This window comes from Jaculus jaculus, chromosome 1 (genome assembly GCF_020740685.1).
Source record: "Jaculus jaculus isolate mJacJac1 chromosome 1, mJacJac1.mat.Y.cur, whole genome shotgun sequence".
Taxonomy (NCBI): domain Eukaryota; kingdom Metazoa; phylum Chordata; class Mammalia; order Rodentia; family Dipodidae; genus Jaculus; species Jaculus jaculus.
The window spans coordinates 175,489,418-175,561,506 of NC_059102.1; the positions used below are offsets into that span (position 1 = coordinate 175,489,418).

The 72,089-nt window shown below is 38.7% G+C and overlaps 3 protein-coding genes and 1 pseudogene across 3 annotated transcripts; 3 read left to right on the forward strand and 1 right to left on the reverse strand.

The window, feature by feature from the left end:
* The first annotated feature begins 10,640 nt into the window (after positions 1-10,640).
* Positions 10,641-11,567, forward strand: LOC101600922 (olfactory receptor 4C46-like). Its single transcript, XM_004673138.2, has one exon. The coding sequence runs from the start codon at positions 10,641-10,643 to the stop codon at positions 11,565-11,567; it is 927 nt and encodes a 308-aa protein (XP_004673195.2).
* A 22,207-nt stretch (positions 11,568-33,774) lies between these two features.
* On the reverse strand, positions 33,775-34,704 carry LOC123457624 (olfactory receptor 4C45-like). Its single transcript, XM_045141603.1, has one exon. The coding sequence runs from the start codon at positions 34,702-34,704 to the stop codon at positions 33,775-33,777; it is 930 nt and encodes a 309-aa protein (XP_044997538.1).
* Positions 34,705-35,516: 812 nt separating this feature from the next.
* On the forward strand, positions 35,517-35,814 carry LOC123460689 (annotated as a pseudogene).
* A 35,188-nt stretch (positions 35,815-71,002) lies between these two features.
* Positions 71,003-71,917, forward strand: LOC101613331 (olfactory receptor 4C46-like). The gene has a single exon (XM_012952441.2). It carries the CDS (start codon positions 71,003-71,005, stop codon positions 71,915-71,917), a length of 915 nt encoding a protein of 304 aa, XP_012807895.2.
* The last annotated feature ends 172 nt before the right edge of the window (positions 71,918-72,089 follow it).

Consider the following 72,089-nt stretch of genomic DNA (forward strand, 5'->3'; position numbering starts at 1 on the left):
GTAGGTTCACCTATATTTTCTTCTAAAACTTTTTTTTTTTCAAGATAGGATCTCACTCTTGACAAAGCTGACCTGGAATTCACTTTGTAGTCTCAGGGTAGCCTATAACTCAGCAATCATCCTACCTCTGCTTCCTAAGTGCTGGTATTAAAAGCATGTGCCACCATACCATGTTTTACTATTGTTTAATTTTTAAACTGATGTTAAATACAAAACCTTTTATAGATTTATGATTTTAATTTTCACCATTATGGCTAAGATTCATCTCAAACTAAGTTATGAAACAGGATCTCATGTGCCCCAGATTGGTCTCTAACTCACTTATGAGGGTGGGGATGACCTTGAACTGCTGATCCTTGTGCTGCATAGTGCTAGGATTACAGGCATGCACTGCCACACCGGCCATGCCATGCTAGGGATAGAATCCAGGGCTCCTTGAACACCACACAAAATTCTACCAAATAAGCCATATCATTGAATCTACAATTTTTTTTGAATAGTGTGAATAACAAGCTGGAGTTCATGTAATTCATATGAATGATGAATTACTCTAATACCTTTTGTAAAATTATTTATTTATTTATTTGAGAGCGACAGACACAGAGAGAAAGACAGATAGAGGGAGAGAGAGAGAATGGGCGCACCAGGGCTTCCAGCCTCTGCAAACGAACTCCAGACGCGTGCGCCCCCTTGTGCATCTGGCTAACGTGGGACCTGGGGAACCGAGCCTCGAACCAGGGTCCTTAGGCTTCACAGGCAAGCGCTTAACTGCTAAGCCATCTCTCCAGCCCTAATACCTTTTATTCAAAGGTGTTACCTTTCCCCATAATTGCTTTGATAATTTTTTGTAAATTCAATTAACCATAATATGCTGACCTAATTCAAATTTCTCCATTATGTTACACAGATATATGTTCCACTTGTGTCAAAACCACACTGTCTTAATTACCATATCCTTACAGTAAGTCATGAAAGCAGCTCATATAAACTTTTCAAGAAAAGGAATGTATGCATACTCTAGAATCTTTATTTCCAGGCATTTGCATTTCTATCTAGTGGGAAATATTGTTTCTCAACATAACATTTTAATATTTATATACTTAATACAGAGAATGCTACTTTTAATTTTTGTTAAGAATTCTCACATGTAAACATATGATAATTTGATAATAATCCCCTCCCATTACCTTTTATGCCCTCCCTCCACTCCCTCCATTTCACTGAACTCCCTCTTCTTCATGTCAAGTCCATTTTCTATTTTGTTGTCTTTTCCTTTCTTCCCCCCTTCCTCTGTCATCCATGTCAAAATGTTGATGGGTTCAACATTTTGGAGGTAACATCAACCAACAGTCATTATGAGATCATGAGTGTACCAGTCACTTCATGTCCATAGGACAGTGTACCAAAGTTCTCCTCACTACCCTCTATCTCATACATTCTTTTGGCCTCCTCTTCTGTGTTGTTTCCTGAACCTAGGAAGGCAATGTTTTTATATACTGATAATATATCCACCAATGTGACTACATTCTTTTCTTGATTCAGTAATAATTATTTTCTATATGTACAACCATAACTTTTGAAATAAACATGGTTGAATTTCTTCCTTCCAAACTTTGCATTTTACACTGACTAGGATCATTGCTATAATCTTGAGGAGAAGTGGAGATAGCAGACAAACAACCCTTACTATTGAGAAAGCTAAAGCTGCTTCTGTCACATGTATCCACAAGAAATGGGAGCACAGTAGTGCCCCACATTGGAATTACATCACCTTGATAGCACATGGCACTCAGATTTATTAACACCGAAAATCACATAGAGGAAAGAAACTCACCGGCTTTCTAGGGAATATAAATCCCACATCAGAATGGGTTTTTTCCAAATATGTCTCCCCAGAATGTCTAAGATCAAGCCTTTCCATCAAATGACATAATTAGTCCCTGGGAGAGAAAGCAGCAGCTACAAGACAATGCCTCTGAATCTTTAAATATCTGTGTTGTGCAAGGTAAAAACAGATTTATTGTGAATAACTCCTGATTACATTTAACTTGAGTGGAATGATTTATCTAACTTTCTTTTTGTCATACTTTCTTCCTGTTTTCCCTCCAGGAACCACTGTTTTACCTAGAATATCATTTCTCCATAATATTTCTAGTAAATCCATTACAATTAAAATTCTACATTTTTTTGTGAAATTATTCTCAGGCTTCAGGCCAGAAAGAAAGGTTTAGTCTTGTGAAGACTCTTAAAAAATGTTGATTTGATATTGCATTTCTCAATTGATCTTCTTCCAAGTGTGACAGGTGTTTTATAGTGAACACTGATTATTCAATGGTAAACCATTTTAAAGATGGCATTGTGTCTGAAGGTTCCCAAAAAGTATTAATCATCAAAGACTACTAAGGTAAGTTTTATAGCATACTGGTGTTTCTAAAATGTTACTATCATTAATGTAGCAAATTATTTTCAATGTTTTTATATATTAATAGTTTCTTTTACCTTAAATCGAACTCTGCAACATTTATATGATATATATTATTCATATACTTTGACATTTGAAAATTCTGAGACTCAGATTTTAGAAATTTTTAGGACCCAGCTACTTAAAACCAAGCACTGTGCCTTTGCCATGGGACACCTCTTTAATAATCAAGACAATCATGGGAAAATGTGTAAATACATTTTCTTTTTTTTTAATGTTTTTGTTGTTTATTTATTTGAGAGCGACAGAGAGAGAGAGTGAGAGAGAGAGAGAGAAAGAGAGAGAGAAAGAACGGGTACACCAGGGCTTCCAGCCACTACAAAGGAACTCCAGACACCTGCACCCCCTTATGCATCTGGCTAACATGGGTCCTGGGGAATTGAGCCTCGAACTGGGGTCCTTAGGCTTCACAGGCAAGAGCTTAACTGCTAAGCCATCTCCCCAGCCCAGAAAATGTGTAAATACATTTTCAATACATGAAACCTAAATATGAATATTAAGTGACATAAATCATTAAATATTTATTACACATACAAACATAAGAAAACCCTTCCTGTGGCCAACTGCTGTGAATAACAATAGTCTAGAGCTTCTTAGGGAATTATATCAGTGATGATTGTTTCATGAGCTTGTAGTGAAAATTGGTCTCTCCTCTACTGTCAATTTTGCCTATCTCTTTGGTATATACACATACTCACAAAACAATTCTATGTGTGTCCACAACACTGTGGCATGTGTTTTCATATATGTTCCATATAAAACGTCTCCTAACAACCTAGACAGTCTATCCTAATATTCTCACTGTATAGATGAGAAAATAAAGATGTAAGATGCCAGGATATTCACCCAAAATTAAAGGAATTGAATGTTGAAGAATAGGGTTCTAATGTAAGCTTTGGCTTCTGAAATCAATATGTAAATCACTGCTATAAAGTATTTCTCAATATATGAAGGACAGTCTGAGAGCCTAAATTTTGCAATAGTACTAGAGAAGAAACTGATGGACTATGAGAGAGTCAAGACAGAAAACTTTGCTTCATGGTGGAGAGACATTATATTTTTGGTATTATATGATATTGTATTTTTCTTATTATGGAGAGTGCAACTATCTCATTTGTGCATGTATTTATGCTAATAAATATTCTCCATACATATTTCCCACTGAAGTAGGAAATAATTGAAATAATCATATAATATTGATAAAATAAATAATTGAAATAATTATATAATATTGGACATATTAAAAGGACATTGCTAACTCAACATTACTTACTACCACAATATAGAGTACATAAAGAATTAAGTTTAAAAATATATGAGAATAACCTAAAGCATAGCCTTGATTTTGCTCATTTTTATTTGCTTGATCTTGAACTGAATTATTAACTTATATGTTTCTATTTTCTAATATTTGAAATAATATACTAATAATTACAAGTGACCATCTTCTAAGATTATAGTGAGAAAGAAAATGTTTAAGGACATACAAATTCAGATAATACTAAATGATCACATGTTTTACATGTATTATCATTGTTGATTTGTTTAATGATATTTCATCTAAATGACTTTTGCTTCATTTGAAAAATGCACAATCAATATTAACTGCACAGGTTTTGTAAGTATTAAATAGGAGTATGTGTGCAAAACACTTGGTACTATTGCAGAACTCTGCAAAGATCACATTGATGCCAGCATGAGTGAAAATAGAGAGTTTATTTCCTGGAGACTGAAGGTGGGCTCACTCCCCAAAGTAATTTCAGCTTTAAGGTGAGATGATACTTTCATTTTATAGTGTTCATAACTGAGGGGAGGGGGGAGTGAGCAAGCAGGCTTTATAGAAGCAGGATGGGACAGTTAGTTATGTAATCTATGCAATTAAAAATTTTTCAAAACATACAATGAATCAACATGCACATGAATCATGTAGTCTGGTCACCCTAACCATAAGTTCTATTCTACTCTATTTTAGTCAAAACTGTCCCTTCCTCTAATCATCCCCCTGGGTCCCCCTTAGACAGTCCTCTCTTTGGGATTCTTTCAGCTATTGACAGAGATAAATTCAGCTCCTCAGCACTTAACTCTTACATTGACTTAGTGCATCAGTCAGTTGTCAGCTTCTTTTCTGCTACATTTCCCTCCTCTTTTCATTCATAATTCCTTATGATCTAACATGTAACTTTCCCAACCAGGCACAGCAAACACCAATAGGACTGGTGGACATCGTGTCCATGTTTTTTCTGAAACCCCATGTTGACTTCCTCAAGCTTCTGCCATGAGTAGATTAGTCAGCTTCCGGAGCCACTAGAGCAGGGCCACAGTCTCCTTCCAGGGTCAGGCCAGGTGTCCTGTTGAGCTTGACCTGGAGGGAACCCTCTAGGTCCCTGGTGACCTGTTACCGGCTACAATCAGCCGAGAACACTGTCCTCTGGACTCTGGTGTGATGAATCTGTACTGTGTCTCTTAGCTGATGGATATGGACTCAACTTCCTAGAGATATGTAGGTCCTTTGTGTTACAGATTTTAAGGGAACACTGTCAATGGCAGAAGGATCTGGCTCATTTACATGTTTTAACAGTAAAGATACAGTAAACATTTCTATTGTAATGAGGCAGAACAAGGAGATACTAGACCAATACAAATCAATAACCATCAAGTAAACATAATCAGTGAGGACAATTTCTGGATTTCTTTTTTATTTAAAGCACCAGTGGCTAACTAATCAGGGTCAGGCAGAGGCAGAAGAAAGTATGAGTCAATGTAAGAGCTTAGTATTGTAAGCCAGCCTCAGACAGGAGGCCTATTAGTCTGAAACTTTGTTCATATTATCCTCTTGCTGGGTGGTTAAGACCATGTAGACAGTCAATAGTAACTATGCATTATATTTTTGGAGGTCAATAGTGACTCTGTGAGAGAGACTTTAGGGACCTGTGAGGAGTTCAATGACTCTCAGCATTGTGTCATCTGCTAGGATTAGTTAAGACCGTGCTGACCAAGTGTCCCTCCCTCTTTTGGAAAGCCCAAAGGACTGATGTTCCTCTGATGTGACTCTCCTGTTGCAGATACATTGACTCGGAGTCCATCTCCAGGTCTCTGTGTCCTCCCTGATCAGGTATCTTACCAGAAGCTGGAAGTTAACAAGTGTCCCATCACCTCCTGTGGCCTTCTCACCTGGGAGCAGAAACCAAAATATTGGTTATTCTTTTAATTCTGATGTTTCTAATCAACTTTAGCTTGTATAGATGATAATCACTCAGAGAGACTATACACATCTAATTTTCAAAACAGATCTACTTAAAGAAGTACAGAACATATCTGGTTAGCAAAGCAGATATGGTCAGAGAACGATACAAAAGTTTAGAATCATTCTGATTATCATTTAAGTTTTGCTGTCAGGTTATAGTGTGAGGTACATCTGGAACATAGAAAGCATACACATTTTCTCTTTTAAGTATCTGTCAGTTATAGGTACAGCCAGAACATGTTAGCAGCCTGGAAACAATATTTTACCCACAACATTAAGCCAGTTGATTTGATCTATAAATTGTATGCCAGGAAAAGACAAGACAGTATAAAACTTGTCATCTGTTTTTTGAAAACAACTTTGACTAATCTGTATACTTATGCATGTACCAATTACCCCAAAACCTGGAAGCAGAAGAGCAGAGTTTAAGAACATTTTTAGAACAAGGAAAATGTCTTAAAGATTAATATGTCTATAGTAATGAACTTAAGATATCAGGGATGACACAATTACATAAGTAAAACCTTGACTGAGACTAATTACACACAGCTTAAGAATAAAGCCAAACCTGGTCATTGTTGAGCTAAACTAGCCTGATTTTAAACACACATTAGAGACATTTTGACAGACACAAAGTAATTTTTTAAGCAAGTACCTTTAGCCATTGAAACATTTTATAGTTTAGCATAAAGCAGCACTTATTACTGGTAGAATATATGTAGCTTAGACAAATTATATTAACATTATTTGTACATGGTAGATTTCCCTATGACATGGGGGCCTTTCTCAGTTTTCTGAAGGACAAAGTCACAATGACTAAATCACCTTTTATAAGTCTTATATTGGTGATATATTACCTCAATGATAACCACTCAGCAAAACCAGCACGAACAAGACAGTATCCATCTTAAAACTACAGTGTTTTAGATATAATAACCTTATAAATTAAATACTAATGAGCCAATTTTAACCTTAAGATTTAGTTCAAAGGTTGACAAACAGAGGAACACAGCTAACTTGGTTGAGCTAGTCTTTTGAAATCATTATCATGTCCAGATTAACATAAGTGAGTTAAGTTTTAAGTTTACAAGCTGAATACCATAACATCCTGCAACCAGCCAGAGTCATCCTCTGTTAGTCTGATATAAGCCCTAGGCTAATAATAATTTTATATCTCAAGGAGTCTTTACTCTGATCAAGTACTTTGAGACTTAGTAAATCAACTTTGTCTTTAGCCTTCTGTTTAGCCTTATTTATACCTTTTTGGTTTTGTTTTGGTTTGGTTTGGTTTGGTTTTTGGTTTTTGGTTTTTCAAAGCAGGGTCTCACTCTAGCCCAGGCTGACCTGGAATTCACTATGTTGTCTATGGGTGGCCTCAAACTCATAATAATCCTCCTACCTCTGCCTCCCAAGTGCTAGGATTAAAGTCGTGCACCACCATATCTGGTTTATTAATACCTTTATCCTTTATCCACATACTTTTACCTTACAACCTATGTAACCACTATGTAACAATTGTGGTGGGTTTTTTTTGTTTGTTTGTTTGTTTGTTTTTTGTTTGTTTTCTTTTGAGGCAAGCCCAACAGACTGGTCTTTTTTATGCAAGAGAGGGAGATAAAGAGCAAGAGAGAGAGTGAATTGGTGCTCCAAAGCCTCCAGCCACTACCATCAAAGTCAAGATGCATGAGCCATTGTGTGTGCATGTGCAACATCGCGCACTTGTGTCACCTTGTGCATCTGGCTTAAGTGGAACTTGGAGCACCAATGGGTCCTTATGTATCACAACAAAGTGTCTTAACCACTAAGCAATAGCTCCAGCCCTAAAACAATATTTTTAGTCAAACATTTGAAATCCAACATGTAAAGTTTCCTCTCCAGTTTATCCTTCTTAGTCGGTTTATCTCACTATAACTACCAACAAAAACTTTTATTATAACTCATTTTTACTGTATAAACAAATGACAAGCTGATTTGATTTCCTTAAGATATAGATATATATCCCCATTTTCATCCTTTCCCTGGAGAGCCATCCAAGCCCCAGCATGTGAGAGCCAGACAATGAGTTAGCCCAGGTTTCTAGCATCTGCCTTGGACTGGCCCCAGGACTTAGCTATTTCTGACTGACCTCTTGACCCTGGAGCACATAGCAGGCAGGACAGCATAATGCTTCTTTGCAAGCGTGAAGGGACTCTCCTAACTCTTCTGGTAGGTATGTGGTTGGGTTCAGGGCTTCAGTGCCTTTCACTCACATTTGGGGATTTCACAACATTTCTTTACAGAGCCAAAAACCATGGGAAAACCAAGGCTGCCTAAAGTGAGAAGCAATTTTAGCACAAGAAGCCTCTTAGATCTGGCCCAAGCATCTCAGTCACATTTAGCTCAGAAGCTCTGCAAAACTTTTTTTTAATAAAAAAAAAATTGTATTTACTTAGAAGCATTCAGAATGTCAACAAAACAGCTGCAATTTTTTTTTTTTTTTTTTTTTTTTTTACAATTACAGGGAAAGACTTTTATCTTGGTTTTCCTCCTTCCATCATTTAACTCTTTTCTCAGTGTCAGGCCCTGGAGTGGTGGAATTTCCCAGTAGCCCAGACAGACTAAATTCCACCCCTTTCTGTGGCCCTAGATTTGGCTATTTTCTTTTTTTTTTTTTTAATTTATTTATTTATTTATTTGAGAGCGACAGACACAGAGAGAAAGACAGATAGAGGGAGAGAGAGGGAGAATGGGCGCGCCAGGGCTTCCAGCCTCTGCAAACAACTCCAGACGCGTGCGCCCCCTTGTGCATCTGGCTAACGTGGGACCTGGGGAGCCGAGCCTCGAACCGGGGTCCTTAGGCTTCACAGGCAAGCGCTTAACCGCTAAGCCATCCCTCCAGCCCGATTTGGCTATTTTCAAGTCCTTCTAGCCAGTACCTCATTACGAGAAAGTGTGTTTGGAGGCAGTTGTGGGGGATGGGGAACAGTCTCTAGCCTTGAAGCTCTGGTCTAGCTCTAGCTGAGCTGTTTTTTTGTTTGTTTGTTTGTTTGGTTGGTTGGTTGGTTGGTTGTTTTTCTTATTTCTTTTTTAATTTCAGGGAGAGTTCAGGATTTATCTCAGGGCTACAGGACAGCTCTCTGATCCTGTCATTTTACAACTTTTTAAGAACAGGAGAAACTTGCATTTTCCCTGTCCATGTTCTTAGTTACTTTCAACATTCCCTCTGGGGGCCATTCAATATTAAAAGCTGATCATACAGTCTGGGATACTGGGCTTGGTGGAAGATCTCCTCCACAATGAATTCCCCACTGTGTTGGTGTTGCAGAACAGAAATAAAGACAAAGCCTTCCTGAGTATAAACTGCTTGGGACAGAAATCACTCTGCAACCTTAGTGCTGTGAGCCACATACACACTCATACACATGCATTCACTCCAAGAGGACTTTTCATATAGACTACAGACAGCCATCTCTCCCTCACACATTAATTCATTTATTTATTCAGAAGTTATGCATTCCCATTTTAAATTCCTACTCCATTCGCAACTCCAGAGACAAAAACCAAACCTCAAAATTACTTTGAGTATATTTCCAAACCTAGAAATTGCTTTGAGGATCAAAAAACACCAGTGAAACCCTAGCATCATGTCAGATCTTCAGATGCAATCTCCTGTAGGTGATCAGTCCATGCCGGCACTTCCAAACCTCAATATTACATCAAGGACAATTTCCAAACATGAAAATCACTTCGCGTATAATTTGTGACTTCACATTGAGGATTTTCCAAACCAAACCTGACTAGTTTCGATTCCATTTTCAAATATTTCAAATTCCAATTTTCAATTTCCAGTTTTCCTAGGGAATTCTTACATGGTCAAGACATCTGGCTCAGTCTAGTCTCCTTCCATTCAGGAACTCCAGTCTTGGGGTTCACAGTCTCCTTGATGACCTGGAAAGGGGCCCTACAATCAATCATGTCATGGGCAAGTGCTTTCCAGTTCCAGGAACCTTTGGCAGGCTGGGAAGCTTGGGAGCAGCAGCCCCTCCTGACCAACAGGGGTTTGGTGAAAGATTATCTGCTTGGGCCTCCAGAAATGTTGCAGAATTTCTCTGAAAAGATCACTCCAGCACCACCAGCATGAGTGAAAGTAGAGAAGCTTATTTCCCAAGGACCAAGAGTACTTTGGGGAGCAATCCCAATTTTGGTCCCCAGGAAATAAACTCCTCTATTTTCACCCATGGTGATGTTGGAGTGATCTTCACAGAGAAGTTCTGCAACAGTACCATGCTATACACATAGATACAAATAATGTAAGATAATGTAATGTATTGCAGGTTGCTATGAAGTTATTATATTTAAAAAAACATTATGAACTTTTACCACAACCTTTGTATCCTCTATCCCCCTAATTATGCCCTCTTACTTCCTGTGAAAGCTACCCTAAATAAGACCTTAACTTGAGTTCCTGCCTCTGGCTTATATTCACTCACTGAATCTCAGAACACCTCATCCAAGACACACAAACAATTTTATTATAGTAGAGGCCAAGATTTTTCTTTCCTCATATTCACCTTCCTATTAATATTCCAAGGTTCCTCATTTCATAAGGTTGTAGATAGAATTGTTTATCTTTGTATTCATGCATTTTCATTCATTTACTTCTCTTCAAAGTCTTAGCTTTCACAACCTTAAGTTAGATCCTCAGTCATCTCAAAGGGACAGATTTATGCAGTTGTCTCTTGTCTTGTGTGGTCACAAAAGTTCCTCATATCCATACCACCAACAATGAAGCAATTAGAAGAATCAAGAACCATTTTTTTTAGATTACAAATGAAAGTTTCATAGCTCGTTAAAATACAGATATTTATAACCTGAGTGAAGAATTCCAATAAATTCATGTTTTTATTAATATTTTTAGGTAATGTAACTAACTGAATGGAAAGCAGAAACGTGACAGAGTTTATTCTCCTGGGACTCACGGAGAACCCAGAAATGCAGAAAATTGTGTTTGCTCTGTTTTTGGTCATCTACCTCACCTCTGTAGTAGGAAATGTGCTCATTGTGGTCACCATAACTTTCACAACATTATTAGGATCACCTATGTACTTTTTTCTAGCTTATCTCTCCTTTATTGATGCCTGCTATTCATCTGTCAGTACCCCTAAACTGATTACAGATTCACTCCATGAAAAGAAGATCATTCTATTCAATGATTGTATGACCCAAATCTTTGGGGAACATTTATTTGGGGGTGCTGAGATCATCCTGCTGACTGTGATGGCCTATGACCGCTATGTGGCCATCTGCAAGCCCCTGCACTACACAACCATCATGAGCCGACAATTATGTAGCCTACTAGTGGGAGTGTCATGGTTAGGAGGTTTTCTTCATGCAACAATACAGATCCTATTCATCTTCCAATTACCCTTCTGTGGCCCAAATGTCATAGATCACTTCATGTGTGACCTGAACCCTTTGCTCAACCTTGTCTGTGCTGATACCCACACTTTGGGGCTCTTTGTTGCTGCCAATAGTGGGTTCATCTGTTTGTTAAATTTCCTCCTTTTACTGGTCTCCTACGTGGCCATCCTGCGCTCCCTAAGCAACCACAGCTTGGAGGGGAGGCGCAAAGCCCTCTCCACCTGTGGCTCCCACATCACTGTGGTTGTCTTGTTCTTTGTGCCCTGCATTTTTGTGTACATGAGACCTGTAGCTATTTTACCCATGGATAAAGCAGTCGCTGTGTTCTATACTATGATAACTCCTATGTTAAACCCTTTAATCTATACCTTAAGAAATGCTCAAATGAAAAATGCCATTAGGAAACTGGGTAGTAGAAAAGTTTTTTTAAGTGATGAATAAATGTGACTGGACTCCAGAATTACTTTAGCTGAGTAAAAAGCAAGCAAAAAAAAAAATCAAAGAATACTTTATGTAATTCCAACAAGACACAATTGAATAAGGAAAAAATAACCATGGAATTGACTTACACATTCTTCACTGAGAAGAGGAGAAATGGGTACAAGACATAATTTCTAAGTAATGTCCACTCTCTGCACTTTGGAGAATTTTATAAAATTGAGATTTTTGGCTAACTTATCTTTGTATATAGATTAATAAGCTTTCAATATAATAAAAAATAAAGACCTACTAGGTTGTGCAAGCAACTGGAACTTGACTTCAATGGCTGAGGCCCTGGTTTGACAATTCTCTCTCTCTCTCATAAAAAATATTTTAAAAATGTAAAGAGGCTGGGTTACCTGCATGCACAGTGCGGACAGTTGCCAGGGTGTGGAGTGGGTAGGCCAGACCCCTGATTCCTGGCTCCTCCCAGTTCCCTGGTCGAAGTTCACTGGGCCTGAATATGTGTGGACAGGCTGTGAAGCACAGAGTGAGTAGAACAGATTCCTGTTCCCCGGCTCCTCCCAGTACCCTGGTCCAGGTAGGTCCTATTGTTCCTTGCTTGGGGAGGCCTGGTTCCTGTGTGAGCTGTGTAATCAGGCCTTTTGCTCTGGTATACTGATTGGCCACTTGGTGCCAACCTCCGTGTTCACCACAGTGAGAGGGTGCATCAGTCAAAGGACAAAAACTTGCTTCCTACTCAATAAAATAAAAAGTTTCCATAAAATGGATAGACAACAATGCAAAAAGAGCAAAGGAAAGTCAGAAAACTGAGAGATCTCCATCAAGAATGTTCTATAATAGAAACCTCCAGTGACATAGAGAAATCAACAGAAATTCATTCTGGAAATGAAAAAACAATAACTAATGAGACCCTGATAAAAAAATAAATAAATAAATTACTGAACTGGAAGAAAGCCATCAAAGAACCAACAATTGTATCAATGAAATTTAACAGAATTGTCTCTTAGTGCATTGAGCTTTTGACAGTAGGCTCAACTTGATTGAAGAATTGTTGGAATCCTTGAAAGAGATACAGGTAAACTGAAGATGACTCAAGAAATGGAAGATCTCAAAAACCAGTTGAGGGCTGGAGATATTGCATAGTGGTAAGGCACTTGCCTGCAAAGCCAAAGGATCCTGGTTTGATTCTCCAGGACCCATGTAAGCCAGATGCACAAGGGGGCGCATGCATCTGGATTTTGTTGGCAGTGGCTGGAAGCCCTGGCGAGCCCATTCTCTCTCTCTCTCTCTCTCTCTCTCTCTCTCTCTTTCTCTCTCTCTCTAATAAATTAATTATTTTTAAAAAACAGTTGATTAAGCTTAATGATAGATAATTAATTAATTTATATATCAGGCCAAGATTTTCTCCCATTCAGTGGGCAATCTATTGGCTCTGCTTATGGTGTGTTTGTCTGTGCAAAAGCTTTTTTTTTTTTTTTTAAAGTTTTTTGGAGTTAGGGTCTCACTCTGGCCCAGGATGACCTGGAATTAACTAAACTAGGTAGTCTCAGGGTGGCCTTGAACTCAAGGTGATCCTTCTACCTCTGCCTCCCAAGTGTGCTGCTGTGCCTGTCTGATGCAAAACCTTTTTATCTTCATGAGATCCAGTTGGTTGAGTGCTTGTTTAATTTCCTGGGCTACTGGGGTTTTGTTCAGAATGTCTTTTCCCAGTTCTATATCATAGAGAGTGCCTCCTATTTTTTTCCTAGTAGTTGAAGAGTTTCAAGTCTTATATTGAGGTCTTTAATCCATTTGGACTTTATTTTTGTATATGGGGAAATGAGTGGGTCTAATTTCATATTTATACATATGGCCACCCAATTTGTCCAACACCACTTGCTGAAAATGCTGTCTTTTCTCCAATCTACATTATTGGCACCTTTGTCAAAGATCAAGCAGCTGTAGTTACTTGACCTAAGGTCTGGGTCTTAAATTTTGTTCCATTGGTCTATGCTTCTGTTTTATTCCAATACCATGCTGTTTTTGTCACTATAACTTTGTAATATAGCTTTAGATCAGGTATGGCTATACTGCCAGAGGGTTATTTATTTATTTATTTTGCAGAGGATATGTTTGTATATATGAGTTTTTCTGTCACTCCATAGTAATTTTGAGATCATTTTTTCAATCTCTGTGAAGAATGATGCTGGAGTTATTATTGGTATTGCATTAAACCTGTATATTGCTTTGGGTAGAATTGCCATTTTCACAATATTAATTCTACTTATTCAGGAACATGGGAGGCCTTTCCATCTTCTCCTCAATTTATTTCTTGAGTTTTTATGTTTTCATTATAGAGGTCTTTCAAATTCTTTGTTAGTGTTATTCCAAGGTATTTAACTGTTTTGTTGCTATTGAAAAGGTGTCAGCCTCACTGATTTCTTTCTCTGTATATTTGTCCTTTGCATATAGAAATCTACTGATTTTTGTGCATTGATTTTTTTTAACCTGCTCTTTATTGAAGGATTGATTGCCTTTAAAGTTTAATATGGACACTTTTGGGTCACATGTGTATAGGATCATGTCATGTGCGAATAGGGCTCACTTGATTTTCCTTTTCCAATTTGCATCCTTTTTATTTCTTTCTCCTCTCTTGTTTCTTGGGCTAGTACTTCTAGTACTATGGGGTAGAGCAGTGGTGAGAGTGGGAGCCCTTGTCGTGTTCTCAACCTCAGTGCGATCTTCTTGAGTTTTTCCCCATTAACTATTATTTGGGCTTTAGGAGCTTTATATATAGCCTTTATTGTGTTGAGATATAAACTCTCCATGCCTATTCTTTAAAGTATTTTAATCATGAAGTGGTGTTATATTTTGCCAAAGGCTTTCTTTGCATCAATTTGGGTGATCATGTGGTTTTATGGTTAAGTTTATTTCTTTGGTGCAATTCATTGACTGATTTCTGTATGTTAAACCACCCCATATCCCTGGGATTAAGTCTACTTGACAAATAACAAGGCAAATAACACTTTGATGTGTTGTTCAATTTGATTTGTGATGATTTTGTTCAGGATCTTTTCATCTACATTCATTAGGGATATAGGTCTATAGTTTTTTTTCCTTCTTGCATCTCTGTCTGGTTTTGGTAGTAGGGTGATTCTTGCTTCATACAAAGAGTATGGAGGGGCTGGAGAGATACTTTAGCAGTTAAGGTGCTTGCCTTTGAAGCCTAACGACCCAGGTTTGGTTCTCCAGGTCCCGCATAAGCCATATGCACATTGTAGCACATGCATCTGGAGTTCATTTGTAGTGGCTAAAGGCCCTGGCTTGCCCATTCTCACTTACTCTCTCTCCATCTCTAATAAATAAATAAATGAAAATAAAATCTTTTAAAAAGTTGGAGAGGATTCCTTCATCTCCCATTATGTGAAACAGTTTGAGAAAAAAAATTGTTTGAGTTCTTCATTGAAAATTTGATAGAATTCATCTTAGAAGCCATTTGGTCCTGAACTTTTCTATGGGGGGAAATTGTTGATTCCATTTTCAATCTCCATGGGTGTGATATGTTTGTTTAGGAGATTATTCTGCTCTGAGTTTACTTTTCTTAAATTTTGTTTTGTATACTTTTATTTACTTATTTGAAAGTGATGGAGAGAGAGAGAGAAAGAGGCAAACAGGGAGAGAGAGAATGGGCATGCGAGGGCCTCTGGCCACTGCAAACGAACTCCACATGCATGCACCCCCTTGTGCATCTGGCTAACATGAGTCCTGGAGAATCGAGCCTTGAACCGGGGTCCTTAGGCTTCACAGGAAAGTGTTTAACTGCTAAGCCATCTCTCCAGCCCTGAGTTTACTTTTAGTAGGTGGTAAGTGTCTAGGAATTCATCCTTTTCTTCCAAATTATTCAATTTTGTGGGGTAGCGGTTTGGGAAGTATGCCCTGGTGACTATTCCAATTTCATTTATGTCTCTGGTGATCTCTCCCTTTTTCATTTCTTATTTTGTTAATTTGATACTTCTCTATTTTGTTTTTGCTTGATTGAATTGGCCAGGGACTTGTCAATATAGTTTACCTTTTCAAAGAACCAGCTCTTTATTGCATCAATTTTAAAATTGTTTTCTTAATTTCCAATTCCTTACTTTCTGCTCTAATCTTCATTATTTATTTCCATATGGAGCTCTTTGGGTTGGGTTCTTCTTGTTTTTCCAGTGCCTTTAGGTAGACAGTCAAGTTATTAATTTGGGATCTCTGTCTTGGTAATGAAGGCTTTTAGGGCTATGAACTTTTCCCTTAGGGGCTGCCTTCATTGTGTTTCATACTTTTGATAGGTTGTGCTTTCATTATCATTCAATTCTAGGAATTTTACAATTTATTTTTGGATTTATTTCATAACCCACTCATTGTATAATAGTGTTGTTTATTCTCCAGGAACTGGTGGAGTTCTTGATATGTCTCTTGCTGTTAATTTCTAGCATTTAAGCATGACATGATACAAGTTACTTCAATTTTCCTGACTTTGTGGAGGCATGCTTTATGGCCCAATATATGGTCAATTTTGGAGGTGGTTCCATGGGCTGTTGAGAAGAATATGTATTCTCTATAGTTGGGGTGAATAGTTCTCTAGATATCCATTAGATCTAGTTGAAATATGATGTTGTTGAGCTCTATTATTTCTGTGTTGACTTTCTGCATGGATGATCTGTCTAATGATGATAGTGGAGTACTGAAGTCTCCAACTATGATAGTATTGGTATTTATTTATGTTTTATTGTCAAGTAGATTTTGTTTTATAAACTGTAGTGCACCTGTGTTTGGCTCATATATATTTATGATTGCAATGTGCTAATGTTGGGACATTCCCTTAATGAGTAAGGAGTGGCCTTTTGTTGCTTTTTGATTACTTTTGGTTTGAAGTCTATTTTATCAGATATTAATATAGCAATACCCATTTTTTATTTCCATTTGCTTGGAATATCATTTTTGAACCTTTCCCCCTAAGGAGGTGTTTTTCTTTAGTGGTGAGGTGGGTTTCTTGAAGACAGCAGATAAAAGGGTCCAGTTTTTTGATCTGCCCTGATAACATGTATCTTTTGATGAATGAGTTAAGACCATTAATATATATGGTTATTACTGTAAGGTTTGAATTAATCCCTGTCATGATGATGTGTTTTATGGAGTTTGGGGCTTTCTTGTGTTTGGTACTATTTTGAGCCTGGTTATTATGATCTTCTTATTGTCTCTTGAGATTAGTTGTTTGTTCTTTGTGGAGTATTTCCTCAAGTATTCTATGTATGTTTGGCTTTGTGTTAAATAACCATGGAGTTTACTTTCTTCATGGAAAGTTTCTCTTTCACCATCTGTTATGATGGATATGTTTGCTGGGTAGAGTAGTTTGGCTTAGAAGCCATAGTTTTTTGGAATTTGAAGTGTTCCATTCTAGGCTGTTCTGGCTTTCAGGATTTCCTCTGAGAAATCTGGTATATTTCTGATAGGATCACCTTTGGATGTTGTGAGTTGTTTCTCTCCTGCTGCTTTTAACACTCTGTCTTTGTTTTCATTGTTAAAGAGTTTTAACTATGATGTATCTTGGAAAGTTTCTTCTTAGGTCCCATTAGTTTGGTGTTCTATGAGCTTCTTGTATATAAATGGGCCTCTCTTTTATGAGATTAGGAAAATTTCTTCAAAAATTGTGTTGAATATGTTCTCTATGCCTCTGGCTTGGATTTCCTCTCCTTCTGGTAGACCCATGATATGAATGTTTGGTCTTTTTATGGTATCCTACAGTTCCGTACTATTCTGTTAACTTAAGTTTTCAAACTTAGCAAATTTTTGGCTCCCTGATTAATTTTTTCTGTCATGTCTTCCAGGACAGAAGTTCTGTCTTCCACATGAGTAACACTGCTCATGAGGTTTTTATAATTTCTATTTGATTTTTGTTTTTTATTGTGTCATTTTGCATCATGTCCTTCTTTTTTTTGAGGTTTGATTTCAATTCAAATTCTGATTTTCTTGATGTTTCCTGGAATTTATTCTTACATTTGATCTAGCAACAATCTACAGCTCCTGAATGTTCCATTGTCCAAAAAAAGTATGTTTCCATATTATTTACTTATATCCTCTTAGATTTTGATTGGCCCTCTCTCCACCTTTCCTGTACTCAGTCTCTTCGCCTGACCTCACTTGGGCCTTTTCACTCGCATTAATCTATTCTTCTACTTACATATACACAATACCATCCTATTAAGTATCCCCCTCCCTTCATTTATTTTCCCTTTATATCTCTTTCCTATCATACTGGCCTCTGCTACTGAGTTTTCATCCTACTCACACCGAAGTCCAGTCATCTGTAGCTGGGATGCACATATGAGAGAGAAATGCAATGTTTGGCTTTCTGGGCCTGGGTTACCTCATTTAGTATAATCCTTGCTGGACCCAACCATTTTCCTGAAAATTTCATAACTTCATTTTTCTTTACTGATAAATAGAACTCCATTGTAAAAATGTGCCATATCTTCATTATCCACTCATCAGTTGAGGGACATCTAGGCTGGTTCCATTTCCCAGCTATTGTGAAATGAGTGACAATAAACATGGTTGAGCAAGTATCTCTAAGGTAATGAGATGAGCCCTTAGGATATATGCCTAGGAGTGCTATAGCTGGGTCATATGATAGATCTATTTTTAGCTATCATAGGAACCTCCACACTGATTTCCACAATGGCTGGACCAGACTGCATTCCCACCAACAGTTTAGAAGAGTTGTAAGTTTTCCACATCCTCGCCAGCATTTATGGTCATTTGTTTTCATGATGGTAGCCAATCTGACAGGAGTGAGATAGAATCTCAACATGTTTTAATCTGAATTTCCCTTATAACTAGGGATATAGAACTTTTTCTTAGATGATTATATGCCATCCATATTTCTAATTTCAAGAACTCTCTATTTAGTTCCATGGCCCATTTTTTAATTGGCTTGTTTGATTTCTTATTATTTAATTTTTTGAGTTCTTTTTATATCCTAGATATAAATCCTCTATCAGATGTATAGCTGGCAAAGATTTTTTCCCATTCTGTAGGTTGCCTCTTTGCTTTATTCACAGTGTCCTTTGCCATACAAAATCTTTGTAATTTCATGAGGGCCCAGTGGTTAATCTGTGGTTTTATTGATTGAACAACTGGGATTACATTCTGAAAGCCTTTGCCAACACCAATATGTTGAAGGGTTTCACCTACTTTCTCCTCTAGCAATTTCAGATTTGCAGGTCTGATATTATGGTCTGTAATCCATTTGGACTTAGTTCTGGTGCATGGAGAGATAGAAGGATAGATTTTCATCCTTCTACAGATACTTATCTAGTTTTCCCAGCAACACTTGCTGAAGAGGCTGTCTTTTCTCCAGTGAGGATTTTTGGCATTTTTGTCAAATATCAGGTGGCTATAGCTACCCGAACTTACATCCAGGTCCTCTATTCTGTTCCATTCATCTACATGTTTTCTTTTGTGCCAGTACCATGCTGTTTTTGTTACTATGGCTCTGTAGTATAGGTTAAAATCAGGTATATTGATACCACCAGCCTTATTTTTGTTGCTCAATATTGTTTAGATATTTGAGATTATTTGTGCTTCCAATGAATTTTTGGATTGTTTTTTTCTATTTCCATGAAGAATGCCATTGGAATTTTGATGGGGATTGCATGAAATGTTTAGATTGCTTTTGGTAAGATTGCCATTTTGACAATATTGATTCTTCCAATCCAAGAACTGGGGATGTCTTTCCATTTCCTAATGTCTTCTGAAATATCTCACTTGAGTGTTTTAAAGTTTTCATTGTAGGGTTCTTTCACATTCTTAGTTAAGTTTATTTCAAGGTACTTTATTTTTTTATGCAATTCAAAATGGAAGTACTTCTCTGATTTCATCCTGTATGTGTTTGTTCTTAGCATATAGAAAGGCTACTGTTTTCTGTGTGTTTATTTTGTATTCTGCTACACGGCAATAGTTGTTTATCCACTCTAACAGTTTGCTGGTAGAGTCTTTAGGGTCCTTTATGTATAAAATAATGTCATTTGTAAATAATGATCATTTGATATCTACCTTTCCAATTTGTATCCCTTTTATGTATGTCTCTTGCCTTTTTGTTATGGCTAAGACTTCCAATACTATATTAAATAAAAGTGGGGCCAGTGGACACCCTTGTCTTGTTCCTGGTTTTAGTGGAAAAGCTTCAGGTTTTTCCCCATTTAGTAATATGTTGGCTGTAGGCTTATCATAAATAGACTTTGTTATCTTGGGATATGTTCTTTCTATTCCCAGTGTCTGTAGAACTTTTACCATGAAGGGGTGTTGGATTTTGACAAGTGCTTTCTCTGCATCTAATGAGAAGATCATGCAAGTTTTGTCCTTCTGTCCATTTATATAATGTATTATTTTATCGATTTGCATATGTTGAACCATCCCTGCATCTCTGGGATAATGCCTACTTGGTCAGGGTGAATGGTCTTTCTGATATATTCTGGTATTCTGTTTGCCAATATTTTGTTGAGAATTTTATTTTATGTTTTATTAATGAGTTTTGTACTCAGTGAATACAGTCTAGTTGGTACTATTGTTAGGCTCATCCATGTCCTGCCCCCTCCCCCTGGCCCCTCCTTGTTGAGGTATATGGGTCATGCAATGTGGAATTAGCCCAGTTATGGGTAGGAGGAAATGTCTCTGTGTATCATGACCCAACATGTGGCTCTGACATTCATTCTATCCCTTCTTCTGCAAATTTCCCTGAGCTATGTTGGCTTCATTTTAGGTCTGCTTCAGTGATGAGGTGTTGGGGGCCTCTGGGTCTCTGGATATCTTATTTGGTAGGACTTGATTGTTTTCTGTGTTGATCTCCTTCACCCTTGTACTGGTACCCAGTTCACCAAAAAATAGCACCATTGCTTGCTTCCCCAATTATTCTTAGTTTCAGCTGGGGCCCTTTTAAGTTATGATAGGTTGGTTCTCTCCTTAGGATCTGCATCTATCTGAAAAAGAGAAGCAGATTCTCCAACAGAGAGTAAAGTTAGCACCAGACATATGGGATAACCCTTATTTTTTATACAGAATTTAACAGGTGTAGGCCCTGTTATAGCCCACAATTGGTGGTAGCTTGATAATGGAGAGCAGGCTCATGTTTGGATATGGTTCTGACTTGTTTCCCAGCTCCAGCTATGTGTCCCATTCAACTGAGGGGATCAGTTAGCCAAATCAAGAGAAGTTGGTTTTCCACCATGGCTGTGTACCACTATTGCACTTGTGTGAGCATCACAGCAAGTAATTTGCTGCTAAGTAGGTTAGACCATGAGTTGCTTGGACAGATATTGGTCATTTTCCCCCAGTCACCCATGTAGCACCTAGACACACTGTCTGGGGGAGTGATTCTCTTCCAGCTTCCAGCCATGTCATTCCATTTTACATGTTAACCACATATAGTATATTCAATAGTAGGGTCTTACCACTAACCTTTGGTGGGTTATCAAGTACTCAGACAGAAATCTGTCTTTCTTTTAGGAAACTTTGTAAGTATCTCTGCTCAAAAGCTCATTGTGGATAATAGCCATATGCTGGTGCTTGGAGTTATAGGTCAGTGCCCACTAAGAAAAGGAAAAATATATATATAACTAATATAAAAGAGTCAGGGAGAAGAGAGAGAGAGAGAGGAGCTGTAGAAGATTAAGGTCAGTCTTCATCATATCCTCTCTAGTGTCTTGTGGCTCATGTGTTCCCTCAAGGGCCTGGTGAAGGTTCAACCATTTGGTCTGTCTTTTAGGATGTATAATTTTTAGGAACCATTGCCATTTGAGTCTAGATTTGTGTCTCTACCCCCTCCCTTGCCCTCCTCTCCCTCCACACCCACCCTATTGTCTAGTCCTCAAGATGCTTGCTGGGTATGTTGGCATCTTGGTTAGATTCAGGTTAGGTGCTGTAGATGAGTGAGACTATGTGGTGATTTTCTTTCTGTGATTGGTAAGTTCATTGAGAATGATCTGTTCCAGGTTCAACATTTTCACTCAAATTTCACTGTGTCATTTTTTTCTTACTGCTATGTAGAATTCCATTGTATAGATATATCACATCTTGGTTATCCATTTTTCTAGTGATGGACATCTGTGTTGATTCCAGCTTAGCTATTCTGAATGGAGCCACTATAAACATGGTTGAGCAAATCTCTCTGTACTGTAGATTAAAGGTTTTAGGGTACATGCTCAGTAAGGGAATAACTGGGTTTGTTGGTACCTCTGTAGTCAGCTTTTTCAGGAGTCTCCATATTGCTTTCCAAAGTGGTTGTACCATCTTACATTCCCACTAACAGTGGATGAGGGTTACTAATTCTCCACATCTTCACCAGCATTTTATTTTCATTTGATTGTTTGATGTTTGCTATCCTTATTGGGGTATGGTGGAATCTCATAGTAGCTTTAATTTGTATTTCCCTGATGATTAGGGGTGATGAACATTTTCTTAATTCTATTTTATTATCAAGTAGGTTTTGCTTTATGAACTGTGGTACCCCTGTGTTTGGTGCATACAGATTTATCATTGTAATATCCTCTTGATTGACCATTCCCTTGATAAGTAGGAAGTGGCCTTATTTGTCTTTTTTGTTTATTTTTGGTTTGAAGTCTGTTTTATCTGATATTAATATAGCTATGCCTGCTTGTTTCTTATTCCCATTTGCTTGAAATATTGTTTTCCACACTTTCCCCTGAGGAAGTGTCTCTCTTTAGTGGGGAGATGGGTTTCTTGAAGGCAACAGATTGAGGGGTCTAATTTTCTGATCCATCTGTTAGCTTGTGTCTTTTGATGGGTGAATTAATGCCATTAATATTTAGGGTAATGAATGTGAGGTTTGATTTGATCCCTGCTATATTGTGTTGTCACATGCGGTTTAGTGTTTTCATGGACTTTGAAGTTTTTTGTGCCTTCTCTGAGTTTGGTTATTGTGATATGCTTCTTGTAAGTATTTGAGTTTGATTATTTGATTTTTCTCTGTGGAAAATTTCCTGAAATACTCTGTAGGTTTGTTTTTGTGTTCATATCATTGTAAAGCTGAGTTTTGTCATGGAAAGTTATTCTTTCACTATCTATTATGAGGGATACATTTGCTGGGTAGAGTAGTTTGGGCTGGAAGCTCTAGGTTCTTAGACTTTGCAGTGTTTAATTCCAGGCCCTTCTGGTTTTCAGGGTTTCCATTGAGAAGTCTGAAGTAATTCTGATGGGGTTACCTTGAAAAGTGATGTGCTATGTTTTCATAGCTGATTTTAGGATTTTCTCTTTGGTGTCAATGTTTAGAGTCTTAATGACAATATGTCTTGGAGATTTTCTCCTTTGATTCAATCTGCTTGGGGTTCTGTTAGCTTCTTGTATCTTTTTTTTTAATATATTTTTTAAGTATTTTTATTTATTTATTTATTTATTTATTTATTTGAGAGCGACAGACACAGAGAGAAAGATAGAGGGAGAGAGAGAGAGTGGGAGCGCCAGGGCTTCCAGCCTCTGCAAATGAACTCCAGACGCATGCACCCCCTTGTGCATCTGGCTAACGTGGGACCTGGGGAAGCGAGCCTTGAACTGGGGTCCTTAGGCTTCACAGGCAAGCGCTTAACCGCTAAGCCATCTCTCCAGCCCAGCTTCTTGCATCTTGATGGGCCTTTCTTTTAAGAGAGTGGGGACATCTACTTTGATTGTCTTGTTAAATAAGTTCTCCTTGCCTTTGGTCTGAATTTCTTCTCCTTCTGGTATTCCAGTGATCCTGATATTAGGATGTTTAAGGGTATCCCACAATTCCCTCATCTTCTCTTCACAGAAACTTTTGAACTTATTGAAACTTTTGAACTCTCAAACCGTTTCTTCCCTTTTGTCTTTCAGATAGGAGTTTCTATCCTCCACATGGCTGACTCTATTCTTGAGAGCTTCTAGAGAGTTTTGGACTTGATCAATTTGGTTTGCATTTTCTACTACTTTTCTATGTATAGTTTCCATCCCTCTTTCAAGTTCCATTTTCAAATAATTTTCTGATTTTCTTGATGCTTCTTGGAATTAATCCTTGTATTTCTTTCTGTCTTCATTTTGCATTGCCAGCTGGTTTTTCAGGTCCTCTTTTTTTTTTTTTTTTCACTCTCCTTGATATCTCTTAACTGTCTTTGAATTTCTTCCATTTTCTTATCTATTAAGTCCAGTCTAGTGATGGCAGCATCCACACAATTATCAGTCTTTGTTTACTTTTCCGCAAGTTCTACCAGTAGCTTGGTTAGGGTTTCATTGCTCATGGCTTAATTTTGTTGTCCTGATCCTAATGACTCTTCTATGTTTTGATTATAGATGTTCATATAAGGACTGGGTGATCTAAGTTGATTTTCTTCCATTTGATTTTTCATGTTATTTCTTTTTAGCTGTGGTCTGCCCATCACAGTGTATGGGCAGGGAGAGTAGGACTGTGGTCTCGATGTGCGTGGGAAATGGTGCCTTTTGGGGGAGCTGGCCTGGGCTAGCCAGCAGGCAAGCAGATGGGCTGAGTGGTCTTGAGCTAACACGTAGGTGAGTGGATCAGCCTGAGCTCAAGCACAGTGGGAAGCTGAAGCAGCCTAAGGCAGATGCCAAGCAGCCTGAGCTCCTGCATGGCATGGGAGTCAACGTTGCCTGAACTCTCATAAAGTGATGTACCAAAGCTGCCTGAACTCGTGCTAGGGGGGACCCTGATGCACCAAGCACTGAAGCAGCCTAAACTCATGTGTGGCCTAACACTGGGACCCAGACGTAGTCTGAGCTCTCCTGCAACAGCACAGTGGCAGTCAGCAGAAAGGGAGGGGCTGGAACCTGAGGTGGTGCAGGCGGACAGGCAGAATGGGCCTGAACTTGCGTGCACAGGTGGAATCAGCCTGAGCTCACACATGAATGGGCTATGGCTGGACCAGTTAAAGGGTAAATGGGCAGAGAGAGCAAGCTAAGCTCTCTTAGTGGAGTATGTGTTCTTAAGAAAGTGGGGATCAGCAGGGCACCTGTGGTGGGCAAATGGAGCCTGAGCTCCAGCAGGCCAGCAGGCAAAGCCTTCCCAAGGTCCTGCATGGGCAAGGGTAGCAGGGCGATCATCCCTGTGCATTGAGGCAAGTGGAACTATGTTGACCTTGGTCCCCTCTCCTACAGTACGTGTGGGAGTATCCTGAAGCTGGGAGTGTGGGTATGGTGGCTGCTTGGGGGGATTGGGGAACTGGTAGGCTACCCACAAGCAGGGGAATCATCTATTCCCTTTTTCCCCTCTATGCCCTCCCACTGGAAATCTATTAGAGACTTCTCTCCTCTAAGAGACCCAGTGAACCCTTAATGCCTTGTCTTTCTTTCCCAGGGATGTGCAGAGCAGTTAGGCAATCATAATCTTTGCCGGAAGTGTTGTTAAAAATTTTTGATTCTATGTTCATGAGAGAGATTGGTCTGTAATTTTCTTTTTTTGTTTTATCTTTGCCTAGTTTTGGCATCAGGATGATGCTGGCTTCTTAGAAGGAATTTGGTAGGACACCTTCCTTTTCTATGTAAAGGCAAATTTTAAAAGCATTGCTGTTAGTTCTTCCTTGAAGGTCTGGTAAAAGTCACCAGTGAATCCATCTGGGCCTGGACATTTTTTAGTTGGGAGATTTTTGATAACTGCTTTGATCTCCATGAGTGTAATAGGTCTATTTAAGTAATTAATCTTGATTCCATTTAGGTAGGCCATGGAAATTATCCATTTCTTTCAGATTTCATACTTCATGGAGTATGTCCCTATGATTTTTTTAATTTCTCTGGAATTTGTTGTGATGTTACCATTTTCATCTCTAAATTTATTAATTTCTGTCTCTTCTCTCTTTCTTTTTGTCAGATTTGCTAAGGGTGTATCAATCTTGTTTATCCTTTCAAAGAACCAACTCTTTGTTTCATTAATTCTTTGGATTGTTCTCTTTTTTGTTTGTTTGTTTCTATTTCATTAATTTCTGCCCTAATCTTTATTATTTCTTCCCATCTACTGATTTTTGGTTTGCCTTGTTTTTCTTTTTCCAAGGTTTTAAAGTGAAGCATTACATCATTTACTTGTGACCTTTCTAATTTCTTAATATAGGCACTTGAAGCTATAAATTTACCTCTTAGGACTGCCTTCATTGTGTCTCAGAGATTTTGGTATGTTGTGTTCTCATTATCATTTGAATCTATAATTTTTTTGATTTCCTTCTTGATTTCTTCATTGACCCATTCATCATTTAGTAGTGTATTGTTTATTTTCCATGATTTTGTGTATGCTCTATAGCCTTTCTTGCTACTGATTTGTAGTTTGATTCCATTGTGATCCAATAGTATGCAAGGAACTATTTCAATTTTCCTGAATTTGTTAAGATTTGCTTTTTGTCCTAATATATGATCTATTTTAGAGAATGTTCTATGTGCTGCTAAAAATGTGTATTCTGCAGCATTTGGATGAAATGTCCTGTATACATCTGCTTGGTCCATTCCTTCTATGACCTCATTTAGTCCAGATGCCTCTCTGTTTATTTTTTCCCGGGATGACCTGTCAATTGATGAGAGTGGGGTGTTAAAGTCACCCACTTTTCCTTTACTTCCAGTGCAGGCCTATATACCTGCTTTTTTGTCAGTCAGCCTCATTACCATTTGGAGTGGCTTCCAAACTCACCAGTGCTGAGTGCCCATGTCAATCCCTCCATGTTGTGCTGTGAATCTGGTGTTCTGATCAGCTGTGCTGGATGCCCTGCCCCTGGGGGCTGAATGTATTCGGAGGTTCATGGTTCTGACGGTTGGGGGATGGGAGAGTGCAGGAAGCCTGGAGTTGTACTGGAACTGCTCAGCTTGTTCAACCTGTATCTCTTTCAGCAGCTCCTTAGCTGATCTCCACGTTTTCCCCTTCAAGTTATTGACTCTGCAAGGAGGCTGATAAGGTTGGAAAATCCTTGTTTGGTCCCCACTCCTGTAGTTCAGCACCAGGATTTATCTTCCCCCTCCATTCTTCACTCCCAAAGACACCCACCCCCCATCCCCCAGCCCTTTAAAAATCTCCAGTCTCCCATATTCAAATGCAGCAGAGGCAATTTCATCCCAGGAAAGCTGCTGTCCCTCCAATAAAAAATATTCTAGGGATGGAGAGATGGATCAGTGGTTAAGACACTTACCTGTAAAGCCAAATGACCAAGGTTCAGCTCCCCAGGACCCACATAAGCCAGAGACACAAGGAGGTGCATGAATCTGGAGTTTGTTTGCAGAGGCTAGTGTCCCTCATGTGTCCATTCTGTTTCTATCTGCCTCTTTCTTGCAAATAAATGGATAAATAAATAGCTCCTTGAGAGGAAAAAGAAGTTTGTATTGATTTTTTCCTTTCTTGTATTTCTCATATGTCTTTAGTCAATCCCAAATTCTAACAGAGGCCTCCCATGTGCATTCCAGGCCAGACTGTGCTATGAGATTCTTTCCATTTAAAACAAAACAAAATGAAGCAGCAGTACTGGGGAGGTTGCTCAGTGGTTAAGGGTGCTTGTTTGCAAAGCCTGAAGGCATAGGTTCAATATCCCTGCACTCACATAAAGCTGAATATATAGTGGCACATAGATCTGTGATCCTACCTCTGCCTCACCAGTGCTGGGATTAAAGGCATGTGCCACCACACCTAGCTACTCTGACATTCTTTTTGCATTCTGATAGTTCATTTGCAGCAGTAAGTGACCATGGATTAGGCTGGGTGTGGTGGCACACTCTGTTAATCCCAGCATTCAGGAGGCAGAGATAGGAGGATAGCCATGAGTTTGAGGCCACCCAAGATCACATAGTGAATTCCAGATCAGCCTGGGCCAGAGTAAGAACCTACCCCAAAAAACAAACAAACAAAAAAAAAAAAAACGAAAGAAAGAAAGAGAGAAAGAAAAAAAGAAAGAGACCCTGACTCAAGTGTGCAGATCAGGGCCACAAGTGCCTCAGTGGAATTCTGGCTGTTTTCCTCCTTTCTGGTGGATCTTGGTCTCTCCTGCTTCTCTGCTGTGGTGAAAATAAAAACTATTCACCTTCACGTTTTAGAAAAAGAGTGTATTTTCCTGTGGCTTTTGCTTAAATCCCTTGCTAGGCTGGTTTGGCATGGCTCCCATGCTGCCATCTTACCTGAAAGTCCCTAAATAATTTTTATTAATTAGATTTAAAATGTTTGTGCACAAAAATGATAACTCTATGAGGCAATGCATGTGTTAGCCTTCCCATGATGTACACATATTTCAAAACGTATGTTGTGGCTAGAGAGATGGCTGAGAACTTAAGGTGCTTGTTTGCAAAGGCCTGATGGCCTGGGTTCAACTTCCTAGTTCCCCATGTAAAGCCAGACATACCAAGTGGCACATGTGTCTAGAGATTGTCTGCAGTGGCAAGTGGCCTTGGCATACTCATTATCTTTCTCTCTCTTCGTCTCCATTTCTACCCCTCTCTTTCTGCTTGAAAAATAAAACAAAAATAAGGACTGGAGAGATTGCTCAGTGATTAAGGTGCTTGCCTGCAAAGCCTGATGGTTTGGGTTCAGTTCCACAGTACCCATGTAAAGCCAGATGCACAAGATGGCATATGTGTCTAGAATTTATTTTCAATGGCTGGATGCCCTGGTGTGCCCACTCTCTCTCTCTCTTTGTCATGTATGATGGTGCACACCTTTAATCCTAGCACTTGGGAGGCAGAAGTAGGAGGATTGTCATGAGTTTGAGACCACCCTAAAACTACAGCATAAATTCCAGGTCAGCTGAGCTAGAGCGATGCCGCGGACTGACTCTCGGGGAGATCAGGACCGAGGGAGAACAAGGGCGAAGGCTCAAGGAGAACTCGGGATTCGGCGAGGAAATGACAGACAGACACACTCAAGTTGAATATGCTGCTGCAATTTACTGAAGGTTTCATGAAGATTTTATACAGATTGAACAGAGAAACTTAGCAAGCCAACAAGTGATCTCAGAAATCATTAATCTAAACAATATTGAGTATTGTTCTATTGTAAGCATACATGTAATGTTGATCAGGCAGGAACTGTACCCATTTTTTAAGAAGGGCGCCTTGTATCATTGACCACAACATTATACAAACAGAAACTAGGTGTAAGGTGAATAACAGGTTACTTATTTCTTATACCCCAAGGACTGTATAAACACCAAGGCTTACGCTTCCTTGTTAAGCGTTCCCATAAATGGAAGAGAATGCCATAGCCTCCTTTTTTCTTCATAATTCACCCATCTATTACCGAATTCATCATATCCTCCCTCATAGGGGAGTGGAACTAAGTAGATTCCAGCTCTAGGAGTCCACCATCTGCCCTTGATCAAGTACTGAACATATCCCCCAGGAAGTTTCCTGGTGGGAATGCCTAAGTTTTGTAACTCCTTTTCTGCAGAACTGTCATGTTTCTTATGAACACTACCGATCAACATTTCTACTTTCATATTCTCAGGCTCAGTATCGTTCTCAAACATCATAAGCTGTTTTTACTTTACACCATCTAAAAACTGTTCTAGAGTTAATTTTTTATTCCTAGTAGAGTTATACATTCTCTCCATTGCCCTAATCATAGGAGGGGCACATTCAATACTTAGATTGTTTCTTGTACTCTGATTGCGTGCATGATTACTAATAAGTGTTGAATTAGCTGTTCTTAGACAAACAGCTAGAAGAAAGCAGGAAAGAAACAGCATTGGCGCCAGCAATTAGGTCGTCGTGACTTCATGGGCAGCAGGAACCTTTACAGTAACTGACTGCCAAGGGGTCACCGGGGGCATCCCTCCGAGGAGTGCTGGCCCTCTGTCCTCAGCTCTCTTCCAGTGCAGAAGCATTTCTGCTTGCTACACAGGCGAGGTCGCCGTGGACGTAGCAGAGCGAGACCCTACCTAAAAAAGAAAGGAAGAAAAGGGTAGGGAAGGTAAAGAAAAGAAAGGAAGAGAAGAGAAGCAAGAAGAAAAGAAAAGAAAAGAGGAGGTTGTTATTAACTGGGTTGAGAAGAGGGAAGAGGATAGGAAGTGCATGTTTTGGGGGAAGTATCAGAGTTCAGTTTTTGACAAGTGGTAATGGCAAGTGGCAAATTGGATTTTAGAGTCTAAAATCTGGAGTGTGGACTCCATGAGGGAAGGCTGGGATGGGGGCAGAACTATGGGAGCCACAAAAAATAAACAAACAAAAATAATCTGGGTGTGGTGGCACATGCCTTTAATCCCAGCACTTGGAAGTCAGAGGTGGGAGACTCGCTGTAAATTTGAGGACAGCCTGAGACTACATAGTAAATTCCAGGCCAGACAGGGTTAGAACAAGACCGTGCCTCAAAAAAAAAAAAAAAAAAAAAAGTTGTACATGATGAATATATGCAAATTTGTCAACAAAATGTTAAATAAATTTGATGTCTTCAAAATCTCAGTGTATTGTTTCCTCAGGACCTTATTCACAGTACGCACTCAATGAACATTAGCTGCTATCATAAATCATCACCATCAAAGTCATGACCCTTACCACTGAGATCATCTCATTCTTATTTTATATTTTATTGAGGCAGGATCTCTCTCCAGCCCAGGCTGACCTGGATCTCACTCTGTAGCTCCAGACTGGATCCACCCTCTACCTCTGCCTTCTGAGTGCTGGGATGGCCAGTTATTTATTTTTATGTTTTCATTCTTGTTTATACATTATCTTACATTTCATTCTATTTTTTCTTGGATACTAAAACTAGATCTTTAAAAGATGAATTTGATTTTCAAAAGTAATTTTTACTTGCTCATGTCTTCATGATACACACTCGCAGCAGCTGCCCTTCTGACAGTTGTGGATGTCAGAGCTGCCCGGGGCAAAGCCCTGAGAGGGCAGGAAGTGTCCGCAGCAGGCGATACCCAAATCCCTGGGCTGGGCATGTTTCTGAGCTCCCTCACAAAACCAATAGCTAAGTGCAGAGGGACATCTGGCCTGGCACTCATGTCTTCTCCTTCCTGCAGAATTTCAAGAGATGAAGGATTCATCATTTGTGAGTTTTCTTTTCCTGTCCCCCTCCCCACAACTTTTTTTTTTCAGAAGCTAAATTTGTAATTTATCAAGCAAAATAATAGGTTAGATCATGTCATCATAAAACTTTATTTTTTTATTAATTATTTTTGTACTCAGTGAATACAGCCAAGTTGGTACCATTGTTAGGCTCATCCATGTCCTAACCCCTCCCCTGGCCCCTCCTTGTTGAGGTATATGGGTCATGCATTGTGGAGTTAGCCCACAGTTATGGGTAGGAGAAATGTCTCTGCATATCATGACCCAACCTGTGGCTCTGACATTCTCTCCTCCCCCTCTTCCACAAAATTTCCCTGAGCCATGTTGGGTTCATTTTTGGTCTGCTTCAGTGATGAGGTGTTGGGGGCCTCTGGGTCTCTGGATATCTGATTTGGTAGGAGTTGATTGTTCTCTGTGTCAATCTCTTTCACCCTTGTGTTGGTACCCGGTTCACAAATAAAACAGCACCCTGGCTTGTTTCACCAATTGTTCTTATTCATCCCTTTTCCTTAGTGTATCCCCTTCCTCTGTTCCCCTTTACTGGTCTCCTTCCTCCCTCTCAATAACCCACCTTCTGCTTTCATGAAGTACGGTGAAATCTTGTCAATTCAGCTTTTATTATTTTAGGAGTATTTTAATAGGTATTATTCATTGCACATGGTACTGGGTTTCATAATACATTTTCATGTAGGTAGATATTGTACTTTGAGGATATTTCCTTATATGACCCCATCCTTCCCTTTCCCATCTTCATTCCTCCAATTAGTCCCCTTTGCTACCCTAGACAGTTTCACTTCTTCATGTCACAAATACACAGTATTTTATGTATCTACATAAAATCTAGGAATCACAAATGAGAGACAACATGTGATATTACTCTTTTTAAGACTGACTTAATTCACTTCATGTTATTATTTCCAGTTATATTTTTCTTCAAATTACATAATAATTCTTTATGGCTTTTAAATAGTTTTATATATAGAAAACATTTTATTTATTAATCCCTCTGCTGATGGATATGTAAGTTGGTTCTCTAACATGGCTACTGGGGAAAGTGCTACAAAACACATTGATATTTTGACTTGGAGTCCTTCAGCTCAATAGTAGGGAATGGTAAAACTGTTCATATGGTCCATATTGTGATGAAGACCTTCTTGAAAACTTACTATTCTATGTTCTTTTAATATGCAATTACTTTTTCTTTTTTAAAATATACCCTTTATTGAATGCAGTCATTGATCCAGTTCATGTTTATAATTAGGAAAAAAATAAAACTATGTCGACCTTTGGTACTTTTGTTCTCATTAGTGCTTTCTTAAAATATAAAAATTTATGTTTTATGAGTATATTGAAATAATTATAATCTAAGTTGTATTTAGATTGTATGCATTTCTTCTTCTTGCTTTTCCTTTTTTTTTTTTTTTTTTTTTTTTTTCAAGGTAGAGTCTCCCTCTAGCCCAGGCTGAGCTGGAATTCACTATGCAGTCTCAGGATAGCCTTGAAATCACAGCAATCCTCCTATCTCTGCTTCCCAAGTTCTGGGGTTAAAGGTGTGCACCACCACTCCCCGCTTTTTTTTTTAATCTTAAAGAAATTTAGTGTTATCAAGGCATCTAGGAGCACTTTGACATCCTAATTCTGCTCTTCCTGTGGCTTAATGAATAATACAGTCCAGTCCTTTGTTATGTATTAGTGAACATTGATGTATCCCTCAACAGACGAATGGATTAAGAGAATGTATGTTTTCTCACTGGAATGTTATTCAACCACAAAAGTAATGAAATCCTACAGTGGAATGTTTAGCAATGAGTAAGAAATCTTTATCATACCCCCCCTAAAGCTCAGGGACCACTGTGGAAAGGATGGCAGAAGAACATAAGAGCCAACGATGAGGAGGAGGAGCACTTTGCAACACTGTCTTCCAGACACAAGGTGGCCATGGCACCTGACATCACAGCTGCTACGGCTACCTACAGAAGCCCTGCATAAGAGGATGGAAAATGATGACATCACAATAGAAGAAGGGCTTGTTGGAAAGAAGAAAGGAGTCAGTGGAGAGGGGATTTAGGAGGGGGATGAGGGAGGGATTGGTATATTGTTCTTATGTATAAAGGCTGTTAAGAAAATGTTTTAAAGAGGGGCTTGAGAGGCTGGAGAGATGGCCTGGTGGTTAAGCACTTGCCTCTGAAGCCTAAGGACCCTGGTTCAAGGCTCGATTCTCCAGGACCCATGTTAGCCAGATGCCCAAGGGGGTGCACGGGTCTGGAGTTCATTTGCAGTGGCCAGAGGCCCTGGCGTGCCCATTCTCTCTCTCTCTCTGTCTCTCTCTCTCTCTCTCTCTCTCTCTCTGTGTCTCTGTCTCTCTCTCTCTCTATCTGTCTATCTGCCTCTTTCCATTTCTCTGTCCATTGCTTTCAAATAAATAAACAAAAAAAAATTTTTTTAAAAAGAGGGGCTTGAAAAGTACCTTAGCAGTTAAGGTATTTGCGTGCAAAGCCAAAGGACCCAGGTTCGATTCCCCAGAACCCACGTAAGCCAGAAGAAAAGCATGTGGAGTTCATTTGCAGTGGCTAGAGGCCCTGGTGCACCCATTCTCTCTCCCTCTCTCTCCTTCTTTCTCTGCCAAATAAACAAATTAAATTAAAATATTTTAAAATGTTTAAAAGAGAATGAAATCCTATCATTTATAGCAATATGGATGGAACTAGAGGACATGGTATAAAGAAAACAAATCAGGTGCAGAAAGCAAAATGTTGCATGTCCTCAACCATATATCAAATGCAAGATGTTTGATCACATAGGGAGTGAGAGTGGAACAGTGACGTCTACAGACTAGAAAGGAGAAGGACAAAAGCTGTGAGGTGAGATACTGAGCAGCAAATACACTATCACAGAAACAAGAAATTCCCAGTACAGCAGGGGTAATGGTTCACAGAAACTACTCACTCACTTTATACTGAAGCAGAGAAGATAAACACAAACAAATGAGAAATATTTAATGGATTTGGTCACACACAAGGTCTGTAGGTACTATCACACTGTAACCATAATAAACACAATTATTATCCAATTAAAATTTGATGCAGAGAGGATAATTGACTATCCAAAATTTAATTTAAGGAGAACAAATCTCAGTGAGACATGGATATGTTTTCTTGTCTAAGAATGAAAGTTATAGGACTTATTTATCACCAGATTTCATTATTTGGTCCAATAGTCTTGTCATAACTCTTTTCATTTCTTTGTTTCTAAGGGTATAGATTAAAGGGTTCAACATGGGTGTTACTAAGGTGAAAAACACAGTCACAACTTTGTCAATGGGAAAGGAGATACAAGGTCTTAGGTACAGATATGAGCAAGGTACAAAGAATAAGATGACCACAGTGATATGAGAGGCACAGGTGGATAGAGCTTTGCGACGCCCCTCAGAACTGTGATTCCTAAGGGAGCGCAGGATGATGACATAAGAAGCAGCCAGCATAGAAAAAGTGAGAAAACACAGTGACCCGCTGTTGGCAGCAATTAGGGGCCCCAGAGTATGAGTGTCCGTGCAGGCCAACTCCAGGAGCGGAATTAAATCACATATAAAGTGATCAATAGTATTGGGGCCACAGAATGGTAACTGTGCCATAAACAAAATCTGTATCCCTCCATGAATGAACCCCAAAATCCCCGCTGCCCCTACCAGGAAAATACACACAGGTCGGCTCATGATGGTCATGTAGTGCAAGGGCTTGCAGATGGCTACGTAGCGATCATAGGCCATGGCAATTAACAGGATGATTTCAGCTGCAGCAAAAACGTGTTCAGCAAAAAGCTGAGTCATGCAGCCATTAAAGGATATGGTGCTGTTTTTTGAGATTAAGTCCAGGATCATCTTGGGTGCTATGGAAGAGGAGTAGAAACCATCGATAATGGACAAGTATGACAGGAAAAAGTACATGGGAGAACCCAGGGCTGGGCTGATGAAGATGGTGACTGAGATGAGCGTGTTACCTGCCAGGGTGATCAAGTAGATGACTAAACACACAAAGAATAAGAGTTTCTGCAGATCTGGGTCTTGGGTCAAGCCCAGGAGGATGAATTCTGTTACATTGCCCATCCTTCCCATCCATTCATTCAAATTGTAGGTATATGGGGATCTGAAAAAACAAACCATATTATTTTTATAAAGCTATAGTATTTTAAATTCAATACAAAAATACCTCATTGTCTCATGAATTCTGGTCCCTGAAAGAGACTTTTACTCCTACCTTTGGGGATAGTATAGAGTCTTGGAGAAGTCATAGAGAAGAAGGTCACATGATTCATCATCTACTTTTTGCTGGAACAGTGACCATGCCTTATAAATACTAAATAGAACAGTGTTTTGTGACTGTTGACTTATGGTAGACTTTCAAACTTTCTTCCTTTGAACAACTCAAACCTGGCTTTCTCTCATTGTTATGCTTTATAGGCCAAAACACATCCAAGTCAATTATTATGAAGTTATACCTGTCTATTAACATTATTCTGTTATGTCTGGTTGTATTGGATAACTAAGTGACAAGTAATGTTAAAGCCAACAGCCTGTGGTCACTGACCTATGCCTCTCCCTGTCATATGCACACACATAAGAGAGAGGTACAGAGCTGTGGATGGAGATTTTCCTTTCTGCAATCAAGGCGCTGTCACTATGACAGCTAACTGGCTTACTGTATTCAGCAGCTCTAGATGTTAGAAATGGGTCTCCAAGATCCCTTCTTACCTGGTCTTTTTCTCTCAATTGTTCATATCCAGATGGTAAAAAGTCCCTTTTAAAGTTCACATATTCCCTGGGCGTGGTGGCATACACCTTTAACCACAGCATTCAGGAGGTACAAGTAAGAGGATCACTATCAGTTCAAAGTCAGCCTGGAGCTACAGAGACTGTCCAAGTCAGCCATGGCTCTGCGCTACGTCATGGCCATGGGCCTCAACAAGGGCCACAAGGTGAGGAAGAATTTGAACAAGCTGAAGCACGAGCGGCTGCGTGGGCGTCTGACTAAGCTCCCCAAGTTCATCCAGAACCTTAACCTCTAGTTGTGCGGGTTCACGCCATGGCGCCACTCAAGGTGTCCACGGACCAGCGTGCGCTCAAGTTCAAGGCGCGGGTGGGGACGCACGTGGGCACCAAGAGCAAGCGGAGGAGCTGAGCAGCGCGAAGGCCACGGTGCACAAGGCAGCCGCCAAGAAGAACTGAGCCCCTGTCCCGTTCCCCCCCGCCCCCCAACACACCGTAAACCCTTCTTTATCCTGGAAAAAAAACGTTCACATATTCTTAAAACAAATTTTCCTTGTGGTTAAATTTTTCTGTCTTGCGTGATTATCTTCAGGATTCGGTAAATTTCTCCTCCTCTCCCTTTCATTTTACAAATGCAATTAAGTGAGATAAGAAGTTAACCTTTACTTCCTAGTAAAAGGAGAGGTTTCTCCAAGGTAACACACATTTTCATTTTGGCATAAAACTAGCCAACATAAGACGAATTTTTGGTTTGACTGCTAACTGGAACAAACATTGAGTTATACAAAAAAAAAAAGTCATTTTCTTTTAAATAATCTAGGTGTGGATTTTCCAGAATAAATTAGTTCTTACAAAAAAGCAGGAGGGACTTTAATCTTCTTGTGCCATTTTCTTCTCTCCTCAATCCTTTCTAAAAGTCACACTGCTAAACCAGGCATGGTGGTGCACACCTTTAATCTCCAGCACTCAAGAGACAGAGCTAGGAGGATCGCCTTGAGTTGGAGGTCACCCTGAAACTACATAGTTAATTCCAAGTCAGCCTGGGCCAGAGGGATACCCTGCCTTGAAAAAAACAAACCCAAAAGGGACAACAACAATAAAAATCATAACGCATAAATGTCTCCTCCCCCATATACACCTTTACCCAAATTTCTTGGTATAGAGGTCAGAATAATGACATCTCAGTTCAGTGAAACTGAAGAAAAATGTACTTTTCTTTCAGGAAGTCTTACTTCTTGAATTGTTTTCTATGTCTAGGTGGCTCCTAAAAGTGATAACAGATAATCACTCTCAATGGACTGAGTTCACAAAGGCTAACTTTAAAGTATAAACATGGCTGTCACAAATGAGAGAAATCTGTACAAATCACAAACACAACTATATTAAATAGTCAGGGGTACACAATAATCACAGTCTTTTAAAAGTGATGTCAATCACATGCCACAGTATCTCATTTGACAACACTTTGACAATACTTTCAAATGGTAATTTCAGGATTTGCCCACATCTAGAATTCATAGATAGATAAAATTGCAACTGAGATATGAAGTTAACCTTTACTTCCTATTAAAACAAGATGGTTATCTAAGGTACTTTGCATTTCCATTGTGGCATAAAATCAGCCAACATAAGATAAATTTTGGTTTCATTGCTAACTGGAACAAACATTGGAGTTATACAAAAGTGTTATTTTCTTTTAAATAATCGAGATGTGGATGCTCTAGAGTAAGTTAGTCGTTACAAAATAGTAGGAGGGAATTTAATCTTCTTGTGCCATTTTCTACTCTCCACAAACCTTTCAAAAAAACACACTGCGTAACCGTCCTCAACCCCCACATACATATACCTACCCAAATTTCTTGGTATAGTGGTCAGAAGAAGAAAACTACACTTTTCTTTCAGGAAGGCTTAGTCCCTGAGTTGTTTTCTATGTCTAGGTGGCTCTTGAAGGTGATGAAGGATTATCATAATCCTTCTCAATGGATTGAGTTCACAAAATCTAACTTTAAAGCATTAACATGGCTGTCACAAATAGGAGAAAACTGTACAAATCACAAACACAACTGTATTAAATAGTCAGGCGTGCACAACAATCACAGTCTTTAAAAAGTGATGTCAATCACATGCCACAGTATCTCATTTGACAACACTGTAGGTGGTATACCATCAAATGGTATTTTCACATGATTTTCCCACATTTAGAATTCATAGCAAAATACTCAAATTCAAATAAATTTGTAAGGACTAAATCTACTTTAGCAAGAGTAATTAAGCTAAATCAAGTTATTCTGCCCAAAACTTAGATACAATAAGATTACTTTTCACTGACCTGTGTTTAGTTGATTGTGGATTCCTCTGCTTTAAGATTGAGTGCAGGTATTGTTTTGTTGTTGTTGTTTTTTTCTCTCCATAGGCAACACGTTTCCAAATGGACTCTGCAAACCAACACTGGAATTATTATCTATATAGACAATTCTCTAAGTTTGATATTTTTGTTTTCTTTGTTTCCATTATCAGTCAAGATTTACTTGGAAAATGAACTACTTCAGTAAGGCATTTTGATAATATTAAGATTAAATTCTGATTCATTTTGTTGCTTACATATTTGTATAATCTTTGAATTATATTCAATCCAAAGTATATATTCTTGAAAAAAAGCCAAATTACTCACATCAAAAACAGTGTATTCAACTGCAAATGTATAATGAATCAAATCAGCTTGATTGGACATTGCTTTCTCTACCAATGTGGGCAAAGTTCTCTGTTCCCTCAGTGACCATCCACATTGCGGAGAGAGAATTTCTTTCATCCCAGGGAATGCTGGAATCCTATGAAGATTAAGAGTATTGCCTCTTAAACAAATCTTCCCCTTGTTGATACATGCTCTGCTCTCATCATGGTTCACAGACCCTCCTTGTGATTCTTCCTTATTTCTAAAAGGTTTAAATAGATTTGCATGTATTGCACAATCTCTTAACACTCCGCCCTCTCAGAGGACTTGTAATTGTTTGTGCTGAAATCTCTGCCAAGACAGGAGTCAAGGTCATTTGTTTTCTCCCACTTGGGTCCCACAAACATCATCATCAGTGGCTAGTTTTAGAAATACAATTAGGGTGCATTTAAAGATGTGTCTAAGCTGTAGTTGGGGTTATAATTTTGAAAACTTCCTGGGGCTTCTTTCCTAATTGCAACATGATTGAGCCTGGCCTAGAATATGCAGTATTTATAGGACTCATTCAGCATCCAAAGAATGGATTTCTCTCTGAACACATGGCTGTCCTGAATGATATGGTTGTTTTAGGAATAAAAAATGCAACAGTTCAAGATTATGCACCTGATTATCAGAAGAAATGATGACATTTCAATCAGTGACCCCTTCAGTTAAAGGAAATAGATGGCAGGATTCCCAGCACCAAAAATAGGACAGAATTTCTCAGAAGTTACAGAAGTGTCAGCCTTTTTCAGAGTAATTCCCTGAGTGCCACTCTTGCACTGAGTTCAGGGCGTGCATTTCCTCTCTGCTGCACAAAGAGGACACAATGCTTCAGACAGTGGCTAGTGGGGAAATCCTACCCTGCCAAGCCTTCACACACAGACGTATTCACAGGGAGGGAACAGACCAGAACTATAAGTTTTATTTCTGGAGTTTTAAAATATTTTATTCAAGAGATAGAGAAACAGAGAGAGAGAGGGAGAGAGAGAAGGCAGAGAGAGAAAATCAGCACACCAGAGCCTCTATCCATTGCAAATGAATGGCAGATACATGCACCATCTTGTGCATCTGGTTCAAATGGGTCTTGAGGAATCAAACCTGGGTCCTTAGGCTTTGCAGGCAATCACCTTAACTGCTAAACCATCTCTCCAGTGCTAGAATTTTTCATTTAATCTAGAGTTTTCATTTAACCTTTTTCAGATCTTGGTTGACCATGGGTGACTAAAGCCAGAGGGAAAACACGAAAGCTTACTCTAAGTATTCCTTTTCTTCTCAGGCATTTTTTTTCCTTTTCCTTTTCCTTTTTCTTTTTTGTCTTTGAGTTTACAATTTCATTATCTTTGTCAAACCCTTGCATGATGCAGCAGATGGAGACCTTCCTGAGCATCTAGTGTGCACTCGTGAACTTCGACCCCCACACACAGGCTTCATCACAGGTCCCAATCCATTCTCTCCCTTAATCCTGCCATAATTTCCACCTCTATCTTCATAGTCTCCCAAAGCAAGCCTTAGTACATATAGATCAATGGAACATAGAAAAGAACCCAGATCAAAATCCAGCACTTATAGCCACCAGATTTTTGACAAAAATACCAAAAATATTCACTGGAGAAAAGAAAGCCTCTTTTACAAATGGTGCTGGGCAAACTGGAAATCTACGTGTAGTAACATGAAACAATAATCATTATCTCTCTCAATGAAACTTTGAAACTTCCAGATGAAAAAGTAGGGGAAATGCTAGGGTCCAGCCCTGGCTTGAAGGAGGATCCCCGAAGAGAGGTGTGAAAGGGAGTGGCAAAATAATGACTCGAAGTCAAGTTCTGGTGCAAGCTGACAGGCTAATGCTGAAGGCAGCTGAGTTTTTCTATGTTTTTCTCTCTGCCTCCTTTTATGTTTCTTTTTTTTTCTCTCTCTCTCTTTCTAATTTTAGTGGAAAAGCTTCCAGTTTTTCCCCATTTACTAATATGTTGGCTGTAGGCTTGTCATAAATAGCCTTTATTATATTGAGATATGTTCCTTCTATTCCCAGTCTCTGTAGGACTTTTATCATGAAAGGATGTTGGATTTTGTCAAATGCTTTCTATGCATCTAATGAGATGATCATGTGATTTTTATCCTTCAACCCGTTTATGTAATGTATTACATTTATAGATTAGCATATGTTGAACCATCCCTGCATCTCTGGGATAAAGCCTACTTGGTCAGGGTGAATGATCTTTGTGATATATTCTTGTATTCTGTTTGCCAATATTTTGTTGAGAATTTTTGCATCTATGTTCATGAGGGAGATTGGTCTGTAATTTTCCTTTTTTGTTTTATCTTTGCCTGGTTTTGGTATCAGGGTGATGCTGGCCTCATAGAAGGAGTTTGGTAGAATTCCTTCTTTTTCTATTTCCCTGAAAAGCTTAAGAAGCAATGGCGTTAGCTCTTCCTTAAAAGTCTGGTAAAATTCAGCAGTGAATCCATCTGGGCCTGGGCTTTTTTTAGTTGGGAGATTATTGATAACTGTTCGGATCTCCATGTTTATTATAGGTCTATTTAAGTGATTAATCTCATTTTGATTTAATTTAGGTAGGTCATATAGATCAAGGAAATCATCCATTTCTTTCAGATTTTCATACTTTGTGGAGTATATGCTTTTATAGAATGTCCCTATGATTTTTTGAATTTCTCTGGAATCTGTTGTGATGTTACCTTGTTCATCTCTGATTTTATTAATTTGTGTCTCTTCTCTCTTTCTTTTGGTCAGATTTGCTAAGGGTTTATCAATCTTGTTTATCCTTTCAAAGAACCAACTCTTTGTTTCATTAATTCTTTGGATTGTTCTTTTTGTTTCTATTTCATTAATTTCTGCCCTAATCTTTATTATTTCTTCCCATCTACTGATTTTTGGTTTCCCATGTTCTTCTTTTTCCAAGGCTTTAAGGTGAAGCATTAGGTCGTTTACTTGCAACCTTTCTAATTTCTTAATATAGGCACTTAAGGCTATAAATTTACCTCTTAGAACTGCCTTCATTGTGTCCCAGAGATTTTGGTATGTTGTGTTCTCGTTATCATTTGACTCTATAATTTTTTTGATTTCCTTCTTGATTTCTTCATTGACCCATTCATCATTTAGTAGTGTATTGTTTAGTTTCCATGATTTTGTGTATGCTCTATAGCCTTTCTTGCTACTGATTTGTAGTTTAATTCCATTGTGGTCAGATAGAATGCAAGGAATTATTTCAATTTTCCTGAATTTGTTAAGATTTGCTTTGTGTCCTAATATATGGTCTATTTTAGAGAATGTTCCATGTGCTGCTGAAAAGAGTGTATATTCTGCAGCCTTTGGATGAAATGTCCTGTAAATATCTGTAAGGTCCATTCCTTCTATGACCTCATTTAGTCCAGATGCCTCTCTGTTTATTCTTTCCCGGCATGTCATGTCAATTGATAAGAGTGGGGTGTTAAGGTCACCCACCACCACTGTGTTTGGTCTTATCTGTGACCTTAGTTCTAATAGTGTTTGTTTGACGAATTTGGGAGCCCCCATTTTAGGTGCATATATGTTTAGGATTGTAATGTCCTCCTGTTGGAGTGTGCCCTTAATCAATATAAAGTGACCTTCCTTATCTTTCTTGACTAACGTTGGACTAATGTCTACCCTGTCCAATATTAGGATAGCAATCTCTGCTTGTTTTCTAGGCCCATTTGCTTGAAACACCATCTTCCAACCTTTCACCCTAAGGTAATGTCTATCCTTTGTAGAAAAGTGAGTTCCTTGGAGACAACAAATTGTAGGAACTTGCTTTTTAACCCAGTCTGCAAATCTATGCTTTTTCATTGGGGCATTGAGGCCGATGATATTAAGAGATATTATTGAAAGGTGTGTATTTATGTTTGCCTTTTTTTTTTTTTTTTTTTTTTTTTTGTGGTTCCAGTTCTACCTGTGCTCTCTTCTGTTAACTAGTATTTGAGTATTGCTTGTTTTTTCCAGGTTCCTTAACGTGTGCTTTTCCTTTTCTTCAGCATGGAGGATTCTATCAAGTATTTTCTGTAGAGCTGGTTTTGTCTTCAAATAGTCCTTTAACCTGCTTTTGCCATGGAATGTACTTATTTCTCCGTCTATATGAATGGATAACTTTGCAGGATAAAGTAACCTTGGTTGACAGTTGTTATCTTTCAGAACTTGGAATATATCACCCCAAGTCCTTCTCGCTTTTAAAGTTTTTGTTGAATAATCTGCTGTAATCCTGATGGACTTACTTTTGTAGGTAACATGATTTTTCTCTCTAACTGCTTTCAATATTTTTTCTTTGGTGTGTGTGTTTGGAAGTTTGATTATAATATGGCGAGGAGAGGTTCTTTCCGGGTTTTGTCTGGCTGGGGTTCTAAAGAATTCCTGTATCTGTATTGGCACCTCTTTCCCAATTTGGGGGAAATTTTCTTCTGTGATTTTGTTGAAGACACCTACTATGCCTTTTGAGTGAAATTCTTCTCCTTCTACTATGCCCTGAATTCTAATATTTGATCTTTTCATAGTGTCCCGAATATCTTGAAATTCCCACTCATACTTTTCTATAAGTTTGTCTTTCTCTTTGTTGGCCTGTATTAGATCTTCCACCTGGTCTTCTAGCTTAGATATTCTGTCCTCTCCTTCATCCATTCTACTGGTGACATTTTCTACACGGCTTTTTATTTCATTAACTGTGTTCTTCATTGCTAGTAATTCTGACTGGTTTTTCTTTATTATTTCTATTTCCTTATTTATGTCTTGTATTGCCTTCTTTATTTCATGAAATTGGTGTTCTGCATCTTCTTTGATTCCTTTGATTTCCTCTTTAAGTTCCTCTTTGACTCCTTTGATTTGTTCTCTGACTTCTTTGAACATATTTACAATCATTCTTTTGAAATCTTTTTCAGGCATTTCCTCTAACTCGTTCTCACTGGAGGTCATTTCTGATGCATTAATATTTTTAGGTGGATTTATATCGTCTTGCTTTTTAGTGTTTCTTGTGTTATAATGTATATATTTTTGCGTCTTGGATTAAGTTAATGCTTGGATTTTCTAGCGAGCTGGGTATTCTTAGCTGTATCAATTGATTTGGTGTTATATATTTTCACAGTAGGAGCTTAAGGTTTTAGATGTGGCTCTTAAGACTCTGAGAGTATCTACAAAGGTGCTCCTAGGGGTTGAGTTTCCCTGCTATGGTAGTATTCAAGTAGGGTGAGTAGCATAAAACACAGGTAGATTCTAAAAGTTAACTAAACACTGTACACATTCAGTCAAAAACAGTCCCAAGTATGTATGCCAGAGTAGTTATTATAACAACCAGATCCTCTATCAACACAGAAGTTAAGATTTCTGGGCTGTTGAGGGATCCCAGTCAGCTTGTGACCAAGTGAGACCCTTCCCTGGTGCAAACCCAGTTACCTTGGATGAGTTTGGTCTCAGTCAAGTTGCTGCCTGGGTCGTCAGGCTGCTGTTCTGATTTCTGGAGCTGGGCACTGGCTTTTCCTGTGGGGCAAACCAAGCTTGGCAACTGTGGCCCTGCAGATCGGCACCCCCACTGCTGGAACTGCTGCCGCTCCTGGGTCTGCTGCTGCTGGGGCCACTGGTACCGGTTCCGGAGCTGCTGATGTTGCTGCCAAACTCTGCTCCTGCTTGGATCCCACTGTCAGCTCAAGTTGGCGTGGCCAGGTCCCAGGACGCTGCTCTGTTCGCTGGAGCTGGGCTCAGGCGGTGGGGGAGTCGAGGGAGCCACAGCTGCTCTGGTACTCTCGCTGTTCCACGTGTTCTTCTACCTTGCTGTCTGCTCCTCCACTGCTCACTGCCGCTCTCCCTTCACATTTCCTGAGTTGCAGAGAGCTCGGTGTGAGTGTAAGCTCCCGCACCTGGCTTTTCCTGTGGCTGGAGCCGAGTCTGGCTGCTTTCTGGTGCGCCCCGCCACTGCCGCGGTTGGCGGAGCTGCCGGGGTCGCTTTTGCCGGCCTGTGCGGGCTCTGGATGTTCTGGATCTCTCCTACTTCTCCACTGCCGCTTCAGTTTCCTATACACCTCACTTTTTTAGTAAAAGTGTGTATTTTGCTGAGGTTTTTTTGGTCTTTTTTCCCCCCAGGCAGCTTTGGCGTGGTACCTACACCGCCATCTTAACCAGAAGTCTCTCTCTCTTTCTATTTTTCTATTTTTTTCTTGTTTTTTCTTTTTCTATTTTTTTGTCTTTTTTTCTGTTTTCTGTTTTTCCCTGTTTCTGTGCTTCCATGTTTCTATATTTCTCTGCTGCCACAGCTCTTAGTCTCAATCTTTTATTTTCTGCAATTTTTCATGCAAGAACAAACTTCAAGAAAGGTACAATTTCACAGAATTCATAGAAACTTTTTATTATTCCTTATCATCAAACAATCCCATAATTATTCACATCACGTAAAGTCGTCAGGCCCCTGTAATGATTAACTGTTTTCACATTTTCCCCGTGTATGTGTGGTCAAGCACTTGTGATTCCCTGGACTTCTACTTTCAATTACTCTATTAAAGGTGAGAGGTAAAACAACCATAAATGGGGCTTCCCATCATTAATCACTGATCCAGCAGATCCATTTATTCTTTAATTATTTATTTTGAATTTTCCTTTTCATGTCCCTCCAATACTTGGACTTTGGTCCCCCCAATTGAACTATTTCTGACTTCAGTTGTTTTTCTGTAAGGATTCCTGGTAAAGAGTCAATTGCAATTGCCACCATTTAGAAAAATTAGTCATATAACAATGTTTACATTGTTCCAGGAGGTTCATTGTTTCCTCCTAGGTGTACTGTACTCCATGCCTAACTTTCTTCAAGGCCTTTAAGGAAAACAATTATCTTTGACCCATTTTCTTGTTTTTCCAATTCTATGCCAGAGCATCTTTCAGATACATTGACCAACACTTTACCAACACCAATTTTTACTGGAAAAGTAAACTTAGAGATTGGGACACCAAGTGAAAGACAGAGAAAGGCAAACATTATACAGAAAACCACATATTTCTGTAGCGTAGAGAGCCAAAGATTTTTTCTATAGAGGGGCCACATCGGACTTCAAGGAAGAGACAGCTGGGCTGGAACTATGTCAAGCAGCTCTTCAGTGCTCAATCCTCATGATCCTGAAATGGCATGCTTTCCATCTCCAGCAGGGAAACACTTTAATATATAGGCAAGGACTTTCTGAATAGAGCCCTAGTTGCTCAGGAATTAAGAGTTGCTCAGAAAATAAGACCACAAATCAACCACTGGGGCCTTGTGAAATGAAAAAGCTCTGCACAAGAAAGACACTGAATAGAGCCAAGAGGTAGCCTATAGAATGGGAGAAAATATTTGCCAGCTATATACCTGACAGGGCATTAATATCTAGGATATATAAAATTCCCCAAAAACCAAATAAGAAATTAAACAAGCCAATCAAAAACTGAGCTGTAGAACTGAGTAGAGAGTTCTCAAAAGAAGAAATACAAATGGCCAATTAGCATCTAAAACATCTACGTGTTTAGCCATCAGAGAAATGAAAATTAATTACTTTAAGATTCCATCCCACTCCTGTCAGAATGGCTATCATCAAGAAAATAAATGGCAATAAATGGTGGTAAGGGTGTGAGGAAAGAGGAGCATTTATTCTTAGTATATTCCCAAAGGACCCTACACATTACTATAGAGAGTCTTGCTCTTGTTTATCACTGCTCTATTCATAGCAGATAGGGAATGGGAATGGCCTAGATACCCATCAATTGATGAATGGATTATGTAGATGTGATATATTCACACAACGGAGCTTTATACAGTTGTGAAGAAAAAATATAATTTAAAATTTACTGAGAAGTGGATAGATCTTAAAAGATCATACAAAATGAGATAACTCATGCTCAAAAAGTTAAATGACACATGTTCTCTCTCATATGTGAATTGTAGCTTCAAATGTTGAGATTTATATGCAAGTTGGAGCAGGTCAGTAATAGAGGCCAGGAAGCTAGAAAGGAGCCTTGAAGGAGGGTGCAGAGGGGACTCTTGGGGGGACGGTATTGTAGATATGTAAGTAGAGGGACATAATACTAGGAGTAAAATTATTTAAGTGGGGTCAGTGGAGAGGATGTAGGAGAAAATGGTGTGGGAGAATGGTCAATCAAAATCAAAGATGTTATAAGTTAACCATATGGAAACCTAATTCTTTGCTAGATAAATAATATATATGTTTAAAATAAACCCACATGAAGACACTGTGGGTTTAGCTGAAGACACCACATGTTGCCAACACATAACATTGAGAGCTCTGACTGAATCTGGAATAAAGCCAGTTTCTTCTTAGTTATACCATATAGTATTGAAAAGCACTACATGAGCTGCTGGGGGAAAATGGCCAGCAACATTGACAGCAAGTAGGGGACCTTGCTATATGAAAACAACCAGCTTGACAAGATGTACACACTTGTGCAATAGTGGCACAGAGCCTATGTGGGTGATCAATAGCTTTCTGATTTACTACTGAGATCTACTTAGTGGAAAGAACCCTATGGAGACCAAGATTATGGACTCCAATGGGAAGCTTCCACTAGCCTTTGTCCAAAAGTGAGGCTATACCCATCAAAATCTCTGTACATTAAAAATTATTTTCCCCTTTAACTTATCCTGATCCCATTTTACATAAAATAATCTGTTTGTTTGGTTTTTGGGTTTTTTGAGGTTGTTTTGTTGTTGTTGTTGTTGTTGTTGTTGTTGTTTTTGAGAAAGCAGTAAAATCTGAGGAAAACCAAAATCTATCAACAAGACAAGAATAGATAGCTGACTTCCTGGCAGGAGATAAACCACCACTTGCACATTGGCAAAGGACCAGGTGAAACCACAGATGAACTGTGAGATGAGCAAGAGTGCTGCTTCTGCTGTGAGCCTGACAACCTGGGTCTGGGTGATGGAGAGAGACCCTGAGCACATTCAAAATGCACCAGGACAGAACTCCAGAAGCTGCTGAGAGCAACACTAAACTAGGCATAAAGAACAACTACCAAGGCTCAGGTAATTTTGCAGAAGAAGGGACAGAAAGAATGGAAGAGCCAGAGTGGGAGGGACTATCCAGAGACATTGCCTCCCTCCCACAATGACTGACTACTGCTCTCACAATTCATTATCCACTTCTCCATGGTGAATACCAACAATCCCAATATGGAGGGTCCTCAATGAAGTGGGGACATGGAGGAGGAAAATGATTTACCAACATATGATTTGTGTGCACACAATGTTTCTATGTAATATTAAAAAAAACTCTTAAAGAGTTTGGGAAGAAATGCCCTATGGGGGTAGATAATGCTGTGCTCCTAAGGCCATAAAGAAAAAAAATACAGGGCTGGGAAACCTTCCAGTGAGTTGTTGATCTGATGCCCTCCCCCACCCCAAATTGTATAGGCTATTTTCATGGCTTTTGGTTTTCCACTAGAAGTAGATGATAAGACCATATTTATGAAGCCACCATATGCTTGAGCTGCAGGACACCTAGAAATCAAACTGGAGCTGAGGTAGAAGCCTCCTCCCTGTTGTCATGATACTAAAAAGGGCTTTTCAGCCTGTTAGGAAAGAAAAGTTATCAACAGGATTAAACAGCAGTAGACTCTACAAGTTTGATATCTGCCCAGTGAGACAAAAAGTGCCATTTGGTTTAATTGTGGCATGTCTGTTATGGGGAAAGCTAATTGTTTGGATTTGTGGGAGGTAATCCCTTCCTGATACTGAAAATCTAATCAGAAGCCTGTGTCTGGACAGGTCATAAGCCTGAGAATGGGGGGGAACTACTGTTGTCTGGCTAAATTGTTATATTATGCCCATAAAACTACCCCATAAATGCTTATGTTTATGCCCACATATTGGTGCTACTCTAATTTTTGGTTTGAGAAGCTTCTCTTTTCAGATGGCACAGACCCCTGAGAAGACTCAAAACTTATCAAAGTGCTGGAAAAAAGTGACACTGCAGTACTTAGCACTAAGGTAGGCATCTCTACCACATCGAGAAAGAGGTGGGAGAGAGCATATAAGAGCCAAAGGTAGGTGAGGAGTACTTTGCAACATTGTCTTCCAGACACAAAGTAGCCATGACATTCACGACCTCAAAGGGCCTATGCTTCCTACACAAGAACTACATAATAGGAGGAGGGAAAAAAGGATGACATCAAAACAGATGAGAAATTAGTTGGAAAGAAGGGGAATTCAGTGCAGGTGAAACAGGGCAGATGAAAAGGGAGGGCAGTAGGAAGGTATTATGATTGTGGGATATTATATATATATATATCTATGGAGTTCGTCAATAAAAGTTAAAAAATTACAAGAACTGCCTCTAGATTAGGCATGGACAGAATGCCCCCACCCTGCACATGGCTCCGCCCTCATCAATCACATTTGTAATCAGCCTCCTCAGCCTCCTGTTTCTCCACTGCTTTCTCAGTCTTTTCCAGAGATTTCTTATAAAAATTTCCAGAGCAACCTCTTAAGATCAGATTGAAGCAGTACTCCAGCTACAGTCCTATGAAGATCCAAGTTCACCGTGACCCCTACTGCCAGACTATGTTACTGGATCCCACTTCTTATCATCCCTCCTTGGACGTTTTATATAATTACATAGTTGGGAGTGTTAGAACCAGTATCTGATGAGAAATTAGTTGGAAAGAAGGGGGATTCAGTGGAGGTGAAACAGGGTAGATGAAAAGGGAGGGCAGTAGGAAGGTATTATGATCATGGGATAATATATATATAATCCCATGATCATAATATATATATGGAGTTTGTCAATCAAAAGTTACAAAATTACAAGAACTGCCTCTAGATTAGGCATGGACAGAATGCTCCCACCCTGCACATGACTCCTCCCTCATCAATCACATTTGTACTCAGCCTCCTGTTTCTCCATTGCTTTCTCAGTCTTTTCCAGATAATTTTTACAAAAAGTTTCCAGAGCAACCTTTTAGGATCAGATTGAAGCAGTACTCCAACTACATTCCTACCAAGGCCCAAGTTCACCTTGACCCCTACTGCCAGAACTATGTGACTGGAACCCACTTCTTATCATCCCTCCTCAGATGTTTTATATAATTACATAGTTGACAGTGTTAGAACCAGTATGTCTCCATGTTTGAACTCTGTCATTTAACAATACACGAGTTTCTGGTTTCTAGAAGTGGCCTCTATCTCAACTGCAAGATGGTTTCTCTGAAATGGTCCAGATCATTTGTCTAGCTGCTGTTTCTCTGAAGTGGCCCAGGCTCCCAAAGTGGAATGCCCTGCAAGAGAAGAATTCCAATGACTATATTGCCCCTTTAATAACTCACTAGTCTGGGACTTCCAGTCTAGATGGCATCCTTCTAGCTTCACCTCACTTCACTGGGAAGAAAAGGCAAGCCCTTAAGATTCAGGGATTTTGTTTTGTTTTTAGGGATTTGCTGAGTCTAGTAGGCTTGCAGTGGGAAGGTGTGGAGGAGCAAAATAGGAAATCCACTGATTTCCACAGTCTTGGGTAGCCCAGCCATCCTCCAATGCGCTCAAGCAGCTGTCCTAGCTGCAATCTCAGTAGGAGGTCCCTCCTACACTAACTGAGGACCAAGTAGACCCAAGCTAGCAGGCTAGGTCCTCTGCCCTAGGCTTTCTCACCACCGAGCAGAACTCAATGTGCATGATCATCATGGTCCCAGGTGCCATTTCCACCTAGTCTTGCTGACCCTCACACACAATCGCCATCCCACTCACTGCTGCCCCTCCCAACCCAACAGGAACCAGGTTAGTGTCTTCGCCCTAGCCTTTCTGAACTCCACAGGTGATTGCCATCCCACTCACTGCCAACCCCACATCCCTGGCCAGCATGCCATCAACCACACCCTAGGCTTTCTGAAACACCGTGACGGGCAGACCACAGGGAAAAAGAAATAGCAGGAAAAGTCAGATGCAAGTAAATCCAGCTAGATTTCCAAGTCCCACAATGGATGTCTCTAATCAAAACAGAGAAGAGACAATAGGATCAGAATCCCCAAATGAAGTACAAGCTATGCAACCATGGACAAGCAAAGAGCAGAAGATGCAGAAATTCAACAAAGGTCCAATAATTCTATGAGTGGTATGTTCACTAGATTATACATACTAGAAAAGAACCATGATGGGTTCCTAAGACAGTTAAATGATCTTAAGGACAGTGAAAAAAGAAAAAGAGGACCTCAATAACCAGCCAAGTAAGCTCAATGACGATATAAAAAAATATGAGGATCAACTCCAAGAAGCATTGAGAAAGTCAGAAAATTATGTGAAAAAGGAACTCAGCAGAAAGTTGGAAACTATACATGAAAAAGCAGTAAAAAATACCAATCAAATTGAACAAGCCCAAAACACTATAGAAGCTGTCAAGAATAGAGTCATCCATGTGGAGGATAGAACATCAGAACTGGAAGACAAAAGAGAAAAACAGTTTGTGAGTCAAACAGTTTCAACAAGTTCAAAAATTTCTGTGAACAAAACATGAGGGAACTGTGGAACACCCATAAGCATCCCAACATTTGGATCATGGGAATACCAGAAGGGGAAGAAATAAAGAACAAAGGCATAGAAAACTTATTCAACAAAACTATTGAAGAAAACTTTCCCACTCTTTCAAAAGAAAGTCCTATCAAGTTACCAGAAGGTAGCAAAACTCCAAACAGACTGGACCAAAGCAGAAATTCTCCAAGACATATTATCAATAAGACTCTAAACATTGATCAAAAATAGAAAGTCCTAAAGGCAGCTAGGGAGAGACAACACCTTACATATAAAGGAATCCCCATCAGAGTTATTTCAGATTTCTTAATGGAAACCCTAAAAGCCAGGAGGGCTTGGAATGGAACACTGCAAAGTCTAAAAATTTATGGCTTCCAACCCAAACTGCTCTACCCAGCAAGAGTATCCCTCATAATAGATGGTGAAAGAAAAATTTTCCACAATAAAACTCAGCTTTACAACTATATGAATGCAAAACCAAACCTACAGAGAATACTTCAGGGAATACTCCACACAAAAGATTTAAATAACCAACCTCAAGTACCTATGAGAAGCAGATCACAATAACGAAACTCAGAGAAGGCACAAAAACTACAAAGTCCAAGAAAACACCAAACCATATAAACCACCACAATATGGCAGGGATTAAATAAAACCTCACAGTTATTACCCTAAATATTAATGGCCTTAATTCACTCATCAGGAGACATAAGATATCAGGGTGATCAGAAAATTAGACACCTCAATCTGCTGTCTTCAAGAAACCCACCTCAACACTAAAGATAGACACCTCCTCAGGGAGAAGGGGTGGAAAATGATATTCCAAGCAAACAGGAAAAAGAAGCAAGAAGATGTACCTATACTTATATCAGATAAATTATACCTCAAAACAAAAGTAATCAAAAAAGACAGGACTGGAGAGATGGCTTAGCAGTTAAGTGCTTGCCTGTGAAGCCTAAGGACCCCGGTTCGAGGCTTGGTTCCCCAGGTCCCATGTTAGCAAGATGCACAACTCTCTCTCCCTCTCTATGTCTGTCGCTCTCAAATAAATAAATAAATAAATGCACAAAAAAAATTTTTTAAAAAGACAAAGAAGGCCACTTCTTACTTACCAAGGGAATGATCCAACAAGATGATATCACAATCATTAATTTTCATGCACCAACCACAGGTGCACTACAATTCAGAAAACAAAACCTAGTTGACAATAAGAGAAATAATCACCAACACCATCATAGTTTGGGACTACAATGCTCCACTATCAGCAATATATTGATCATCCAAACAGAAAATTAACAGGGAAGTAAGAGAGCTCAACAAAACCATAGATCAATTAGACATAATGGACATCTACAGATCATTCTACCCAAAATCCACAGACTACACATTCTTCTCAGCAGCCCATGGACCTTTCTTTAAGATAGATCACATACTGGGTCATAAAGCCTGCCTCCATATATTTAGGAGGATCAACTTAATTCCCTGTATGATATCAAATCTCAATGCTGTATTGTTAGAAATTAACAACAAAAGGTGTGCCATGAACCCAGACAACTCCTGGAAACTGAACAACACACTCCTAAACAATAAATGGGTAGTGGCAGAAATAAAAAATGAAAGAAAAAAATGTGTAGAAATTAATGACAATGAGAACACAACATACCATATGTAATGGAACACAATGAAGGCTGTCCTCAGGGGAAAATTCATTGCTATAAATGCCTTCATATCAAAAATAGAGATATCCCAAATCAATAACTAACAATCCACTGAAAAGCATCAGAAAAACAAAAAGTATCCAACCCAAAAAGTTCCAGATGGAAAGAAATCATTAAGATAAGAGCAGAAATTAATGAATTGGAAACTAAGAAAACAATTAAGAAAAGTGATGAGACAAAGTGCTGGTTCCTTGAAAAAGTAAACAAGATTGATAAACCATTGGCCAATTTGATCAAGCAAAAAGAGAGAGAGAGAGAGAGAGAGAGAGAGATGTTTCAAATTAAAAAAAAAAATTAGAAATGAAAAAGGAGACATCACAACAGATGTAAGTGAAATTGGGAGAATCATCAAGACTTGCTTCAAAAACCTCTACTCCATGAAATTGGATAACATGAAGGAAATGGATGAATTCCTGGATACATACTACATACCAAAGCTAAACTCAGCACACATTAATTTCCTAAACAAACCTATCACAACCACCAAGGTTGAAAGGGTAATCAAAAATCTCCCTAAAAAGAAGAGTCCAGGACCATATGGCTTCTCAGCTGAATTCTATCAAACTTTCATGGAAGAACTGAAACAAATTTTTCTCAAATTGTGCCACACAATCGGACAACAGGGAAACCTCCCCAATTCCTTTTATGAAGCTAGTATGACCCTAATACCAAAACCAGGCAGAGATGCCACAAGGAAAGAAAATGAGAGGCCTATTTCCCTGATGAACTTTGATGCAAAGATCCTGAACAAAATCCTTGCAAACTGAATTCAACAGCACACCAAAAGCATTATCCACCTGGATCGAGTAAGCTTCAGCCCGGAAATGCAGGGATGATGGTTCAATAGCATAGAAATGTGACAATGGAATACCCCATATAAATAAGCTTAAACTGAAAAACCACATGATCTATAGATACAGAAAAGGTCTTTGACAAAATACAACATCACTTCATGATCAAAACACTGGAGAGAATAGGCATGGACAGTCTATATCTCAACATAATATGGGCTATCTACAAAGACCCTAAAGCCCAAATAATACTTAATGGGGAGAGACTGAAGGAATTCCCATTGAGATCAGGAACAAAACAGGGGTTTCCACTCTCCTCTCTGTTCTTCAACATAGTATTGGAGGTCCTAGCTCAAGCAATAAAACAAGAGAAAGAAATAAAAGGGATACAAATTGGAAAGGGAAAAGTTAAGTTAGTTCTACTTGCAGATGACATGATTCTATACATAAGGGACCTGAGAACCCCCATCTCAAAACTATTAAAAGGGAGTAACTCCTTCAATAAAATAGCAGGATGAAAAATCAATGCATAAAAATCAACTCTTTCTACATGCAAAAGACAAAGATACACAGAAAGAAATAAGCGACATTGTCCCATTTGCAATAGCATCAAAAAATAAAATAAAATACCTCGGAATAACATTAACCAAGGAAGTGAAAGACCTTTACAATGAAAACTTAAAAACACTCAAGAAAAATTTGAGGAATGCTTGAGAAAATGGAAAGACCTTCCTTGCTCCTGGATAGGCAGAATTAACATTCTGAAAAAATGGCAATCTTACCAAAAGCAATGTATAGATATAATGCAATACCAATAAAAATCCCAACATCCTTCTTCACAGAAACAGAAAAAATGATCTCAAAATTCATATGAAATGGCAGAAGGCCTCAGATATCCAAGCATACCCTCAGCAAAAGAAACACCTCTGGAGGCATCACCATACCTGATCCAAAACTATACTACAAAGCCATAGAAATAAAAACAACATGGTACTGGCATAAAAACAGGAACATTGACCAATGGGACACAATCAAGGACCAGGACTTTGGGTCAAGTAACTACACCTACTTGATAAGTGATAAAGACCTTAACAATGTAGACTGGAAAAAAAAGACAGCATCTTCAACAAATGGTGTTGGACAAACTGGATAAACATATACAGAAAAATGAAACTCGATCCACACATGCCATGCACGAAAGTCAAGCCCAAATGGATCAAAGACATCAATATAAGACCAGAAACTCTGCTACTACTGGAAGAAAAAATAGGAAGACTTTTCCATGATATAGAAGTGGGAAAAGACTTCCTGAACAAAAACCCAGTAGCTCAGGAAATTAAACACTCTACCACTTGGATCTCAGGAAGCTGAAAAGCTTTTTTATAGACAAACATACAATAAGCAGAGCCAATAGATTACCTACAGGATGGGAGAAAATTCTTGGTGGATACATATCAGCTACAGGGCTAATTTCTAGAATCTACAAAGAATTCAAAAACCTAACAAGAAAACATCAAGCAACTCACTCACAAGATGGGGCAGAGAAGAAAGAGTTCTCAGAGGTAGAGATACAAATGGCTAACACACACTTAGGAAAATGTTCAACATCCCTAACCACCAGGAAATACAAATTAAAACAATTATGAGATTCCACCTTATCTCAGTGAGGATAGCAAACATTAAAAAGTGTAATGACCACAAATGTTAGCAAGGTTGTGGACAAATAGGAATCTTCATTCACTATTGGTGGGAATGTAAAATGTTACAACCACAATGGAAAGCAATATGTAGACTCCTAAAAAGGATGACTATAGAGATATGAACAGACTCAGTATTCCATTACTGGGCATTTACCCTAAAAACTCCAAATCTCAGCTCAGAGATATTTGCTCAACCATGTTTATAGCTGCTTAATTCATAATAGCTAACAGCTGGAATCAACTCAGATTTCCATCATCAGATGAAAGGGTAACTTCATCTGTGGTATATCTACACAATAGAATTCTATGCAGCAGTAAGGAAAAATTACACAGTAAAATTTGAAGAAAAATGGTCAAAGTTGGAACAGATCATTCTCAGTGAACTCATCCAATCACAGAAAGATAATATTCACATGGTTTCACTCATCTGTGGCTCCTAAACTGAGTCTGCCCATGATGCTGACATATCTAATAAACATCTTGAGGACTGACAATAGGGATGGTGAGGGTACAAAATGGATGGTGGGGTGGGAGGGGAGGGTAATAATGGAGGAATGACAAAAACTGGACCCAAATGGAAATGGTACCATAAAATCCTACATCCTGAGAGACATACTAAAAAGTCAAACTTTCATCAGGTGCTTAGAGAGAATACCTGATTCACAGAGGCCTGGAGAGGGTATGATAAAGACTATCCTCAATATTCTCCTGCTTCTTTCTTTTTCTCTCTTTCTCTTTTATATTACCTATATTTTGTTTTCCTTATTCTCCCTTGGCACTGACTTGTTACTCCCAATACCAGCATGTGGGTAATATCCACAATGAGCTGCTGATCAGAGAGACCTACAAAGTTTTCCAAAAGAAAACAGAATTCTATCAGAGTACTTGATTGTGCCTTCCTGGGGCACAAATAAAAGTGGGCCCCCTAAGGAGGGAGTGGGAATGAATCTGAGACAAGAACACAAGGAATGGAGCCAAGACAAGTTCTGATCAAGGCTCAAGTTTATTCAGGCAGACACAAGCTTATATACAGAAAATAAAACTTTCTCAAAACAATGCCATCATGTCTGAAGCATGCTCCACCAAGGTTGTTAATGCCTCTGTGTCTGAAGTCTACTTTACCAAGGCTGTACGATAAGGTCTCTGTGCCTGGAGTTCCAAGACCAGCTGCAGTTCCCATGGTCAAAGACCAGCTACAGCTCCAGACACTTGATGACCCACCAAAGGTTAATGGTAAGACCCTACTTCTGAATACACCATATGCTGTTGGGATGGAACATGGAGTGACATGGCTGGAAACTGGAAGATATTCAATCCCCAGAGAGTTAGCTTGTCTAGTGCCAGAAGGTGTTACATGAGTGGGGGAAAATGACCAAGATCTTTCTAAGCAACCTATGGCCTAAGCTAAGTAGTAGCAGTCAACGTGATGTGATGATCACACAAGTGCAATAGTGGCACACAGCCATGTGGGTTACCAACTGCTCTTGATTTGGCTAACAGATCTGCTTAATGGACTGGAACCCATACCTGGATTGGGAAACAAGTCGTAACCATATCCAAAAATGAGCCCACTCTCCAATATCAAGTTCCTACCAATAGTGGGCTACAAGGGGGCCTACATCTATTAAACTCACTCTAAAATAAGAATGTGTATCCATGTATCTCGCACTGACCTTAGTCTCCATTGGAGAATTTGCTTCTTTTTTTCAGATGGACTCACAACATGAGGAGAGAACCAGCCCATCGTACCCCACCAGGGTGCCAGATGAAACCATACAGTTAGTGGAGTACTGAGCAAGAGCTGTTTTCTCAGTGAACTTGGTATCAGTATAAGGGTGAAGGAGATAGACACACAGAACACTCAACTCCTACCAAATCAGATATCCAGAGACACAGAGACTCCCAAGACCTTGTCACTGAAATAGACCTAAAATGAGCACAACATGGCTCAGGGAAATTGGCAGAAGAGGGGGCAGAAAGACTGTTAGAACCATAAGTTGGGTAATTATGCACAGAGACATCACCTCCCCATAATTGATGGTCACTCCCATAATGCAACCCCACATTCCTCATGAGGGATGACAGAGAGAAGGCTAATGATGGTACATCATGGATGTATACACACAATATACATAGCTAATAAAAAACTAAACTCAGAGCAGATTAATCATAAAAAACCTATCATATCCATGGAGATTGAGAAGGTAATCAAAAACCTCCCCAAAAAAGAAAAGCTGAGGAATAGATAGCTTCTCAGCTGAATTCTACCAAACCTCCAATGAGCAAGTGAAACCAATTTTTCTCAAACTGTTTCACATAATCAGAGAATAGGGAACCCTCCCCAACTCCTTTTGTGAAGCTAGCATCACCCTAAAACCAAAACCAGGCAAACATAAAATGAGAAAACTATCATCCTGTGTTTCTGATTAATTTCAGTGCAAAGATCCTGAATAAAATCATCACAAAGTGAATTCAACAATACATCAAAAGTATTATCTATCTTGATCAAGTAGGCTTCATCCCAGGGATGTAGGGATGCTTCTACATGTGGAAATCAGTCAAGTAATATACCACATGAATAAACTGAACCATAAGAACCACATGATCATCTCAATTGATGCAGAGAAGGCCTTTGATAAAATGCAACATCACTTCATAATCCAAACGCTGTAAAAAATAGGCATGGAGGGTTTATATCCCAACACAATAAAGGCTGTGTATGAAGCATGTAAAGGCTGAGTAATACTCAATGGAGAAAGGCTCAAGGAGTGCCCATCAGGAACAAGACAGGGTGCCCACTCTCACCAGTGCTCTTCATTATGGTACTAGAAGTCTAGACCAAGCAATAAAACAGGAGAAAGAAATAAAAGGGATTCAAATTGCAAAAGAAGAAATCAAGTTACCCCTATTTACAGATGACATGATCCTATACATAAGTGACCTGAAAGTCTCCATCTCAAAACTTCTAAGGTGATTAATTCCTTCAAAAAATTGGCAGGATAAAACATCAAGACACAAAAAACAGTAGCCTTTCTATATGCAAAGGACAAATATACAGAGAAAGAAATAAGAGAAACTGTCCCATTTTCAATAGCAACAAAAAATTAAATACTTTGGAATAACACTATCCAAGGATGTAAAAGACTTATATAAAGAAAACAATTTTTAAAAACTCAGGAAACATTAAGGAGGACTTGAGAAGATGAAAAGATTTTCCATATTGCTGGATAGGTGGAATTAATATTATAAAAATAGCAATTCTACCAAAATCAATACACAGATTTAATGTAATACCAATAATTCTGGCATCATTTTTCACAGAGACAGCAAAAATGATCTCAAAATTCATATGGAATGGCAGAAGGCCTTGGATATCTAAACATATTCTCAGAAAAAAAAAAAAAACCTCTGGAGGTATCACCATAACTGTAACTGATCTAAAGCTATATTACAAAGCCATAGTAACAAAAATAACATGTCACTGGCATAAAAAACAGAAACAGGTCTGGAGAGATGGCTTAGCCATTAAGCGCTTGCCTGTGAAGCCGAAGGACCCCAGTTCAAGGCTCAATTCCCCAGGACCCACGTTAGCCAGATGCACAAGTGGGCATATGTATCTGGAATTTGTCTGCAGTGGCTGGAGGCCCTGGAGTGTCCATTCTCTCTCTTTCTGCCTCTTTCTCTCTGTCTGTCATTCTCAAATAAATAAATAAACTAAATTAAAAAAAAAAAAAAAACAGAAACATAGACCAATGAAACAGAATCGAAGACCTGGGCCTCAGGTCAAGTAACTACAGCTACTTGATCTTTGACAAAGATGCCAGTAAAATAGATTGGAGAAAAGGAAGCACCTAACAAATAGTGCTGGACAAATTGAATGCCCATTTGCAGAAAAATGAAAGTAGACCCACTCATCTCAGCACACTCAAAAATAAAGTGCAAGTGGATTAGAGACCTCAATATAAGACATGAAATTCATCTACTGGAAGAAATAAATAGGAGGAGCTCTCTTTAATATACGAGCTGGAAAAGACTTCCTGAACAAAACCCCAGTAGCCCAGGAAATTAAACAATCACTCAGCCACTGGGATCTCATGAAATTAAAATCTTTAAACAGAAAAACATACCATAAACAGAGCCAATAGATTATCCACTGAATAAGAGAAAATCTTTTCCAGCTATACCACTAACAGAAACCTAATATCTAGCAACTAAAAAGAACTCAAAAATCTAAACAACAACAAAAAAAAAAATCAAACAACCCACTACAAAAATGGGTAGAGAACTGAATAGGGAGTTTTCAGAGGAAGAAATATTAACTTTTAGCACACACTTAATAAAATGTTCAACATCCCTAACCATCAGGGAAGTGAAAATTAAAACAACCATGAGAATCCACCTTACTTCAGTAAGGATGGCAAACATTAAGACATCTAATGATAGCAAATGTTGGCAATTTTTATTTGCCAATGTGGGGAAAGAGGTACCCTCATCCACTGTTGGTGGGTATGTAATTTGTACAACCACTATGGAAAACAATATGAAGATTCCTGAAAAGGATGAACATAAGAGCTTCCAATAGACCCAGTAATTCCCTTACTGGGCATTTGTCCTAAATGCTCCATGCATCACAACAGAGATAATTTGCTCAACATTTATAGCTGCTCTATTCATTATATCATAGAACTGGAATCAACCCAGGGGCTCATCATTGGATGAATGAATAACCAAGATATGGAATATCTACACCATGAAGTTCTACTCAGCACTACAAAAAATCGATAACAATGAAATTTATAGGAAAATGGACAGGCTTGGAACAGACCATATTCAGCAAACTCACACAATCACAGAAACACAAATGACACATGGTCTCACTCACCTGTGGTTCCTATCCTGGACAAGCTCGAGTTGTTAACATACCTAATAGGTAATTCAGGGCCCAGACAATAGGGATGGAAGTGTTTGGTGGGAGACACAAAACTAAATCCAAAATGAACTGGTGCCAGAGAAACCTTTATCCTTGGAGATAGACTAAAAGTAAAGGAAAAGCACCTGAGAAGAATGTCCCTGAAGAGTGTGGGTTGAAACCCAAGCTTAAAAAATTGTTTTTTTTATATATGGCCTGTAACTACCAGTACCAGAATTTGGTTGCTACCCACTATGAGCTATTAATCAGAGAGACTTTCGAGGTCCCCAAAACAAGACAGCTTTCTGTTGAAGATCTTGATTACCTGCCTTAGGCAAAAAAAGACCCTATTGCTTAAGACACCATATGCTGCCAAAGCATAACATGGAGAGTCCTGGCTGGACTTCAGGAGAGAGCCAGTCCCCAGACAGTTAGCCCATCTAGTTCTGGAAAGTGCAACATGAGCTACTGGGGGAAAGTGGCCAACAATGGTTTTAACAACCAGAGGTCTAAGCTACTCAGAAGCAAACACCCTGACATGATGTACACACCAGTTCAATAGTGGCACACAGCCTTGGTTGGTAACCAAGAGCATTATGATTAGCTAAGAGATCTGCTCAGTGTAAATGAACTCACATCTGTAATTGGGAACCAGAACGGAATCCTATGGAGACAAAGATTATGCTCTCAAGTGTTGAGCTTTCACTAGTCTTTGACTAAAGAGGGTTTACATACATCAAATTCTCCCTAATGTAATAATGCTTATCCTGTTTAACCTATGCCAACTTCACTCTCCATTGGAGAATCTGATCTTTTTTAGAAGGTAATGACACCAGAGGAGATAAACTACCCTTGCACTTCAGCCAAGCCACAGCTGAAACCACAGAGAAATTGGAGAGATGAGAAAGAGTGCTACTTCCATGCTGTTCCTGACAATCAGCACTAGGGTGAAGGAGACAGACCCTCAGGATACTCAACACCTGCCAAAGCAGAGATCCAGAGGTTCCTCAGAGCTTATCACTGACATAGACTTAAAACTCACCAACCATGACTCAGAGAATTTTGCAGAAGAGCAAACAGATAGATTGTAAGAGCCATGCATTGAGACATCATGCACAGAGGCATTCCCTGCCCCCAAAATAACTGGCTGCTGCTCCCACAGCACATAACCCACAGCCCCATAGAGAATACCTGAAACCCCAATGGGGAGGGTCCTCAGTGGAAGGGGGACAGGGATGAGGGAAAAGAGGGTACCAACATATTATGTATTCATACAAAATATGTTGTTAATAATAATGAAAAAGAAGAAAGTAGGACTGGAGAGATGGCTCAGTGGTTAATGTGCATGCCTGTGAAGCATAAGGACCCAGGTTCAATTCTCCAGGTCCCATGTAAATCAGTTGCACATGGTGGTGTAAATGAATGAATCTGGAGTTCATTGGCAGTGGCTAGAGGCCCTGGTGTGCCCATTCTCTCTCTCCCCCACCTCCTTTTCTCTGTCTCCAATAAATAAAAAATAAAATAAAATCATTTAACAAACAATTTAATGGAAGGGAATGATCAAAATGCATTATGTACATGTATGAAATTGTTAATAAATAAGTTAAATAAAATGATTATATCTCAGAGGCTGAAGAGGTTGCTTAGCAGTTAGGGCACTTGCTTGTGAAGCTTAAGGACAAGGTTCCATTCCACAGTACTTATGTAATCCAGATGCACAAGGGGGTGTATGCATCTGGAGTTCGTTTGCAGTGGCTAGAGGCTCTGGTGCACCCATTTTCTTTCTCTCTCTCTCTCTCTCTCTCTCTCTCTCTCTCTCTCTCAAATAAATAAATAAAATACTTAAAAGCTCAACAAACTAAAGACTATGTGACAGACTTAGCCAACATCATATTTAATAGGAAAATTTACAAAGATTTCCTGTAAAGTCAGGATCAAGACAAGGGTATCCAATCTCCAATCTTATTAAATATAGCACTTGAAATCTTAGAGCAGTGTGGTAAGAGACAAAAATTAAAGGATATAAAAAAGGAAATAATAAATTCATTTTATCTCTAGTAGTAAATGATACAATTCTATTCTTAGGAAATCATAAATATTCTTCTAAAAAATTCTTTTTTTTTTTTTGGTTTTTCAAGGTAGAATCTCACTCTGGTCCAGGCTGACCTGGAATTAACTCTGTCATCTCAGGGTGGCCTTGAACTCATGGCAATCCTCCTATCTTTGCCTCCTGAGTGCTGGGATTAAAGGCGTGCGCCACCACGCCCGGCCTAAAATATTCTTAAATCTGACAAAAAGTCAGCAAAGTATCAGGATACAATATCAACATACAAAAGTTATTGGCTTTTTATACATCAATAGTGGCCTTAATGAGAAAGACAATAGTAAAACATTCCTGTTTTCAATAGTCTCCAAAATAATAAAATGTCTAGCAATAGTCTAGCTGAGTAGATGAAAGACTTTTACAAGGAAAATCATTAAATACTGAAGAGTAAGAAAGAAAAGGATACAAATAGTAAAGGAAAACACTAAATACTCTATCAGACAACTCTTGAAGCTGATTAATATTTTCAACAATGTGACAGGATCTTAAACAATCACTCAACCAATGGGATCACATGAAGCTGAAAAGCTTCTTCACAGACAAATATACAATAGATTCCCCACAGAATGGGAGAAAATATTTGCTGAATATCCAACTGACAGAGGTCTAATCTCTAGAATCTACAAAGAATTCAAAAACCTAAACAATAAAAAGTCAAACAACCCACTCACAAAATGGGGAAAAGAACTGGACAGACAGTTCTCAGAGGAAGAAATACAAATGGCAAACACACACTTAAGAAAATGTTCATCATCCCTAATCATCAGGGAAATTCAAATTAAAACAACTATGAGATTCCACCTTATCCCAGTAAGGATAGCAAAACATTAACATATCAAATGAAAATAAATTATTGCTAGGATGTGGAGAAATAGGAACCCTCATCCACTGTTGGTGGGAATGTAAGATGGTACAACCACTGTGGAAAGCAATATGGAGACTCCTAAAAAATTTGACTATAGAGTTACCAACAGATCCAGTTATTCTCTTACTGGGCATATACTCTAAAAGCTCCATGCCTCTATTCAGAGAGATTTGCACAACCATGCTTATAGCTGCTCAATTCATAACAGATAAGAATCTGGAATCAACCCAGATGTCCATCATTAGACAAATGGATGACTAAGATGTGGTATATCTACACAATGGAATTAAACATAGCAGTAAGGAAAAACGATACAATGAAATTTGAAGAAAAATGGTCGAAACTGGAACAGCTCAATCTCATTGAACTCACCCAATCACAGAAAGATAATCACTGCATAGTCTCACTCATCTACAGCTCCTAAATTGAATCTACCCAAGATGCAGACATATCTAGCAAGCATCTCGAGGACCAGACAATAGGGTGGGTGGGAAGGGAGAGGAGGTTAAGAAAGGGGGAGGGGGACACAAATCTGGTCCCAAACAGCAATGGTACCATGACATTCTACATCCTAAAAGACAGACCAAATGGCTTAACCTTCACCAGGCCCTTAGAGGGAACACCTGAATCACAAGGCCCTGGAGAGGGTACAATGAAGGCTGTCCTTAATCTCCTTCTGCATCAGTTTCTCTCTGTGTGTGTCTCTCTCCCTCTTCTCTGTCTTATGTCTTCTGTTTTATATTACTTATCTTTATCTTCCTTCTCTTCTTGGGCGCTGACCTATAACTCCCAGTACTTGCATGTGGCTATAATCCACAATGAGCTGTTGATCAGAGAGACCTACAAGGTTTCCCAAAAGAAGACAGCTTTCTGTCATAGTACTTAATTACCCACCAAGGGTTAGTGGTAAGACCCTACTGCTGAAGAAACCATATGCTGTTGGCACATAACTTGGAGTGACATGGCTGGAAATTGGAAGAGAGTCAATCCCCAGAAAGTTAGTGCATCTAGTGCCAGAAGGTGCTATATGAGCAACTGGGGGAACATGACCAATATCTGTCCAGGCAACTCATGGTTCTAAGCTTCTCTGCAGCAAACAACCTGACCTGATGCTCACACAAGTACAATAGTGGCACACAGCCATGGTGGGAAACCAACTGCTCTTGATTAGGCTAACTGATCCTCTCAGTGGAATGGAACCCATAGCTGGAGCTGGGAAACAAGTCAGAGTCATATACAAAAATGAGCCCACTCTCCATTATCAAGCTCCCACAAGTTGTGAACTACAAGAGGACCTACACATGTTACATTCTCTCTCTCTCTCTCAAAAAAAAAAAAAAAGAGTAATTCCATTATCTGATTTATCTGATGCTAACTTTACTCTCCATCAGAGAATTTGCTTCTCTTTTTCAGATAGACACAGATCCTAAGGAGAGAACCACCCCATAATACCTCAAAAGGGCCACAGTTGAAACTAAGAATAATTGGGGAAACAAGCAAGAGTGCTGTTTTCTTGGTGAACCTGGTACCAGCACAACAGTAAAGGTGATAGACACAGAAAGATAGACAAAATAAACTCCTACCAAACCACATATCCAGAAATACAGAGGCTCCCAATACCTCATGACTGAAGCAGACCTAAAATGAACCCAGCATGACTCAGGGAAATTTGTAGAAGAGGGGGTGGTAAGAATGTCAGAGCCACACATTGGATCATGGCACACAGAGACATTACCTCCTACTCATAACTGATGGCTAACTCCACAATGCAATGCACTACCAATATTCCACACCAAGGAGGGTCTCTGCAGAGGGAGGTGGTCAGGGAGAAGGCTAACAATGGTACCAACTTGACTGTATTCATTGAGTACAAAACTAATAAAAATACTATTAAAAAGATGTCATATTGAAAAGAAAAATGATGAATGAACATCATGGAATATTACTTGACCTTTAAAGAGAGATGGAATCCTGTTATTTGTGACAATATGAACTTCCTGACTGTTGAATTACTGACACACTTGCATAATTTTGGTCTTTGCCATCAAAACTCCAGACCCTAAAAGGGGGAAGGGGACTACATTGTGTATATGTATGAATGTTATCATTAAAATGATTTTTTAAGTTAGTAGCTATCCCACATAACAGTAATAAACACACTGAGAAACAAATTAGGGAAACAATCTTTTCACAAACACTTCAAAATAATAATAAAGTACCATGGAATAAACCACAAAAGATCTGTATAATGAAAACTTTAAAAACCCTCAATAAATAAACTGAAAAAGATGTCCCATGCATGTCATGGATTGGAAGAATGAGTATGGTTATTTTACCACAAGAAATCTAAAGATTAAATATAATCCCATTAAAATTTCCAATGCCATTCTTCACAGAGATTGAAAAAAGTAAACTTAAAGTTCATGTCAGCATAAAATATCCCAAGTAAAGCAATTCTGAGCAAAGGAGTAATTCTTGAATTATCCACATTCTTGATTTAAAGTTATACTACAGAGAAAGTGATTTAAAAAAGAAAAACCTAGCTTGGTTCTGACACAAAAACAGATGTAGATCAATGGAATAAAATGGAAGACCATGGCCGGGCATGGTGGCTCACACCTTGAGTCCTAGCACTTGGGAGGCAGAGGTAGGAGGATTGTCATGAGTTTGAGGCCAGCCTGAGACTACATAGTGAATTCCAGATCAACCTGGACCAGAATGAGACCCTACCTCAAAAAAACAAACAGAAAAAGAAAAAAAAAATGGAAGACCCTGATATGAACTCATGCAGCTACACCAGCCTGATTTTTGAGTAAGATGACAAAAATATGCACTGGAGAAAAACATAGCCTCTTAAATTAAAAATAAATAGTCTCTAAAATGTCCACATGTAGAATAAAAGTAGATTCCTACTCTCACCCTGCACAAAAATCACCTTCAAATGGATCAAAGATTTTAATGTAATTCCTAAAACTGTGAAACTATTAGAAGAAACTGTAAGAAAAATATTTCAAAATAAGAGGATAGGCAATGACATTCTGAAAAGGATTCCAGTCACTCAGGAAATATTGCCAACAACTGGGACCTCATGAAATTAACAGCTTCTGCACAGCAAAAGATACCATCAAGTGAAGAGCAAACCTAAAGAATAGGACATCTTTGCTAGCTGCACATTTGACAAAGAATTAACACCTAGGATATAGAAATAACTCAAAAACTAAGCAACACAATCAATATGTGAGCTGATGACATGACCAGACAGTTCTCAAAAGATGAAATGCAAATGGAAAACTCCAAACATATAAATAAATGAAGAGATTAAAACACTTTCAACCTCACTAGTCATCTGAGAATCGTAAATAAAATCTACACTGAGATCTCACCCCAGTCAGAATGTAGTCAAGAAAAGAAATAACAGAAAATGCTGACGAGGATATGGACAAAAGGAAATCCCTATATCCTGATGGAGAGAATACAAAGTAGATTAGCCATTATGGAATTCGGTATGGAAGTTTTCTAAAAATTAAAAATGTACCCTCCCTATAACTCTGCTATATCCCTCCTGGGTGTTCACTCAAAGGACTCCAAGCCAACATATCACAGAGGTTCTTGCACATCCACGTTTATTTCAGCACTATTCAAACTAGCTAAATTACTTTAAATTGAAGCTAAGTAGCCAACAACAGGAGAATGGGTAAGGAAAATATTATATATATAATGGAATTTTTTTGGACATGAAGCTAGTCATTTTCAGGAATATAACAGGAGAAAAGTGTATTAAGTGAATTAACCTAACTTCAAAACTGGAAATATCACATAAAAATCAAAAAATAATTCAAATTTAAGAAAATATTCTAAGCAAAACAAAGATTGTGTGAGTTTACCATCACAACACCTCACTTACAAGAACTGCTAATAGAGCTCTTCAAAAGGAAAGAAAGGCATGCTATGGTTGCCAAAGAATGCAGGTAGAGAAAACAGGGACATACTGAACCAGGATTACATCCTTTCAGTTATAAGAGAAATAAGTTCTGGGGATCTAATATACATTATGAGTGGTGATGAGTGTATTCATCTATTCATGGTAATCATTATGCAATGTATATATACATCAAAGCATTACATTTATACCTTGAATTTATATAACATTAAATATTAATGAAATATTTTAAAATAAAGTTAAAATTATAAATAAAATATATAGGGGCTTGAGAAAGAAATGGCTCAGGGGTTAAGGCATTTGCCTGCAATGCCTAATGATGTGGGTTTGATTCCCCAGTACTCACATAAAGACAGATGTACAAAGTGGTACATATATCTGGAATTCATTTTCAATGGCTCTCTCTCTCTCTCTCTCTCTCTCTCTCTCTCTCTCTCTCTCTCTCTCTCTCTCTCTTTCTCTCGTTGAAAATAAATAAAATATGAAACAGAAATAACATGAATAAAACTACTGTAACAAATGTTGCACTCTCATTTGTCTAGATCTCAAGTAAGCAATAGTGAGCTTCCAGAAAACGTTTGATACTGATAAGAAAATTCTTTCTGGAATATGCAGGGAAACTACACCACAAACCCACCCACTGGAGTCATAGCACCTTGTTACTCATGTGGCATCAGCTTTCTGTTTTTGGAATTTATTTTTACTAGTTATGGACATACTTAGTACGTAAACAACACATGTTGGTACCGTCCTTTTCCTCATCCCTACCCCTTTTCCAAAGGGGCTCTCCTCCCATTGGGGGCAGGTTATCCTCATGGGGTTTGTGGGTCTGTGCATTGTAGGGGCAGCAGTCAGTTATGGGGGAGAGGCATGGAAATATTGTGAGAGCCAGAAGTTGGGACATTATTCTTCAGCTTTCTTAACAACCCCAGTTCATTTAGAGAAGGCTTAGGTTCTGTGTGCAGGGAATATGAATTCCCAATTCCAAAATGAATTTTCCCAAAGTGTGGCTCTGCAGACTGCATACTTTTAGGCAAAAAAAAAAAAAAAAAAAACATTTCCATCCAAGGAGATAATTAATTCCTGTGAGAAAAAGTGATGAAAGCAGAAAAAAAAAATGTCCCTGAACATTTATGGAAAGTAATTTGAATATCTGTGCAGCACAAAGTGCACTGCTTTTGTTGTCACTTACATATCCATAGCAAGATTAATCATAGGTAGTTCATTTATAAATACATGCCTCCTCCACACTTTCTGCTTCTTATACTACAGATGTAGAGTACCATGCAGAAATTAGCTCTTCAGTGCTACAGGTAAATCCATTCTCATTCAGATTCCTTGTTTTCTGTGAAGAAGCTTTGAAGACCAGGTTACATGAAACAATTTACACTAGCAAAGCATTTTCCTTTTAATCAGATATAATATAGAATTAATATATAAAAATGAACTTGTTAAATGCATATAGTTTCTTAACAACTGATTGGATATTGAATGGGATTTTTTACTAACCGTGGCATATCTTTCATATTGAAATTTCCTAATTCCAAGAGAAAGTCAATTTCAGATGTGTTTCTTTTTGTTGTTGTTGTTTTGTTTTGTTTTGTTTTTTCTTTGTTTGTTTGGGGTTTTTTGTTTGTTTGTTTGTTATTTTTTTTTGTTTTGTTTTGTTTTTTGAGGTAGGGTCTCACTATGGCTCAGGCTGACCTGGAATTCACTATGTAGTCTCAGGGTGGCCTCGAACTCTCGGCGATCCTCCTACCTCTGCCTCCCAAGTGCCGGGATTAAAGGCATGTGCCACCACGCCCTGCAAGATGTGTTTCTTGAATGTCCCCAAACATCATAATTACCACCTAAAGACTACAATGACTAAGGTAAGTTTTTCAAGCCCTTACAAGACTCCATGGGGATTGAGACTTTGAAGAGGGATTTGAACAGGGATGAAATGTAGCAAAAAACAATCAACAAGATATTAATGAAATACTACATTTTAATACAGTGCTGATGCATATTAAACATTGCCACTTCCCACATAGAGTAAAATGGTACATGAATACTTAAAAAATAATAAGAGCACATTTCATTCTCACTGAATTTCTTTAAAAATAGTTGGAAAACATCATTATTGTACTTTGGTAGTTGAAAACTGTGAGGTTTACAGAAAACAAATAATTTTTAGGATGCAGCTCGCTAACATACTGCTGCAGTGTAACACTTCCTAATTAATCAAGACTAATCATGAGGATACAACAAGGTTTAAATACACTTCTTACACACAAAAAATGTAAACATGAGCATTAAATAACATAAATAACCAACTGTTGAAGTACAAACACAAACAGCCCTTCCTGGGATCAGCTGCTGTGGATGTGTTTTTATAGCTTCTATGAAAGTCATGTTGAAGGAGGCTCTCCTGACTCTCCCTGAATGTATCACATGTTGAACATTTCCCTGTTTATTGCTATATCATCAGTTTTCCCTACTGTCTAGGAATATGCCTGCTTAAAAATGTGAAAGTCCTCCTTGTAGCCACAGCACTAAGGTGGGTGGTTTCATGTATATTTTCTCAGCTAATTCTCATAATAGCCTGTGAAGTAATATTTTTATTCTCTTTGAAATGGAGAAACAAGATGTAGGGCTTCAAGAAATATAACCCAGTAGAAATCAAGACTCTAACACATATATGTCCGATTTTGTAAATCCAATATATTTACTAATTTTAAATATTTCACCAAGGAATTGGAAGTTGAGACTTTGGAGACAGATTTTGAAAGGGATGAAAAGTGGCTAAAGGAGAAATCAACATAAAAATCCTTTAATTGTTAGCCAGGTGTGGTGGCGCATGCCTTTAATCCCAGCACTTGGGAGGCAGAGGTAGGAGGATTGCCATGAGTTCAAGGCCACCCTAAGATGACAGTTAATTCCAGGTCAGCCTGAACCAGAGTGAGACCCTACCTTGAAAAACCAAAAAAAAAAAAAAAAAAACCTTTAATTGTTGAAATGCACTACATTTTTTAATATTTGGGAGCTCAGAGGTATGCACATTCATGTGCACATGTGTGTGCAAAAACCACATATAAAATTTTCTCCATGAAAATTTTTTTCTTGATGTAGTAATAAAAGAATTATAGTTATCCTACTCATGTCAAAAGAAGATTGCTAAGGGCTGGGGAGATTCCACAATGGTTAAAGGTACTTGTTGCCATCCCAAATTCAATCCCTAAGACACCCATGAGTAGCCAGGTAGGCATTCATTTGCAGTGGCAGAATACCCTGGCATGCCCATGCCCATACACATATGCACACACACACACACATAATGGATGCTTTTTAAAAGAATATTGCTAGTTCAATACATTTATTATACTATAATTATATAAAATTTGAATAAAAAAACAAGTATAAAATGACCTAATGGCCATGACTTTTAATTGCTTGATCTCAACCATGGTATTTATTGATTTATATCTCTATTACCTAATATGTAACTATTTGAATTCCCTGAAGACACATTTTAAACACTGGTATCCAATAAGTTTGAATTCATGTTACCATTGTTATTATAATTATTAATTCTAATAAAGTTGATATTATCATTTTATTTATTTATGCCATTATTAGCAGTCTCCTAAATTGCAAATTGGATGAAACACAACCAATGATACAGGTTGTGACCAGTGTAAAACGCAATCATGAGTGCAAAACAAAGACTACTGTGCCTTTCACCTAGCAGTTACTCATCGAAAGGCATTTGTAACTAATTATTACAAGGTTAATTGAATTTAGACTTTTAGAATGCTTATTAGAAATTCACATTCCCAACATCAGTTTCCTATTGTTCTTTATGTCAGCTAATATCGACAATCTGCCCATCAGGGTTCCTTCCTCTGGTATCCATCCACTTACTGACACTCAACCTAGTTTATTCAAGTTAAGACTTTTACAAAAGGTCTATCCCAACACTAACTTCCTCAAATGTCAGATCTCCCTGTCGTACCCTCAATAACCTATCCATGTACCCATTTGCTAAAGAATAAAGGGAAGATCTCTTAGCTTTACCTCACTGGATTTCACATACATGTGTAAACTCTTTTTACTCTCTTTCTTCAACACTAACTGACTTTTGTGCCCAATGAACTTCTTCAAATTATATTTTTGGTCATTTCATATGATTAAGTGTGCATACATGACTTCCTGCCTTGTGCATTTACAGTGGGTTCTTATTCTTAACACACAGGGAAGTTATTTGAGAAATCATTAAGAACTAAGAACATTTATTTCCATTTCAAGATAATCTTTAAAAGAATCCAAAACTCAACATAATTGAAATATTTATTTGTTAACATGAACAAGTATAATTATTCAAGGTTGCATTAATATTTTTCAGGTAATATAAATAAGTTCTATATGAAACACATGGAAAATAAGAACAACGTGACAGAGTTTATTCTTCTGGGACTCACAGAGAACCCAAAAATGCAGACAACCATATTTGCTGTATTTTTTATCATCTATGTCATCTCCATGGTAGGAAATGTGCTCATCGTGGTCACCATCATGGCCAGTCCATTACTGGCATCACCGATGTACTTTTTCTTGGCCTATCTCTCCTTTATTGATGCCTGCTATTCCTCTGTCAACACTCCTAAACTAATCATAGACTCACTCCATGAAAAGAAAATCATCCTGTTCAATGGATGTATCACCCAAGTCTTTGGGGAACATTTCTTTGGAGGTGCAGAGGGTATCCTGCTGACTGTGATGGCCTATGACCGCTATGTGGCCATCTGCAAGCCCCTGCACTACACAGCCATCATGAATCGCCGAGTGTGTAGTCTGCTAGTGGGAGTGGTATGGGTGGGAGGTTTTCTTCATGCAGCGATACAGGTCTCCTTTATCTTCCAATTACCCTTCTGTGGCCCTAATGTCATAGATCACTTCATGTGTGACCTGAACCCTTTGCTCAATCTGGCCTGCACTGACACTCACACTCTGGGGCTCTTCGTTGCTGCCAACAGTGGCTTCATCTGTCTGCTAAACTTCCTCCTTCTGATGGTCTCCTATGTGGTCATCCTTCGCTCCCTAAGAACCCACAGTTTGGAAGGGAAACGCAAAGCCCTCTCCACCTGTGTCTCCCACATCACTGTGGTTGTCTTGTTCTTTGTGCCCTGCATTTTTGTGTACATGAGACCTTCAGCTACGTTACCCATTGATAAAGCAGTTACTGTGTTCTACACCATGATTACTCCCTTGTTAAATCCTTTAATATACACCTTGAGAAATGCTCAGATGAAAGATGCCATTAAGAAATTGTGTCATTAAAAAGCAATTTCAGGTGACAAACAAATGTTTCTAAAGCTCAACATATATTAATTCATCTAAGAAAGTAGATATGTCAAAATGACATCATAGATGAAGTTAAAAAATAGGATAAGTAAAAATTAATCATTACAACTCATAACATCTGCACTGAAGGGGAGAGAAGTGAGTGCAA

What these genes read in the sequence shown, in the direction of transcription:
- LOC101600922 (XM_004673138.2), top strand. Translation starts at nt 10,641, where the DNA reads ATGGAAAGCAGAAACGTGACAGAGTTTATTCTCCTGGGACTCACGGAG.
- LOC123457624 (XM_045141603.1), bottom strand. Translation starts at nt 34,704, where the DNA reads ATGGGAAGGATGGGCAATGTAACAGAATTCATCCTCCTGGGCTTGACC.
- LOC101613331 (XM_012952441.2), top strand. Translation starts at nt 71,003, where the DNA reads ATGAAACACATGGAAAATAAGAACAACGTGACAGAGTTTATTCTTCTG.